At 56.9% G+C, this 68,839-nt stretch overlaps 2 protein-coding genes across 6 annotated transcripts; both read right to left on the bottom strand.

The window, feature by feature from the left end:
• Positions 1-409: 409 nt before the first annotated feature.
• Positions 410-36,968, bottom strand: TTYH2 (tweety family member 2). 2 transcript variants are annotated; one of them, XM_038546708.1, is made up of 14 exons: positions 36,794-36,968; positions 29,404-29,576; positions 24,542-24,653; positions 19,076-19,296; positions 15,007-15,102; positions 14,387-14,459; positions 10,535-10,604; positions 10,217-10,272; positions 9,861-9,953; positions 9,526-9,618; positions 7,877-8,019; positions 7,023-7,208; positions 6,510-6,588; positions 410-2,390 (listed from the first exon to the last, which is right to left on the bottom strand). In XM_038546708.1, exons 1-14 carry the CDS (start codon positions 36,920-36,922, stop codon positions 2,310-2,312), a joined length of 1,605 nt encoding a protein of 534 aa, XP_038402636.1. In that variant the 5' UTR covers positions 36,923-36,968; the 3' UTR covers positions 410-2,309. The 2 variants fall into 2 exon arrangements, with proteins under 2 accessions (XP_038402636.1, XP_038402637.1); XM_038546709.1 differs by lacking the exons at positions 29,404-29,576; positions 36,794-36,968 and adding an exon at positions 26,125-26,239.
• Positions 36,969-41,609: 4,641 nt separating this feature from the next.
• Positions 41,610-48,113, bottom strand: RPL38 (ribosomal protein L38). Of its 4 annotated transcripts, none has more exons than XM_038546710.1 (5): positions 47,989-48,113; positions 47,739-47,778; positions 47,537-47,597; positions 43,057-43,179; positions 41,610-41,681 (listed from the first exon to the last, which is right to left on the bottom strand). In XM_038546710.1, the coding sequence occupies exons 1-5, from the start codon at positions 48,096-48,098 to the stop codon at positions 41,656-41,658; spliced, it is 360 nt and encodes a 119-aa protein (XP_038402638.1). In that variant the 5' UTR covers positions 48,099-48,113; the 3' UTR covers positions 41,610-41,655. The 4 variants fall into 4 exon arrangements, with proteins under 4 accessions (XP_038402638.1, XP_038402639.1, XP_038402641.1 ...); XM_038546711.1 differs by having other exon boundaries at positions 47,973-48,043; XM_038546713.1 differs by having other exon boundaries at positions 47,945-48,020.
• Between the last annotated feature and the right edge of the window lie 20,726 nt (positions 48,114-68,839).

Here is a 68,839-nt window from a genome sequence, read left to right on the forward strand (position 1 = left end):
GTAAACAGGGTGTAGGGCCACAGGCACAGAGTTGGTGTCCACCCTGTGCGAAGGGTACAGAGCATCTCAGGTGCCCCTGCCCAGAGACACCCCCATGGAGACACAACTTTGGCACAGAGTGCAGCAAAGAAAGACCCACGGGAAAGCTGGGTGAGCTTGCAGCAACCTCACATCTCACCTGGGGGATGTGACCACTGCCCCAACCCCATAAAATTGGACAGAGGTGCCCGGCTTGGGCTCTGGGTTGGACACCTGGGCTTGGCCGCTTGCTCCAAGTCCTGTCTTTTAGTTTTTGCACTGCAATCAGTCCAATCTGCAGAGAAGCCCTCCCTCCCATAACCCAGCCTGCAGGGAGCTTGCGGCACTCTCGTTATTTCCTGCTGCGGAGGAAGTCAGACGAGAGCGCACATTTTAGTACAAGTGGTTTATTTCTCCCCAGGTGAGGGCGCACATGCATCAAGCAGAGGTGTGCCCACCTGGCTCCTTCAGGAACTACCCAAAGGATTCTAGTTTAGTTTATACGCATTCAAAACAACTCTACAGTCGCCAACAACAAAATGTTAAGAAGCAACATCTCGACGTCGCAGAGTTCCTATCTGCGTGCGACGTGGCCATACACAGATACGTTTATGGTACACGGTACATACAGGTTAACGCAGGTGAGGCAAGAGTCCAGGCTGCCTTATGGCCCTCTTCTGTCGTAGAGGTGTGGCTGGGCACCAAGAGCTGCTCTGCTGTCAGTGTCCTGATGGGAAAGTGGCTCTTTGAAAATGGAAATGGAGCCCTCGTTCCCAGCCAGGTCATCCCGTGTCCCTGGTTTTGGGTGTGCAAGGCTGCGTGGGCTTCCGTGCTGTGCACTCCAAGTTGCCAGGAGATTAGAAGCACCAGAGACCCTAACCCTGGATCCTCAGCAGGCAGGATGGTGGGTCATTTCCTCCTGGCCAATAAGCTACTTCTCACGGAGCAAGTGGAGCTCAGGGGGCCCAGGACAACGGGATGGAATGGGATTAGGGAAGAAGAGGCCCATCTCAGGGCAACACACATCACCATCCCACTTTGCTAAAACCTTTAAGACAAACTTGCCTGAAGACATAAGGGAGGGGACATTCACTTGGGCAGCCCCCAGGACAGGAGAGTGCGTGCAGTTGTCCCTCTAAGCTTTTCTGTCCTAAAGGGCCTCCCTCCTTGAACGTGATGAACCCACATCCCCACCAAGCAGCAGCTCGGGACAGTATGTCTCATGGTCTCTACTTTGTTTATAAATCTTCCCTTCCTTCAGATCCATAAAGAACTGGCTGATGCCAGCAAAATCTGCAAAGCAATGGCATACAACCCAGGGGTAAGGAATGAGCCCTACATCTATTGTAAAAACTGGATGCACTAGGAGTTTCAATTCTTTGGATAATCAAAATATTCAAAACACTGGGTGGGGGGAGGGAGAGTTAGTGTCGCTTTCAAAGTGTCTATTAATACCTGAGACTGTCCCTATCTGTAGTGAACAAACTCACAGCATTGATTCTGGAATGGAGAGGTGGTGGAGGGTGGTGGGAGAGGGGTAGAAGGTGGCAGCTGTTGCCCACATCCCCACAGGGTCTCACTGTGGAAGCCTTCCAGGGATGCAGCCATGGTCCCCGGCCCTGGGGCCACCCACCGCACAGCTCCCCAGCACCTTCCCTCTGTGGTCCAGGGAGGGTCCGTCTGGCTCCGGGGATCGATTTGGACAGTGTCCCATTGTATCAGAGACATCACCTGCCTTAATCTCCTGATCAGCCCGTCCACCTTTACCTGCAGGGAAACGCTGCCCACCAGCCGTGCAGCTGGGAGGAGAGAGGGGACTCGGAGACAATGGCCACCTGGACCCGCGAGCCAGGTTTGCGGGAGCCAGAGGCCCGGCAATAAGATCCAGGAGGACCTACATCTCTCAGGTGATGCCCGACCTGGCCCTCTTCGATGCCAGCTCCCATCTGGTGAGGGAGAGGATGTAGGGGTGAGCGGAACCAGGCTCCCAGCTTCAGCTTGGCCAAGCACCTGGGGGCATTTCTGGCGTGGACAGGAGGGCGAAGAGGGAGAGGCTGGCCTGAGTCACGGGTCTTCTGTCTGCCTGGGCTTTCGGTTGGGAATCTCGGCTGAGCTCAGGTCGATACCCCCGCATCGCTGACGCTCCTCCGCAGCCCGAGAGCCTGACAATCCTGTGGGCCGGCGCCCAGTCTCCAGATGCCTTTGGTTTCTATTAAAGAAACGCAGCTCGCGTTGGCCTTCATTCAAAACCAAACCGGCTCGGGGAGGCAGGCACCTCTGCAGACAGGGTGTTAGGCTGGAAACTCATTGCCGTAGTGTCTCAGGTGCTCGTCCGCCACGGACAGGTAGGTGGCCCTCATGCTGGGGGAATACTGTGCGAGAGAAGGAAGGGGTCCGGTCAGGGGTGGCCGCACAGGACCCTGCACCAGACCCCGGGCTAGTGAGGGTGCGGGAGCTCCCTGGGGACTGGGGGCAGGGTGGGTCTCTATCATAGGCGTTGTGGGAGCACTAGAGTGGCTTGGCCAAGGCTTCGTTGCTGGCCATGCCTCCAGTCCTGAGCCACCCGGACACCTGGCTCCCAGCCTCAAGTGCAAGACGCCCACAGGCCAGCCACCCTCCCTCCGCTATGGCAGCCACGTCCACTCCGGGGCCCACCACCAGCACCCAGGACCATGTCAAGTGCCCCAGTGCACTGGGGAGCCTGCCTAGCGAGTAGGCTGAGGGGATGGGTCCACGGACTCAGAGACCCACATTCAAATCCCAGTGACCCAGTGACACATCTTCCTCATCCCAGGACCTTGGCTCGGGCTCTCCACCCTCTGCCAGCCTCAGGTGCCTCCTCCGCAAAAGGGACCTGAGTGCCCTCAGCAGTTGCAGGGCAAGGACGGGATGCTAGCAAACAGGTGACGCCCCTTGCACGGCGGTTCTCAAACTCGGCTGTGCATTACAAACACCTGGGAGCCTAAAAAAATCCTGATGCCCAGGCCATGCCCACCAATATTTTTTTTATTGAGGCCAAACCCACACCGCATGAACTTCAACATCTTAAGGTGCCACCAGCATTTTTTTTTTAAAGCTCTTCCAAATGCAGCCGAGTTGGAGAAGCAGTGACCTAACGCAAGGTAAGTTCTGACCGCAGTCTAGCTACGGCTCTGGGCAGAGATGGGGCTTCCCACGTGCCCACAGTTCACATCCCAGGACCTGATTCTGCATTTTGAACGAGCGCCAGATGCTGCTGGTCTGCTGACGTGGAATAGCAGGGTTCAGCAGGACTCGAGTGTCTCCTGGCCAGAGGCAAGTTTTGGGGGGTCCAGGTCCAGGCCATTGACACCAGAGGAGGAACACATGCTCCAGCTAGCGAGGGCTTGGAGGTGGGTGCTGGGGCTCTGCAACCCAAAGGTTCACAACCAGGGGTGATTTTGCCCCCAGGGACATCTGGCAATGTCTGAAGGCATTTTTGGTTATCCCAACTGGTGGCTAGGGAGCAGGGGAGCCACCAATATCAGACAGGTAGTGGCCAGGGAGGTAGCTAAACATCCTGCAGTGCCCAGGGCATCCCCGTCCCCTAGAATGACCCGGCCCATCAATAGCGTGGAGGGTGAGGAAGCCTGTATCAGACTGACGTTCTCCCCGGGGGCTTCCCAGACCTTCAGAACACGTTGGAAATGCTCCACCCCAGATTTCCTGGGGACCAGGAGCCCGTGTTGCAATAAGTCCTCAGATGATTCTGACACACACCCATGTGTGAGCGTCTCCTTGAAGTACTATTCCCCAAACTTCCCAGATGATGAGGATCACTGGCTGCTTGATACACTTAGAACTTCCCAGGTGCCGCCCCGGATCGTCCGCTTCAGCGAGCCTAGAGTCCCGGTACTGATATTCTTAATAATTGCCTGGGTCACTTTTGCCCGCCAAGTCTAGGACATGGTGCCTGAGAGGACACGAGGGATTTCTCGAAGGGAGAGCTGGGGGGGGGGGGGGGCGCATTTCCAGCCAATGGGACAGGCTGTACATTCCGACTGCCTTGCTTGCTATCACCCCCGTAGTGAAATCCCCGTCTGTGCCAGAGATGCGGCTGGCAGAGGGAGGGAACCATCCAAACATGAAATGTGCCAGTTGCCGAGTACTGAGGAGTGTTCAGAGCAGGTGCAGTGGGAGGGCAGGGAGAGCCAGCTGTGCCATCTATGGGGGTGAACATCCACACCCTCATGCTAGGGGTTGTGGTCAGCACCACCTGCCGATGCCTCTGCACCCCTTGCATGGCAGGTGATGGTGGGGAGGGTTCCTCCCTGGGGCAAGTAGAGCTGGGTGGGGCAGGGCAGCCAACTCTGAAGCAGTGAGAGTTCCTGAGCAGGTCTGAACTCTGGGGAGGAGAGGGACTCTGTCCTTGAGCCTTGCAAATAAGGTTAGCTCTTGATTATCTCTGCTAATGGCAGGGAGAGTGGCCTGGATCTTTCAAAACAGAAGGTAATCCAAAAACCATTTTTATTTGGCATCCCAGTGTACTGAGTGATTCTTCATGCACAGCAGCAGATTTCCCCCTAATTATGTTTCGCTCAGATTATTATTAAAATCAATCTGCATTCCTGGGCCTGCAGCAGCTGGTAGCAGGAGAAGGAACCCAGGAGGCATCTGGGTAGAGAAAGCCAGGGTGGGAATTTAAAATGTTGGCTCTGACCATCCCACTGTCCCTTCCTGAGGACCCCGGGACTCAAGAGCTGGGCCTGGGTCTGGGGCTGTGCGGCTAAGGAGAGCAGGGGAGGTGCTCTGGGCAAAACCCAGCAAGATGGGGTGATGGTGGGAAAGAAGGGGGACTGGTCAAGGTGGGGTCTCTCAACCATGGCACTGGGGACAAGTGGGGCTGGATCTGTGTGGTCAGGATGTGGTGTGTGTGGAAGGATGCTGAGCAGCATCCCTGGCCTCTACCTGCTAGGTGCTCATAGCACCTGCCCCTCCAATTGTGACAATCAAAAATGCCTACGGACAGGCCAAGTGTCACCTGGGGGACAAACAGCCCTGGGGTGAAAACCCTGCTCAGAGGTGGCTCACATGCCACCTGCTGCACCGGACCTCCTCAGATTCCACAGACCAGGAGGGTCAGCTCCTCCCTCCAGGCCCCAAAGCACTTATCCCAAGAGCCTCCCCTCTGCAGGTCAGACAGGTGCTTGTGAGACACTGATTAGGTCTCCACCTCTTTCCCGGGAGCACCATCTGTGTTTGGGGCTGACTCACTGGATGCGAGGATCCTGGTTCTCAGGGCCCGGGCACGTCCTGCAGTCCCCAGCGCTTCTAGCTCAGCAGCTGGACGGCCCCTTCCAAACCCCCTGAATTCACGTGCCTCGTGTCCGGCCAGGCGGAGGCAGGGGCGCCTCCCCAACAGATGCTGAGAACTCTGCTGCGAACCTCTCCCCATCGCAGACTCCTGGACTTGCTCTCTGCTCCCCTCCCACCCCCACATCTTATAAATGCCTTAGCTTGTGGAGAAGGTGGGGTGGGAAGAGGGTGTAAAACAAACAGCTCCCATTTAGAGCATCTACGGCACCACACACACACACACACACACACACACACACACACACACACAGTGATCGAAATTCCCCCCACAGTGAGGTGTGTGCTGTTACCATCCCCCTTCTACAGTGGGGAAACTGAGGCACACAGAGGCGACATGCTTGTCCAAGGTCACAGGGGTCATAAGCAACGAGCTGGGTGTGAACCCAGGCATTTGGTACCGGAGTCCGTGTCCTTGAACTGCACGGTCTCCTGTCTCCACGTGCAACAATGTCCTCTGGGAGAGGACAAAGCCTTTTCTCAGCAACTCCACCCGCTCCTGCCACCGGCTCCTGCCCCGGCCCGGCATCTCTGTTCCCTGGCTGGAGGAAGGGTGGTGTCCCAGCTGCCACCCCACAGCCCAGGGGGTCAAGGGGTTAAAGGCGACCCAAAGCCGAACCATTTCCCTCGAGCAAACAGGATGCACTCTTTCTTTAGATTATTTCCTTCAGCAAACTTATCACTGCAAATGATTTCTCTGTCCCTCTGAGATGTATATAAACCTTCTTATAGGCTAAACCAGGCTCTTGCCAGCTTTACGATCCGGGAACATTTTCTTCAGGGCCTGGGAGCCATCTCATTGGAAGGTAAGCATCACGGAGGACTGTCCCCATCTCTGTGGCAACTAGTGACACTGAGGGCCACCCTAACCTAACCGGCAGATGCTTACGATGGACTGGAGCGACAAAGGTGCTGTGGAGTCTTGCTTGGGGACAGGCATGCACTGGGGTGAGCCTGCCTTGCTACGAGGCGAGCTTCCTGTCTGCCACGACCTTAGTGGATCGTCTGGGATGTGCACGGCAGCCTCGTCCAACAACAAACCTGTTTCATTTTTGTCTACCTTTGCAGAGGAGATTCAACGGGTGGGCAGGAGGGCTCATCTTTAATCATTTCTCCCACAAGGGCCATAGGTGTGATTTTGCCCTGAGAGCCCAGGTTACCGTGGGAGGAGGGGAGCCTCTTCCGATGAGCGGCACGTTCTCGTAGCGTGGGTTCCCGCCGAAGAGCATGGCCTGGTTCCTGCGGGGCCGAGAGGAGAGCTCAGGACGGGGAGGCGTGGTGTGTGGGGACCGGGGTCCTCGGGTTGCTACAGGAGGGGCCCATGGGGGTGCAGGTATGAGCTGGTGCGAGCTGGGGGAGGGAGATGTGCCAGGGAGGAGGTGCGGGCAGGAATATCTGGGAAAGCACTTGGGGAGGCCCAGGAGGGAAGCAGCGGACGGGGTGACGGGGTGCCAGGGGCCAGGAGCAGCACGGCCTGGAGAAATACAGCTTCTGGGGCCTGCGATTTGCCCTGAGTGTCTATGCTGGAAGGCCTGGCATCTACAGGGGGTTCCTCGTCTGGCAGAGGTGCTGTCCTCAGAGCTAGCTCCCGGGGGGCTAGGCGGGGTGGCCCTGCCCCAGCCCCGACGTGTGGGGGCAGGTACAAGGGGATGCCCGGGGAGCCCCTGCCATACATGTACTCCGAGACCGGGGCGTTGGAGATGGTCTGAGCCGGGGGCTGCAAACTGGTCTGGCTGCCCAGGCCGCTGCTGTAGCTGCAGAAGCTGCGAAGCTGCCCCCGAGGTGGGTTGTGAGCGGCGATGCGTCGGGCCTGGGGGTTGAAAGGGTCGTCACTGTCGATGTCGTCATAGTCTCTGTTCCTAGAACAACACACAGGACACAGCCGGCCGTGAGGGCTGAGGCTTGGAGGCAGCGGGATCCTGGTCTGCTTCCCAATCTTTGCTCCCAGGACTCTCTCTGGCCACACGTGTCCCTTTCAGGTGCCTGGAAAACACGGTCCTCTGCCCTGCCTCACACAGATCACTCCGCCAGTTCCCAACTTCACGTCCCCTCCTCCAGGAAGCGCCCCCTGCTGACCCCGTCACACTGACCCTCCCTGCCCTGCTTCCTTTTGTCTGATCTACCCAGAGGCACAGAAATACCATCTCACCTCTACCTCCTCAATGAGAATGTAGGTGCCCCGCTAACAGTGCTACCACCTATCCTTCTTGCCCCTCCAGCACCCAGAGCCCTCATTATCTCACACCACAAAGTCCTGCATGGAAAAGCGGACAAGCAGGGGGACACCAGGTTGTGGAATGACACACCGTCACCATTCTCAGCTCTGCTCCTGCCCTGGCTCCTTGGAATCTCCTTTTGGAGTCTGTCTGGACTCTTCCAGAAGCTTCTGCAGAAATCCAGCCAGCCCGTTCGGGCTGAATACCTGGGTCCCCTGCTGCCATCATTCGTCCCAGATTATCAGTTCCAGGCTAAGTCCCAGAGCAGAGCTTCCTGCATGCTCCCCCGGGGAAGCCCCCAGGCAGCCTACCTGGTGGTTAAGTGCTTCCAGGCCCGAGGCCCCGCACAGATCATGGTGGAGAAGGCCAGGGCAGCCAGGAGAGAGAAGAGGCCAAGGTAGAGCAAGCCCTCAATGCCATCATAGCAGATGCCAGCAAGGGCGTCCAGGTAGTCCTGCAGGAGAAGGACATGCAGCTGGAAGGCAGGTGGGGGCAGAGCCTGGGATCTGAGCTTGTCTCCGACACCCCCTGTCCCCAGGCCTGGGCCTGGCATCTCCTACCTTTCCCCATCCCAAGCCTTTTGTCCAGCCATTAAAGGTCCATACTCTGGAACCCAACAGCAGGGGCTTCTTGGGTTCACTTCTTAAGCACGTGCTGACCACCTACTGTGCACAAGGGTCAGCTCTGGGTATGACAGACACAGCTGCGGGGCAGGCGAGCCAGAAGACAGGCGACATTTAATCTAAGGCCAGCAAGGCAAGGAGTGGACTGTGCCTTGAGCAGATGAGGGAAGGAGACAAGCATGACATGTTCAGAAAAGAAAAAAGGCCAGCAAGAGACAGGATGGAGTGGCGCCAGTTCCCACGAGGCCTTGTAGGCACGTGAGCAGCTTGCATTTGATCAGAAGGTGACGGGATGTGAGGGAAGGGATGTGACCCAACTCACTTTTACAAAGACCGCCGTGTATGAAAGGTCATGGGAGGCAAGGGGGCAAGAGAAGGTGGAGGCCGTCAGGAGGCCACGGCTGTCACCCAGGGGAGCAGGGTGGTGCTTGGATTGTGGCGGAAGTGGGGAGAGAAAAGTGGACGGATTCAAGATACGCCTGTGAGTCTAGATGCTAGGATTTGCTGAGGGACTGGATGTGGGAGGTGCAGAGGGGGAGAGGATACACACATGTTCTCCGCTCTCAAGTCAGAATGGCAGGGTCCAAACCCAAACCCTTGACTTGATGGCTCTGGAACCTTCAGTGAGCTACTTTATAGATCTATAGCTCTGTATGTACGTATCTATCCATCCATCCACACATGCATACAGTTTCCTTATCTATAAAACTGCCCACGAAATAACATGTATTTCACGATATTAACTGTGACAACTAAGGATACAAACCGCCCAGAACAAGGTGAGCACCGAATCAAGTACTCAACAAATGGCAGCTGTGATCATTATATGACCCTTCATGCTAAATCTGTATGGGATGTGATAAGCGTCCACAAGCACTGGCTTACTGCTTGGGGTGGGGTGGGGGGCTCACATACACCCAGATTATTCCCCGCATTAGAGGCTCTCTGGTATTCCGAACTCTTGGAGAAATGACCTGGCAATGAGCAGGGGATGTCCACATGCAGCCAGGGAGATGGACAGGTTGACCAGATGGCTGGGAGTCTGGACAACTGGAGAATAGCCTCCTTCATGTATGTTGGGGTCCCCCAGTGTTCTAGAGTGAATCCTACCCCCATCCCTTGGTACCTTTCATTGACTCTCCTCATCTTAGCTACTTCAGAGAAACAAGAAGCCAGACACCTCTTCTGCCTTCCTACTGTTTGGCTTCTGTGCCATGCCAGGGCCTTGTGCAAGGAGCCCAGGCAACCACTCTCCTAGCATCTCCTGGCTTCTGTCTGGGAAAATGTGGTGTGCCCGGGTGCCCCCACCCGCCTGCCACCCAGGGCCACCCAAGCACCTTGTGTAACCCTCGGCAATCCAGCATGGCTGTCAGCTGGTGAAGGCTGGACTCCGATGAGTTCAACAGGAGCTGGATCCCGAGCAGGTCTTTCTGAAGCAGGAGGAGGCAAACACGCAGAGAGGCCGATAGGCAGACAGTGAGCGGTGGGGGCGGGCTTGCGGACACAACCCCAGGCAGCAGCGTGTGCAAAGAGGCCAGGGAGCGCTCTCCACAGCCTGGCTCTGCGGAGCCCTGGAGCTCGGGAGGGGTGGGGTGGGGTGGGGAGGGTGGTCAGGGTCCAGCTGGGGCTCCCCCTCTTCCAGCACAGATGCTGTGGGAGGCAGCCGCCTTACCTCTGCTGTGGGGAAGAGGGGCACAGCAAACTGCAGCAGGCCGGCCACCTGGATCTGCATGGTGGTGAGCGAGCGCTGGAAGGCGGTCAGTGCCTGGCCGGGAGACACCACAGCCCTGCTGTGAGGCTCCGCTTCCCAGAAGCTGTTCCCCGGCAGCCCTCCCTGATTCCTGCCTTTCCCCTCATCCCTCAGGTTGACAGCAGCACAGTCTTCAAAGTGTGGTCCTCAGACTAGCAGCGTCAGCCTCATAAGGAAGGAAAAAGCACCCAGCCACCCCCCAGCTCACTGGTCGGTGCTGGGACCTGGGGTGCAGAGGAGGCTGTGGGCAGGGTGATGACCAGGCTGGGTGGGCGTACCTGCTGGAAGGGGCTGCTTCCGCTCTGACTGCAGTATAGGTAGTAGCGGGTCACCTCTGCAAGGCAAAGCTATCGGTGTCGGGCGGGAGCGCTCAAGCGACCGGGCCCTCACCCTCCTCAGTGGCCAAGCCAGTCCCCAAACTCCCCAAGGAGGCGCTTCTAACAAATGGCCCAGAGATCCCCCCCCCCCCCCCGGACCTAAGGTGTGGGGGTTGGGGGACGGAGGGGGGACCACAGGGCTGAAAGGTGTGGCCGGCCGCGGACCTGGTCTAAGTACCCGGAGCGGCTCTGACAGCAGAGGCTCCGAGGGTTCATTACCTGTGCGGATCTGGCCCTCTGTGACGTTCAGGATGAAGGTGTCGGGAGCCGAGCAGAAGTCACTGGTGCCCTGAGCCAAGGAGAGACGGGGAGCGGTGGAAGAAAGTTCTGACACCAGCCCCCGGCGGGGAGCTGGCGCCCTCAGGCCCCACGGCTTGGACCCCCGCTCTGTCCTCCTTGGGCTCGAGTCCTGGCTCTGCCCCTTCCTAGCTCGGCCTCACTTATAACATGGAGAGAAAAACGCTACCCTCCCTGTGAATTAATCTAAGTAAAACACCCAGGAAGGCGAGTGTCGGAGAGCTCGCACTCTGCAGTGTTAGCTCTTACTCTGTGTCTGAACGATGCTTCTGGGACAGACCTCAGGGACACGTGCACATTGTACAACGCGTGTGGGGGAGTTACTGCACCACGGGCCTCGTTCATCTCGGTTGTGTTTTCGGTCTTGTTGTTATCAAGCTCCACATGCTTTCAGGGTGTCGATTTATGAAGCATCCCCCCTTCTTGCCCCAGACTCTCTTCCTAAAGAGTTATGTTGGCATTGAATCCATCTCTGGGCCTTTAGGTATGGGTTCTGCTCAGGATAAGATGGGGGATTGGGAAGACTGGGGGCTGGGGGTTAGGGGACGTAGGCTCCAGGCTCTGGCAGTGATGAGCTGGAGGGCCCGGGCCCCACAGCATGGCCTGGAGAGGTGACTGCTAAGGGCCATGAGGGAGCTGGAGTCTGCCCTGGGATTGGTGGCAGCAGGAATGCCATCCCCTGAGCCAGGCCTGGGGGTGCAGTGGGACACCAGGTAAAGGAGCCCCTCCCCATCTTTCAGAGCAGCCAGGGGAAGCTCTGGTCCTCCAACCTGTTCCTAGAACACGTGCCCTGCTCTAGCACATGCTCCCCAAGCAGAGGACCCCCCCCTCCCCACAGCCCTCCACTGCGGGTGCCTCCTTCAGAAGCTGCTGCCTCAGGCTTCCAGGCTTGAGCTTCACGCACTCATCCACTGAGCGGATAAATACACATTTAGCACCTACTAGGTGCCACGTGCTGGTCCAGGCATGAGATACAGGGCAAGCTGTATCAGGGTACTTATGGTCTGGAAAGGGTGTGTGTGTAGGGGGTGGGTTGGGGAATAAAGTGCCGCTTTAGATGCAGAGCTCTCACAGAGCCACGTCTGCACAAGCACGCACACACATACACCTGCGCTCACACCCAACCATGTGCTCAGGACCCGGGGAGAATTGCTCCACATGCAAATCACTCACCTACATCCATGAGATTGACTTATCACTACAGATCAGAGCCACTGTACCAGCAGGCCCGGGGATGCACCCCTACCCCTGTGGCTGGAGTGGCAAAGAGCGGGGAGTCAGACCTGAGTGGGGGAAGAGAGGCTGCCAGCCTGGCCTGGATCACGGCCCCCAAAGTTTGGGGTCCAAAGAGCAACAAGAGGCCCCTGTCAGAGAGGCTCCCCTGGGGATGTGGCCTCCCACCCCACTCAGGCAGGTCTGCCTTCCAGACCCTTCAGTGAGGATACAACTTTGCTGTCAGTGTAGAGACAGGCCCCTGTGTGCACTACTCACAGTGGGGACCAGGGAAGAGGCAGGGGCACTGAGCACAGGCAGAGAAGCCCAGTGTCCAGCCCAGCTGAGCCGGCTCCGGAGAGCAGAGGTGACCGTCTGCAGGGGTCCCCTGCGCCCCTCACATAACGACCTAGATGTGTGGCAAGCAAACCAACGAGGTTCCTGCTTATTGAACATCTCCCATACGCCTCCCGGGGGTTAACTGACCCACCTCATCCATCAACAATCCTTGAAGGCAAGAGCTACCCTTCTCCCCATCTCCTCATTTCACACTTGAGGAAACTGAGGTCTGGGGAGCATCAGGATTTTCCTGGGGGCCCCCACTGGGGCGGCGGGCGGCCGGGGGGCAGGGTATGTGGAACAGGCAGGAGGTTCCAGAGGCCATCCTCCTACCTGCCTAGCGGGACTCAGTGAAGTGGGTCTGGCCTCCCCCTCAGTGGCTGGATTTGTGGGGAACGCTCTGCTCAGGTGCCCCGTGTGCCTGGATGACCCCTCCCCCCTGCCCCCAGCCCCCGTGGCCCCCTTCCTTCTTCCCTGGTGCTTTCTTCCCTCTCAGCCCTCAGCCCCTCCCCACGTCGGGGTGGTTAAGGGGGTGAGCAGCACAGCACGACTTGGGGGGCCAAAGCCCAGAGCTCAGCTCCCCAAGCTCCCACCGGGAGCAGATGCTCAGGGGCACAGCTCCTTCCTGGAGGGGACAGGGAAGGAATGGGGAGGGAGGGGCTCAGCAGCTGTGCTCCTCTGTGCTCAGGCCCCACAGCTCTGGAGAGAGCAGGCCTCCCAGGGCAGGGCCAGCAGGACCACACAAAAGCTCCCACAGCAGCCTGTGCCGGCGGCCTCCCGCCCCGCTCGTCCTCACCCCGCTCCCCATTAGGATGCAGCACGGTCCGCGGCCCTCTCAAAGGCGCATTCAGCTCCCTCACAACACTCTCACACAGGCCTGACTCAACAATTAGGGAAATGGCCTTCGTCGCCAGGCCAGCGCTGGCAGCCCTGGGGCGCCCAGCTGGGAGATGAAATCGCCCCTGGTCTCCCTGAACACTGGAGCCAGGGGAGAGGGAGAAGGCCCCGCTGGGCGGGAGCTGTCTCCCAACGGGCAGCTCAAGGCAGCAAGCTGGAAGCCTCCACCTCTTCCAGAAGGCAGAGCTGCCCGAGGCGCAGGAGAGCCCCCCCAGAAAGCTTGCCTTGTGCAAGCTTCCCTGTGTTCACACTTGTCCCCAGAAGGGAGGCTGTCGGCCAGGCAGCTGTGCGTGTTGCTCTAGCCAGCAGCTGCTCCCTGGACTATGGACCCGCGCAGCTCCTGACCACGACAGGATGCTCTGGCGTGACCTGGGGCCTCCCCTCCTGCCCTTCCCTGCATCTGGAGGGGCTCCAGCCCTTGGGATGTAGGCTCATGCCTGTCTAGTTCTTCCTGAGGCAGGGGTTCCCTGAAACCCCCTGGTAAATCCTGGCCATCCCCTCACTCACACACACGCAGCATGCACCTCCGTGGTATCCATTCTCACATGTCACAGTGATCTGCGTACACGTCTTTCTCCTGCAGGCTCAGACTATGTCAAGGTGTCCTGCTGGGCACCTGGATCCTTGGGCACCTGGCACCACAGAACACCACAGGGCCAGAGAGTCAGCTGAATGAATGACGCGTGGACAGTTTAACCTGAGTGTCTGGTGCAGGGAAGACCAAACATACTCACATAGGAAGCTTCCCCCGGCTTGGGTGTTTTGTTTTGTTTTTTTTTAAAAACACCCTCAGGCACCACATCCAGAAATACACACCATTGTGTCACCAGCCGTGTGTGTGAGCCCAAGGCGACGGGACGGAAGGCAAGCTAAATGCCACATTCCAACATTCCCAGTGCCCAGGGAAGCTGGCCAAAGAGCGTGCTTCTGAAGCTTCTCTGGTTAGACCCTGCCCCTCCCCATCAGACCCGGTTCGTTCTTCACACCCAGAGAGGTCACCTGGCCATCCGAGCTTGGCCTTACAAGCAGCGGCTGGGAATGGGCCAATGGGGCGGGAAAGGAGTCAGGGATCAGACGTCTTAGCTTGGCTTTGCCCCCAATACCTCATGATCTTGGGTAAGCCTCTTCCTTTCTCTGGGCCTCTGTCCCCATAGGAAGGGCAAGGGGGCTGGTGGGGGTGATCCAAGCCCCATCAGTTCCGAGATTCTAGGTTAGGGCAGAGACCGGAAGCTGGCCCTGCCCTGGGGGCTCTGGACGGGACACAACAACTTGCCACCAGAGAGACGGTCCTGGTCAGACCATCCCCCTACCCCCACCCCCACTCACCACTGCTGCAGCGCTGTCAGCGGCCAGAGACGTCCAGCTGAGGAACAGGCCCAGCACCCCACAGCACAGCATCCTACGAGAGAGGCATAGCCAGTGGGATCCAAGCACAGGCTGGCAGGCGGGAACGCCAGATGGCTGTCACCCCACCAACCTCCAGTGCCCTTCCTCCGAGACACCATCCTGTCCTCCCCTGGCCCCTGAGACTCTTGCAGTGGCCCCTAATAGCAGCCTGCTGGGCAAGAGGCATAGAGCCCAGTGCCTGGAGCATAGGTTCCTAGGCCGAAGAGAAACAGCCCGGAGGGCACAAGCTATGGGGAGGTGTTGATTAGCGATCCTGAAGGCTCTAATGCTTGGGCCACATTCCTTCAGCTGCTCAGTGGTCAGGCCTCAGGGACGGTGGGGACACATGGAGGCAAGCCCAGTCCTTGCTTGGTGACCAGATGGTAAGTCAATGGCTGCCGTCTCCCTCGGCTGGGGGCCAAGGAGGCGTCAGATGGTGGCTTCAGGCTGCTGCCCCCACCACCCTCCAAGCCTGGCCAGGCCCCCGTCTCTCTATGATGGGGACACCATCACCCCACATGCTTGCCCGCCTCCCCGGCCCCGCAGGAGGGGATACTCACGAGGCCAAGAGACACCTGGAGCGCCTGGCCAGTCCCAGGCAGGCAATGAGGCAGATGACCAGGTCCAGGATGAAGAGCAGGAGGTAGGAAAGCCATCTGGGTGGATGGGGAGCGACAGTCAGGGGGAGGTGTCACCCCACCTGGTGCCCAGCGGGGAAGCCTGCACAGAAGCCCCCAGGCCCACTTAACCCTTCGTTAGGACAAACTGCTCCGAGCCAGCAGCCGAGCAGAGGAGATGAGGCTGCGCCCCCCATCTGCCTGGACAAAGGGGTCACACCGAGGATCTAAACCAGTACTGTCAGCTAGCACTCTGCAGTGACGGGCATGTCCTAGATCGCTGCACTGCCCACTGCCTCTGTCCCGGCCCACAGGTGGATCTGGAGAATGGAGATATGGTTTGTGCAACAGAGACTTAATTTCTAATCTTAGCTGCTTTTGAGTAATTTAAATCCCAGTGCCGCATGTGGTAGTGGCCGCGCGCGCCGGGCAGGGCAGGTCTATGTGGTCTCTCTGCAGCCTCCCAGCAGGCACTTCTTTGGAGCCTGGTTCCTGTTGCCTCGAGAACTCTCACCGGCGTCAGATCAGGCCTGACATTTATGTCTGCAGATCTCAGAAAGGCCCTAAGATGACTGCTTCTGTGACGAAGACTCAGCCTGGCCTCCCCGAGGCCTCCCGTCTTTCCCTCCAGCTGCCTGGACTCACCACTTAGGGCCTGTACATTCCTTTCACCAACATTTGTGTCAGGCATGGGGCTTAGCGCCATCCGGGGTGCCTGGATGCGGGGGTGGCGGGGGAGATCCTTCCCTGACCACCAGGGAGCTCAGGCCAGGGCATCCCGGGGTACCCTTCACGCCTCGGGCCTCCCACCCCCAGGGCTGCGTGGACAGGGAAAGGCAGTCACACACCCGCTGGCAGACCCCGACGAGCTGCCTCCCTCCCTTGGGACTCAGTTTCCAAACCTCTACTGCTGGGTAGAAGGCTACTTGCTCACTAAGTCCAAAGGGTTGATAAGGCACGCCATCGAGGGATCTCCAAGTCCCTGCTTTCCTGTCCTCGAAAGCGCGGGCTGGGGAATCCAGAGTGCCTAAATCCAAAGGCGTTGAACCGAGCCCAAGCAAAGCCCTGGAAAGCCCTGGAGCTCCTTTCTCTTCTGCAGAGGATCCCCAGGGGTTCCTCAGAACTGAGCACCAGCCTCATCTAACAGCCCCACACTGCGGGGTGGGGGGGGGCAAACCGAAGGGACCCCCAAAGAAGGAAGTCTTTGGACCCTTATTATTTCTCTGGATGCAACTGCCAAATAAACCCATGGAGCCCTCCTCTCCAGTAATGGTTTGCTGCTCCATTAACAGCAGGGGGAGGGAGAGGAGTCTGGAGTGTTGTGGGTGGGAGCAGGGTGGAGCTGGAAGTCCGAGGCTCCCAGAGGGAGGGGAGCACGCTGAGGCCACCTGGCAGCCAAGCCAGGTTCTTCCGGCCTTTATGAGTGGAGGCTGAGTGCCAAGAAAGGGTGCTAATCAAGACCCCTGACTCCTTGCCCAGAGAGGGGCAGGCCTGCTGCATGCAGGGGCTCCCAGGACTGGAGCAGGGGGTGTGGGGGGATGTGCAGGGTCCTCCCGCCATCACGGAGCCAGTTTTCCTAGAATCAGAGTCAGGGCAGGAAGGGACCTCAGGATCCCATTTTGCAGCCACCAGGCACCTCTCAAATCCCTGGTTTCACATTTCAAACCTAGAGGTTTCTCATTACCCCTCTCCCTGCTGCGCCCACGGGCAGGAAATCAGGTTAGGAGTGCCTCTAACTCACTCTTCGAGATCGTGTTTCAATGCGTTTTCTCTGCATCCACACCTCGTGTTGTAAGGAGTTCCTGGAAACAGCTCTGCGAGGCGGATGTGTTTTCCCAGAGGAACCCAGCAGTGATCCGAGATGTGTTTCTAACCAAGAACTTGGCTCCGGCAGGAGCTGCGCGAGGCCCTTACTCCCAAAGCTCTCCTGGATCTGGCCTCCGAGGACGCCTCGGTCACACCCGTTATGAGCCTCTCGGAGAGGCTTGGCTTTTTATTGCCTCTGATACTTAGTCTTTGTAATCAAAGTGGTAAAAAATATTAGCTTAGCTGGAGGGCTCCGCTCTAGAACCATCTGGAAAGCAAAGATGGGGAGTCTGTTCAGGGGAGCCCAGAAGGCTGGCTAGCTCGAGGAATAAGGCTTCTGTTCCAGGACAGCCCGGGGAGAGGAGCCGGCAAACAGCAGATGGAGGAGGGGACACGACACCATCTGTTTTCAGGAGCCACCGGTGCTGGTGTCCTCAGACCAGGCCTTGTCTGCCTCGGCCTGAATGGGGGAGCTGCGGACGGGGGCTCAGAGGGGACCCCCTCGGTGACCCATGCTGAAACAGCTGAGATGCACGGCCACCACCCTTCCTCTCATTTTTAATGAAATCATCTTAAAAATAAGTCCCTTTTTAAAATAAAAAATAAAATAAAATAAATAAATAAATAAAAAATAAAAAAAAATAAGTCCCTTTTGACATGCAAACTCTGACCGATTTCATCTTTGTCAGCGTCCAACGTCCGACGCACTCAGATGTACACGGCCTCGCTGCAGGCCCACTTGCAGAGAAAGGCAGGGTCAAAGCGGGCACCCACTCTCCACCTGCCCCGCACCCCTCCCCCACAAGTGAGGTTCCCAATGCTCGGAAACGAATGGCCTTCATGTCACAGGGCTAATCAGATGCCACTGTTTCAGGTCACGGGGTCACAGCCAGTCCCGAGTCAGGAGTGTCAGGAGTTTCCGTTGCTTGGGAGAAAGGCAGTTTTGAATGTGAGAAAGGAAAACAAAAAAATCCCCACAAAACCTAGTGAGAAGCTGGATGTGACACCCTGGGGATGCAGGGGCTGCAGAGATGAGTGGGGAGCGGGGAGCGCCAGCCAGAGCTGGGGGCTGACTTCATGGGCTTCCCTTGCCAAAGGTCTGGCTTTATCCTGGGGGGAGGGTTGGGGAGGAGGAGCCCTGGACATGGTTTGGGGCGTGTGTGTGTGTGTGTGTGTGTGTGTGTGTGTGTGTCCAACCAGAAGCGTTTCCTCTGTGACCTTATTAGTCAGCCTGGGGTGGGGTTTTCTCATAAAAGAGAAATGAATCCAGAAAACCAGAGTAAATCGTGCAACGGGGCTGGTGAAGCCTCTGACATTTGCTAATGGCTTGATAGGAAACTAAGACATTTAGGGGGTAGGGGGTAGATCCAAAGAGCTGATACTTGTTCTGCAGGACTCATTTATCCATCCCTCCCCAGAGCCTCCCACCCTGCAAGGCACTGGGCCCTGGCGGTGCACAGATGTGCACTTCACCAGTGTAGAGCCCCCTTAGGCCAGGAGCCACCCAAAGCCAAGACTGCCTCGTCCTTCCTTGGCTCACCCCAGATCTCCACTAGGATCCTGCACACGGAGGGCGGCAGCGGGTCTCCAGTCAGTGGACCCGTGTCCAGCGCCTTCACCCAGGATGGTGTCTGGGGAGGCAGGGGAGACGTACACGGACTCCAAAGGTTACGGAGGTCCGAGTTTGTGTATCTGAGTATGGCAATGGTAGTGCCCCTCAGCCTCCCATCCCTTAGGTTCTACAGAAGTGAAGCTGGGGCACCTCTGGGTTTGCTAAGAAGCTGCCACCGGGGAAGCTCTATGCAGGCGGAGAGGCCAGCGTCCCCCTGGCCCCCTGCACCCCTGTGGTCTGTAGGCACAGGGAAATCCTGCCCCACAAACCCCCCTGGCAGGCGAGGAACCTATAGACCACTGGCATCTCACCCAGCACCAGCCACAGAGGATGCTGGTCTCGGAGGAGTCCCTGGAGGCCAGCTTCAGCCCCTAGGGCCCGATCTTGGCACGTTACCGCTCCTTTACCCCTTTCTGGGTCTCTGGGGCCTGCCTGCAGGAGGCTGTCCACTACTCGGCACGCACACTCCTCTGACCTCAGTAACGGCTCACGAAGGCCTTCTGGCAGTAGCACCAACCTGCCTGGGCCCCCAGATGCAGGCTGGGACGAGGGAGGCCGCTGGAGCCCCCGGTGCCCCTCCCGCTGGCCTCTCACCTGTAGTACTCCACGTAGCCAGTCTGGTCGGCCAGCTCGGTCAGCTCCGTGGTGACCTCCCTCCACACGGGCAGCCCTGAGAGCTGGACCATGATGTTGCCGGCCATCTGCTGCACGAACTTCAGCGTCTGGATATAATCACCCCGTGCTGCAAAGATCTCACTGAGCCGAGCCAGGTGCTGCTCCAGGTCCACCTCCATCTTTTGGGTGGTTCCGGACACCTGGGGGAGGGCCAGGGTTGTGAATCTGGCCTCCTGGGGGCCGAAGCCAAGGGGGTACACATCCTGATCCTAACTCTGGAGTAGGAGGAGGCCTGCAAGCAGCAGGAGGACCGAGGCCCTGATGTCCCTGCATCCGGGGCAGGCCCGATCTGGTCTTAACCGAGACCCCGGCTCATCTGGGGATGAGGAAACAAGCAGGGGAACCCATTTTGCTTCCTTGACGATTCCCTTAAAACGTAACACCTTGGATTCTAAGTTCTTTTTCAGATTGCAGGATAGGACGTTTAACGGAAAAGCTCCTCTGTCGCTACCTGACCTTTTGTTCCCACTATGGGATTTCTAAATGCCTCCCAAGAGAAAGGGTTTGTTGTGGACCTAGCAACAGTTCCCAGCGTCCGGAGCCTGCGTGAAAGCAGAACAATAGGACTTTGAAATGACACGCAGGGACCGATCCTGCCTCTGAAGAGCCTGGACATGTGGCAGGAGGAGAGGGGGGCCTGTTCTGTGGGCTCACGCAGCCCCCCACCCCTGCCCAGCCGTCCTGCCAGGTGGAGGGACAGGCTCCCTCCCATGGCTGGGGCTGCGAGGGCCTTCCTGGAAGGAAGTGACTTCCTTCCAATGGCACAGAGGGAAGGACGATGGCAGTCCTGTCCTTGGCTTTCCAACAAGGAGCCCAGGTACGCGGCCTGGTACCAGGAAGGTGCTGCCAACCAGCCTAGACAAAGGGTCCCCGCCAGACCCAGGGACGTGGCCTGGGAACCCCAAGCTCGGCCCTCCAAGCCTGCGCTGAGCCTGCAGCTCAGAGGTTCCGTAGGCCAAACCCACAAGCACGCGTGGCTGGAAGGCCGAGTCTTGGGGCAGAGAGTCCCCGTCTGTGGGCTTGGGTCGCTCCCCCAGGTCTGGAAGGAAGATGCGATGCCACTGGGAACGGGCGGGAGCGTCCCAGCGGCAGCCCAGCAACGAGCCGATGAGACACGGCTCCTGGTGACCCACGGCTGGCGCGGTAGGGAGCTTGGGGGCCACTTTGTGGCCTTCCACATCTGCGCTCCTCTGTGACGCCCCGCCCCGCTCCAGAAGACAGAATGGCCCTCTTTGTTCTGTTCTGTTTTGTTTTTTCAATGTCAGCAGCTTTGTTCCATTTTCCGGCTTGTCCCTGGTTCTTCCAAGCTGGTGAAGGACTAACAGATATCAGAGAGCAGGGATGCTCCGGGTTGGGGAGCTTACGGCTTCACGCAGAAGGAAAAGACACACAAGCAGATGCCCTATCGCCCCAATAAGCTCTCCTTTCAGCTCAGTAAGGTCAATGCGCTTTATAGCCATTGATCCAAAAGGCGCTAGTACCACATGCTGAGATCAGAATATTTTTATGTTCCTATTATTACAGATAACGGACTTCAGAGCAAAGGGCTGCCACAAGTGGTCTGGGAACTTTTTCTGCAAGACGACTTTTCCTCCTTCCATAGCTCTACAGTTTTAACTTCTTAAATCTTTCCTTGAAAGATTCTAAGAAAAAAAAAATTAAAAAAAAAAAAGAAAAAAAAAGATTTTAAGATCGAAAGATTCTTAAATCTCTCCTTGAAAAAAACGGAAGCCAATAAACATCTGCCAGGCCCTCTTTTCCCCTCTTGTCGTCCTCCCAGAGGAAACAAACAAATTAAAACCACAACATTGGGATCCCTGGGTGGCTCAGCGATTGGGTGTCTGCCTTCGGCCCAGGGTGTGATCCCGGGGTCCCGGGATTGAGTCCCACATGGGGCTCCCTGCATGGAGCCTGCTTCTCCCTCTGCCTGTGTCTCTGCCTCTCTCTCTCGGTCTCTCATGAATAAATTAATAAAATCTTAAAAAAAATAAAAAATAAAATAAAATCACAACATTGACCTACATATAGCTCCCTGGTCCCCACTCCACCCCGGGTCCTTAGAGGGTTACACAGAGCTCCCAAGAGACAGGGCCGCCCTGGAGTTGGGGCAGAGTTCTCCTCCCTGGGGAAGAGCTCTGTGAGCAAGCAGGTGTCAAATCTCTTGTCCCCATAGGATGGAAGAGTGGTTCTCCAGGTGTGGTCCCTGGACCAGCAGCAGCAGCAGGGGTGACCAGATATAAATTCTCAGCCCTGTCCCAGACCTACAGAATCAGAAACTCTGGGGAGGGCCCAGTGATCTGCAATCTGCATTTATCAAGCACTCCAGGGGATTCAGATGCAGGCTTCAGTGTGAAAACCCCCAGGGCAGGGGCACCTGGATGGCTCAGTGGGATAAGCCTGACTCTTGTTTTTGTCTCTGGGCACGATCTCAGGGTTGTGAGATCTTTGCTGGGCAAGGAACCTGCTAGAGATTCCCTCTCTTCCCCTTCTGCTCCATCCCCCAACCCCTCTCTGTCAAAAAAAGGAAACCCTCCAGCAGAGGAGGAAGTTTCTCCACTTACTGAGGTTTTCTAGAAGGGCAGCTGTACCAGGGGAACGAGGGGTGGAGCCTGTGCAGGTTTGGGGGAGGGCCCTAGAGAGAAGGGCTAAACCGGAACACACTAGCTTCCAACCCTGCGCCAGGAATGTAACCTCTCCTGTCCCAGATTCCTCACCCAAGGGCTGCCCACAGGCTTACTGCTGGCTCTAACACGACAGTCCCTAGGAGCCACCCTGGCCACTGGAACATGTGGCTCAAATCTGAGTCAGCCAAGCTCACGGGGCCCTTATGTTAAGCTAAGACCCCGAGGGGTGAGAGGAACGCCTGGTTCCCTGAGTGAGTCACTGGAGCCCAGGCTCCCCCTTTACTGCAGTAGGGGAGGTGGATGGGGGGCACTGGGCCACAGAAAGGTCCCAGCTGGCACTCCCAAATGACCCTTTATGAGCTCCCCAAATCAAAGTGTGCAGGTGATCCAGTACCCTGTTAGGCCTGCCTGAGCCTTGGGTAGCACCCACCCCCCACCCACCCCGCACTGGGGCCCTCAGGGTGCAAGAGCACAGGGTGGAGCTTCTGGTCCAGGAAGGAGAACCCTGGTCCACCTCGCTCTGACCTGTGCTCCAAGTCCTGCCTTCCCCAGCCCCCACCAACCCAAGCCTCCTGTCTCCTTCAGGGTAATTAGAGGAACATACATAATTACGGTAATTATAATAATGGCACGCATTGTCACAGCCACTCCCACTCGGGGGGCTTTGTAGATTACCAGGCACTTTCATTGATATTATGTCCTCGAGCATCCTTTCCCCCCGTGTTTGTTTGGTCTTCACCCCTCGAATCTGGGGAGCCCTCCAAAATCTGCTCCCTCCCTTGCAGCTCTCAGGACCGGGAGTGTTGTGTGCCCACCTCGAGGCCCAAACCAGTCTCCCAGTGAGGCCCCAGAGCCCTGCCTTTCCACTGGGAGCAAATGCCTGGCCACCCAGAGGAGGCAGGCTGTGATCATCGTCAGGATGGAGGCAGTTCCTAACTGGCTGGACCATCACAAAACCCTGGGACTCTGGTCATCGACTTTCAGGAATGGCGCAGAGAAGACGAGGGGCTGATGTCCAGGGAAACACAGAACCTTTCCCCTTGGGAACATGGGAGAGTTTGGAGACGTGCGGCTTGCTGTGCAAGTCCACATCTGGCCTGGAGCACTCAGCCCTCAGGGCAGATGGGCCAGTCTGGGGGCTTGTTCCAGCTGCCCCCCTGTACATTCTCATCTTACGGGATAAGGACACAAAGAACCCAAACTCTCCCATCAGGATGGCACTGGGATTCTCTCCTCGGTCCCTGGGGGAGACAAGGGCCATTCCTTATGGTGGTCACAAGTCAACCAGTGCAGGTCATGGCTCTGGGGCTTCCCCAGGCAGACTCTCCTTTTGGGGCTGGGTTCCTCCTCTAGGGGGTCTGGTGCCGGTGGGTGGAGGGAGAGCGGGCGGCAGGGCCTAGAGGCAGTAACCACCAGAGCCCCTTCTCCACCAGGGCGGAGGGGCCGGGAGGGTGAGGCCCCCATGCCTCCAGGGCTGCCCAGGCCTGTTTGGCCTCGAGGCCACCTTCAATGCCCCATCCCAGCCACCCCATCCTCACCCTATAGAGTGGCCTCTGCCCAGTGTCTGGATGACACAGTCTCCCAGCGATGGGTACCAGCGGACACAAGGGGTGACGGACAAGTGCTACAGGACAGGTGTGTCCCGATTTGGCATGGGACCCTCCACTCCCCAGAAGGGCTCTCTCTGAGGCCAGACGCACTTCAGCGGCCTTCCTGGGTGCGAGGACCAGCAGGGCTGTCTCTTTAAGAAGCGCCCCCACCTACCCCCAGGGCTGCTGAGGGATTAAGGCCTTAGAGGAGCTTAGGGAGAAGGAGGGGCAAAGAGGTCGAATCCTCTTCTAGCAAGTACCAGGGCAATGTCCAAATGCTCTGGCTGGGGCTGGACTTTGTGCTTGAGGCTGCCCGATGACACAAACTGGCTATTTGCTGAGGTCACCCCCCCCCGCCCCGTTGGGGTCCAGAGGGGATGGGGAACAGCATGGATATCCAGGGACTGGCTTCCCTGAAAATTGCCCTTCGCCTTTTCCATTGGGGCTTTTCTAGGGGCACGGGGTCAATCTGGAAACAGCCCAAAACACCTGCCATTTATGGTGCAAGTGACAAGCATCCGGGGGGCCAAGAGGCCAAGGTCAGTGTTGGAGAAAACCCTGGTAACCCTGCTTGGTGTCTCACTCAGGCCAGAGGCCCAGCAGCGTGGCTCCTGCCCTCAAAGGGCAGCACTTCCTCTGGCCAGACCACACAATCCTCCGTCCTGAGACCCCAGTTGGAACCGGAGTCTGGAGGACACCTCACCTCGCCACCCCTCGGGGTGCCTTAGTTGGCTCTGAAGAGCTTCACGCCTTGACATCTTCTGGACCCCATGATACTCCCTATACAGCATTTGAAGTGAACACCATGGGGTGGATTTTCACGTTCAGGCTCCCCTTGGACAAATGGGGAAGTGCTCAGCCCTCCTGAGGTCAACAGGGCTGGATTCCACGGCCGCCACCTAACCCCCCTGCCACCCTCCATGTCCCTGCTGGACCCAGCCAGCCTTTGTCCTTTGGTCCTCACCCGTGTCCTCACCACCCCTCCCTGCCTGAAGGGCAGAAATGGCCTGTTTACTCCCAGCAGGACCAACTGCAGCCCCAAGGGGAGGCCACCCCGCCCTCCCCGCCAGAGCCAAGCCTGCTGGGATGTGACTGGGGCCCTTGTTCTGAGCACACTGACCTCACGGGCTGCACCCGGCCCGGCCCGGCCCGCTGCCGCCCATGAGCCTTACCAGCGCGTCTATCCCGGAGAAGGTGTGGTTCGCGTTGTCCAAGGAGTAGATGAGCTGGTACACGCCGTCGTTGGTTTCGCTATTTCCATAGAAACCGACACCCACCGCAGCACTGCAGGCAAGACCCCAAACAAAGTTAGAGGCGACTCCCAGAGAAAGTTGTTAAATGAAAAAACAAAAAACAAAAAAAAAAAACCTGTATTTTTTAGAGCAATTTTATTTTATCATAAGTAGCCATGATCAGCGTGGAGCCCAACGTGGGACTTGAACTCATGACTCTGAGATCCAGACCTGAGCTGAGATCAACAGTCAGGTGCTTAACTGACTGAGCCCCCGGCCCCAGGCGCTCCTAGAGTAGTTTTAGGTTCACAGCAAAGTTAAGCAGAGGTACAGAGATTTCCTATATACCCCTGCTGCCCTAACAGCCACCCCACTCCCGCCACTCCCCACCACACCGGTACATTCCGCACACTGATCCACCTACACCGACAAGTCAGTATCACCCAGAGTCCACGGTCCACCCTGGGGATCACTCTTGGGCTCGTGCATTCTGTGGGTTTGAGCAAATGTAAGGCACGTCTCCACCACTAGAGTAGCCTACAGAGTAGTTTCCAGGCCCTAAAAATCTGTGCTCCACCCCCCCTCCCCCACAACCCCTGATCTTTTTACTGCCTCCAACATTTCGCCTTTCCCAGAACGTCATATGGTTGGAATCCTATAGTTTGGCGCCCTTTCAGACTGGAGTCGCTCACTGAGTGATCTGCATGTAAGGCCTTTTCGTAGCTAAATACCTCATTTCTCTCTAGCACTGAAGAATATTCCATTTTTCTGGACGGACCACAGTTTATTTACCCATTTGCCTGCTGAAGGGCAGCTTGGTTGCCTCCGAGTTTGGGTGATCATGAACGAAGCTGCCATAAATACCCATGGAAAGTCGGTTATGGACTACGGAGCTCTTTCCTGGGCTGTATGGGAGGGAAGGGAGTTCTGGAAGGTGACCCCGGTGGGGGGGGGGTAGAGGTGAAGGTTCCTGGCCAGGTTCCTGGCCTGGCTGGCTAGCTCTACAGAACATTTCCTTTAGGCGGGGAATACTACTACCGTCTTCCAGTCCAGCAGCTCCAAAGGGGAGGGGGCTGCTGGCCTGGCCTTTGGGATTCTGCGGCAGTAGGTCTGGGAACTGTACCTCTACCAGCTCCCAGATGACTGTCATCGGGAGGCTCGAGGACCACCAAAGTCTCTCCTGAAACTTCCAGGAGCTGGGGGACCCCACTTCCATCCTCTACCCTTTCCTTCGGCTTCCCCACAGCAGCCATGAGGCGGCCTGCTGTACTGAAAACTTCCAGCTGGGAGAAAGTTCCTTCTTACACTGAGCCGAGGCCCACCTCCTGGCTCCTGACTGTCCTTGGGGGCAGCCCGAAAGAAGCCTCCAATTCTGCGGGATGCCCTTCCGACATCAGAACGCGGCTCCCCGTCCCCCTTCCCTCCTGCCATCCGGGTCAGACGCATGTCCTCCAGACCCTGGTCCACGTCACCACTGTCCACCACGTTCAAGCCCCTCTCCGACCGGTCACTGTCACTCTTACACGTGGCCCCCCCGTGAGGCACCCACAGCCGGTGTCCATCCAGCTCCGTGCACTGGGGGCCAACCCTGGCACCCCCTCTCTGCACCGCTGACCCTGTGGCTCTACAACCCCCGTGGGGTTCCTCGCGGGAACTACCACTGAGCCCAGCCTCTCCTGCTTCCTGTAGCGCTGCGCTGGTTTCTGTTTTGTTTAAGCAAAAGCAGAACTTTCAGTCTATCCCTGTGAAACTGCCATCTAGTTGGTTTTCGTCCAACATTCCAGCCTGGACAAATCATCTCAAATCTCGCCTACGTCATCTGCCTTGTTTCATCTGATGCGCACCACCGGGGTGATGGTGGGCGGGGGGGGGGGGGGGGGGGGGCGGGGAGCAGGCATCTGGAGGTTCACTAAGCAGCCTCCTGAGTCTTCACCCAGAACACTAACTTTAGGGAGGGCGGGGGTGGGCGACGAATGCACACGTGCACACACTCGCACGTCTTCTTTTCTTGTTCAAGAGGGAGGATCTGGGATGGAACCCCCGGGGGGGACGTTTTAGAGAAACCTCCCCCCCGGGGGGTGCTCAGCCCTGAGCTCAGTGTTTCTTGAGAAGTGGTGCGTGGACCACAGGACGGAGTCGCCCGGAGCGCCTGTTATCATGCACGCACATGCGCTGGCTACCGTTCGGCATCCTGCTGTGTATTCTGTGCCTCCAACCAGAATGTTCAACTGGCTTTGAATCCACTTAGCTGCACCACTGTCCAGTCCCTGCTTCTCCGCAGCACTCATGGGGACCACACGTCCAGCTGAGATGCTCCTGCATGAGATGTACTGTAGCTCTATGAGCTTCTATTTAGTGACTTTATTATTTTATTATCATTATTATTTTTTTATTATGCTCTGAAAAAATACCTCGTTTGCTCCTTGCTGTTTATAACCTCCACTGGTGATCTGTGAGCACACTGTCATGATCTAGTGTTTTCTGAGGATTCAGCATCCAGCCAAAGCCTTTCCATCCCTAGCCCTGTTTTTGAGACCGGAGATATTCTAATTTTCTGCCTTCCCATAGTCTAGATTTATCGGCGCTGGCCCAGGAGGGCACCAAGACCAGAAATTTCCTGGACCAGAAATTGCTCTGGCTGTTTCATGAGGGACTCCCAGCCCTCTCTGGGAGTCACTGGTCCTACTGGGGCCACACAGACCATTCTGGTGGAGGGAAAAGACAGGATAAATGTGGTGGTGGCTCTGCCCATCTTTCCCCGTATAAAATCCTGAGCTTTCCTCCTATCCCTCTGGCCATTTTGGGAACCTGCGGTTGGTACTTCCTCTTATGGGTCAAATCTCCCCTCTTCTTACTAACAGAGCTCAACTCGATCTCTCCCTCCTGATCATCCCAATGTCACCTCAGATCCCTCTACTTTTACCTCTTCTACTCCCCTTCCCCGACCCTCCCGCTCAACTCCTTCCGATCTGAGCACAACTCCAGAGAAGGTGACTGGCAACCCTTCCACTTTCTGCTGGTCCCCCAAAACCCTTGTAGCACCCCCACCCTAGCCCCCCTCACCTGCTCTCTCTTCTTTCAGTTCCTTAAATGTTCTGGGCTCCCTCCTGCCACAGGGCTTTTGCACACACTCCTCTTTCTTCTGCCTGAAGTATCTCCTCCCAGCTTGCCCCCTACCCTTGCCTGGTCCCCCTGTGGATCTTGGTGTCCATCACTCAGGAATGCCCGACTCAAACAGGCCATCCAGCTACGCTTGTTCCTTTCCTCTGAACTTATTCCCTAGTTTACTCAAATTAAACAAATGTGTGATTCTCTGCCTCTCTGACCAAGAGCCGCAGAAGGCAGATTTAGGGCCTGTGCTGCTTACCGCTGGCTCTCGCTTGCCTGGTACAAAGAGCATGTAGAATTTTGAAGAATGAATCATGCCACATGCATTCCTTCTGTTCTGTTTTCCTTAAACGGCCGGTAATTATTACTTATTAGAACGGACCTTCCAAAGTCATTCTTACTCTCCTAAAGTTTTCTTCGGTCATTTGCCGTGTTTTTGAAAAAAAATCTGAGTTCACACAGAGAGGGCTCACTGTGTAGTGAGCACAACTGGTGTCTCAGCTGTCTCCTGCCCCCCCTGCTCACCCCCACAGCAGGAGGCTTTTATTCCAGTTACTTGGTGGGAGCTCCTCTCTGCTGGGAGTCAAGACTCGTCTTTGAACTCCTGGCTTAGAAGTCTTTCCTTGTTGTTTATGATTTCGGACCGGCTGCATGCCCCCACCCCCACCCCCACCCCAGAACCCAGGCCTAGTGCTCAGCACTTTGGCATTGCTGCTGCGCTGCTTCCGGTTGCTTCCTACCCTGGCTTCAGGGACCCTTATGCTGCAGGCAGGACAGGATGTGAGCATGCTCTGACGGAGAAGAAACCGCAGATGAAGTGAGGCCAGCAGCCCAGGCGCCCTCACTCCCAGGCCACTGCGTCCTGCCTGCCGCTCGTCCTGCTGCCCAGTCAGAGAGCTAAGTCCCGCTGTGGGTTCTTGGATGCAATGGGGCGCTTAGCAATGAGGGTCTCTACCCCAAAAGAGTGACCACCTCCAGGAGCATCTCAGGGTGGATCTCAGGGTAGATCCAAGGCTTTTGGAAAAATCTGTTGCCATGAAAACAAAAAAATACAACCAACTCCCCAAAACGGGGCCAGCATATTTTGTGGGTACTGCCTGGGCAATGTGGGCTCTTGCATGGGGTTAGAAACCCTCAGGGGCCACCCAAAGCAAAGAAGGCCCAGCTCATGGCACTAAGAGATACTGATCTCTTGAGAAGATGGAATTGATGTAGACTGCAGTCGAATGTTTTCTGACCTCGCAGCTGGGAAGGTCCCAGGATGCAAACAGCAGACACCCCCTCTGTGCAGGAATGCCATCTGGTAAACTGCTCAAGGTGTTCCTTGTGGGGCCGCCAGGCTGAACACGACTGCTCAGGGCAGAGGTACACTAGGGAGACCCCATCACCACCCCCATGCATCGGATGCCTGTTGCTTGGCAAGAACAGGGACAGATTTCACCCTACGGAAGGCCCTGCCATCAAGGTACCTGGGGGCTTGGTCAGGAGAATGTGGCCGGGGAGCAGATGAGCCACTTGGGGTTGGGGGTGTAGTGGGGGCTGGCAGCAGAGAGAGAGGAAAGGGCATCAGGGTCAAAGACTAACCACCAGCAAGACCCGGAGGGTCAGGCCCACACAAGCTGACTTTTCCATCTGAGGGCACAAGGCCTGCCTCGACCCCTTGCACGCGGAGCCCCGGGCAGAGGGACACTCACCAGCAGATGAGCCCGGCCACCACCGCCGTCCAGGTGACACAGCACGGGTTGCGCCGCTTGGTCTGCACGGCCTCGTCCTGTCTGCAGCAGCACACGCAGACCACGTAGGCCGCGAGGAAAATGAGGTTCAGGCCCAGGCAGATGGCGGCCACCAGCCCCAGCAGCAGCAGTGACTGAAGAGAAGAGGCTCGGTGTCAGCACTTGGTCCCATGGCGGGGTTCGAGAAGCGCCCCGTCCGGGGGCCCTGAGCTCCCACTGGGGCTGTGGCTGTCCCCCCTCCTCCCCTGGTTGAGGCTCCTGGCCGGACACAGTGCCTGGCGCTCAGGCCCGGCGGGCAGAGGGACGGGAGGACAGGTGGATGCCGCGTGGACGGTGGAGGCCGGGAAGTAGGAGCAGCTCGAGGCTGGGTCCTGGTGGGTGGCTTACACCCCTGCATGAAGCCACAGACCAGGCCCCGCCCCATGGGCCTATCCGAGCCGTTCAAGAGACAAGGCAGGAACCACCCGCTGGCGGTGAGGGCTGTGGGTGCTGAGCTGCGTGGCTGGGGGCAGACAAGGGGAGGGCCGTCCCCAAGGGTCCGAGGGCCGTGGGCTCCTGGAGGACTCCGGTTTGGGCAGGATGTTTTGGAAGCTGAGAGGAACCTAGGACAGGGCCAGGAAGGGAGGCCTGGCGCACCTGCTTCCTCCAAGCCTCATTTTAGATGCTGGGGTCCCTCCCGGGGAGCGAGAAGCCAGCTCTGTGCTGGAGAGGGTGGGGGGGAGTCAGAACATGCACTGTGGGGTCCCATTCACTGCAGCCACAAAGGGAGAGCCATCCCTTCCCCGCTTCCCCCCAACCCTGGTGCCGGTGGTAGCAGCAAAGCCCCCAATTCTTTTTTTCAGCCCCCAGTTCTGAAGGGGGCAGGAGGTGCTGTCTCGGGCCAGCCGAGCATCTTGGGGTCCTGCAAAGCGAGCTGCTGTCAGGACGTCCGGAGGCAACCCCCAACCCCCTTGCCCTCCAGTCTCTCCATTCAGCCAGATGGACGCCAGATGGCACGAGGATCGGTGGCCACCAGCCAGGCCGGGACCTGGCTGGCAGCCTCACCCTGCTCCCCACGTGCTCCCGGGCAGTCCCCGGGCCCAAGCCCCCCAGCACTCTAGTGCGGGCTGTTGGGCTGGGAGCCTGTTGCAGGGAACCCAAGCGCTGCTGGTGGCAACGGGCAGAGTCGGGCAGGTGCCGGGACCTCCCGGTCTCAGGGGGAGACCAGACCTGGGTCGGACGGTGCACACACAGGAGGCAACCCTGCCAAACAGAGGTGGGCCTGCAGTCCTCAGGCCAGGGCCATTTTGGGGGGACGGGCAGACCCTCAGTGGTGGGGCACCTGCTGGGCCTGCCCTGTCTTGAGGTCTGCGAGGCCCCGGGTTGGCCTTCGGACCTGATTCATTCTGCTCCTCTGACCATCTGGACCTGTGGCTTCTGAGCCTCATGGACAAATGGCCAAAGTGGTGGGGACAGCCCAGAAGAGGGCCAGAGGGATAGCTCATTTGGGAGATGGTGGAGGTATCGTAGCAAGAGCTTCACCTCCACCTGGGATAAATGTCACGGGTACCGCAGGACCTTGCCTCCTTCCCTCAGCCGCATGGATGGCCTCGTGGACCCAAACACATCACTCCTGCTGAAGTGTCCCCAAAGTCCTCATGGTGTGGCCAGGCTGGGCTCCCGGCCTGGACCATTCGGCCTGTCCTGTGACTGAGGCAGGAGGCCCCCCTCCCCATCCGGTGAGACAGTGAAAAGGAGCTGCCACCTGGGCGCCCCCCAGCCCATGCCCCCTCACTGGAGAGTGCCAGGCCAAGGCGAAGGCGGCCAAAGAGGACGGGCGTTAGGGGCCGGCTACTCAGAGTGAAGTTCATCCGGCACATAGGGACATCTCTTGGAGCGCTGAATCTCGTTAGAAATTCAGGGTCTCAGGGCACCTGGAGGCTTAGTCGGTCAAGTATCTGCCTTCAGTTCAAGTTATGATCTCAGAGTCCTAGGATCAAGCCCCACGTAGGGCTCCCTGCTCAGCGGGGACCCTGTTTTTCCTTCTTCCTCTGCTGCACCCCCTGCTTGTGCTCTCTGGCTCTATCTCTGTGTCAAATGAGTAAACGCAAAAAATTTTTTTTTAAATACTTTATTTATTTATTAATGAGAGACACAGAGAGAGAGGCAGAGACACAGGCAGAGGGAGAAGCAGGCTCACTGCAGGGAGCCCAATGCGGGACTCGATCCCAGGACCCCGGGATCATGACTTGAGCCGAAGGCAGATGCTCAACCACTTGAGATGCTCAAGCCACCCAGGTGTCCAGTAAAAAATCTTTAAAAAGAAAGAAAAAAAGAAGTGCAGAGTCTCAAGCCTCGTTCTGGACCCTAGTGAATCAGAAGTGCATCTAGAGATGATCCCAGGAGACCAGAGTCCCACTCGAGTCTGGGGAGCACTGATGAGTGTCAACAGACTTTCTCAAGCCTTTTCCAGAAGCTTAACATTTCTTGACACAGACCTGCTCAGCAGAGCCCGGCTCTACAGGGCCTCCTCTACCCGAGGAGAGGACAGCAATGCCACACTTTGTCCTGGCCACCCCCGTGCAGGCCCCTGAGGCCCCTCTGCTAAAACCCGGGGTTCCCCTGACCAATCTGCAAACCACCGGGCAACGTGCCTCCCCCACGAGCCACGAGCCGGCAAGGCCACGCCTGGTCATCCACCCTACAGAGAGGAGGCTCGTGTTCCCCACACGACACACACGCGAGTGTCCACGGCAGCTTCCTACAGTGGTCCCAGCCCCAGAGCAGGAACGAACAAGCGTCCACCAGCCGGAGAACAGACACACAGGACGCGCTGTGGCCCGAAGCCCTGAGCTGGAATACCACGGAGCCGCAGGAAGAAAGCCACAGCCACCACGGGCGGCGGATGGTCTCAGGCCCGGAGGGTGGGGGACGCAAGCCAGGCCAAGCGGCAGACACAAAGCACCAAGTCAGAGAAGGGCACCTACAGTGAGTGACGGGTGGGCACAGGAGCCACCCCTGGTGGGGATGGCCCTGGAGGGGGCTGTGAGGGGCCCCTAGGGGGTGGGGACGGTCTCTCTCATGCACCAATTCAGGTGCACACTTCAGGCTGTGCACTTTCCTGTAAGCGGTTCCTGATGAAACAAAACAAAAAAAGCAACAGAGACCCAGACAGACCTTTTGTGTACATTAGAGCGTGGGCAGCATCCAGACCTCCTCCCAGCTGGTCTGGACAGTCCCAGTCCCAGTCTTTCCCCAAACAGGAAAAGCCACGACTCTACCACGTGTCCCACCCGGCAAGGAAGCACCTCCAAGGAGCAGTCTAGATGTGGCTTGGTGACGTTTCAGTCTCCCCAAAGCACAGCCAGCTGGTGTCCTTGGTCTGTGCGGTAGCTCCCCTGCTTTCTGTTCTCAGAGCCCGCTCGGGCCCCTGCACCCCGCCCCTGCTGCAGCCCAGTCCCAGGGGCAGGGCCTTCCCAGCCAGCCAGCCAGCCGGCCTCAAGTAGGTGCACATCCCACATTCCCATTTGGGAAACCCAAATGCAGGGCCCTTTGGTTCGCAGTTTGCCTCCAGGACTCCCCCATGGGGTGCTGGGTGACGGGGGTGGGGGAGCAGGGCGCAGAAGGAAGGGAGGAGGGAGGAGCTGGAGGGAGGAGGGAGTGGTAGCAGCAGAAGTGTCCCCCCCCCCTCCCTGCCACCTGGGTGTCACCTGCCAACATCTAATAGGCAATTATTTTCCTGCCCCTAATTAACACTGCAAGCCCCTGTGGGTGTGGCAGGTGGGGGGGGGGAGAGCAAACTTCCCTTCCAGAGGGAGCTGGGTGCTCTGCTCACCTGTCCCCTGCTGACTGAGCCTGGCAGGCAGGTGCCCACCCCAGGTGTGCCTCCACCGGGCCAGTTGGGTGCCCCCTCCCTGCCCTGCCCAACACTCAGCCCACAGCTCCACCGCGGGGCTCGGCCTCCAGCCTCTGACCTCACTGAAGTGACTTCAATTCGTTCTGGTTTGCCACTTTGTGATGAGAAACCCAGAGCAAGAAACCAGGCCCAGGCTGGGGCAGCACTCTGGGAACGCTGACCCCGAGGGACTTCTGCACTCGGGGGAGGAGGTGGTAGCCTGAGACCCCCACCCCCCATCCCAAGAGGTCAGGAGACAGCTAGAGAGGGGGTCAGCCTAGGGGTGAAGCCACAGGGAGGGGAGCTGGAGCCCTTGGAGGGAGGGGTTAAGCCCCCCCCCAATGGCCCTCCAGCAGGGGAGAGGGGTGCAGCGTGATTGTCCGATGACCATGACTCAGTGTTCAGGCGGGATGAATGGGGCTTCCTCATCCAACTTGGGCTCCTGGGCTGGGTTCCCAGCCTGGCCTTTCCTCCTGAGACCTGCCCCCAAGGCAGGGGGTGGGGGGACCCCAGTGGTGCTGGGGCTAGCCCCAGCCTGTCGGCTCCCCTGGCCTGAGGACACACACTTGGGACTCTCTGCGGGAGCCTAGGAACGGAACCACCCAAAGTTAACGCATGAAAATACATGTCTAAATGTAAAAAGTTAAAAAAAGTCTCTATCTCCTCATGCATGTCCCCAAAGAATGGCTGGTCCACGAAGCAGGGAAAGACGTGGGACAGGAAGCACACGTGTGGCTCTTGCACTTTGAAAGAGGCAACCGTTAACATCTGCACAGCCTTCTGGAGCTTACTAAGACATTTCGAGTACATTAGTTCATCAGCGCCTGGCCTCCCTGTAATGGGGGCGGGGGTGGGGGGCTGTGGGGAAGCCGGAGGAGGGAACTCCAGTGGCTTGTTCTGGGAAAGACACAGAGCTGAGCTCAGTGGTTTTCTCCAGGAAGAGCCCCTGCTTCCCCAGGAACGTTCTGGGAGCTGAATTTGCTCAGATTATTCCAGGTCACCAGGCGAGCTGCTAGTCTGTCATTTCCACTCTTCTAAAACCACCCCCCCTCCCCTGCTTTTTTTCCAGATCCCTGCACAGCTTTTCCCTTCGGAGCTTTCCTCCAGGCCTGCACCTGCCTCTTTCCATCCCCACACGGTCTTTAGTTACGCACGCACGCACCGCACCACAAGCCGGTACCGTTCACTTGGACACTTGGGGCGTGATCAGAGTTCATTCTCTGATCGCTGTCGGGAGAAGAAAGTCTCTTCCTTCTGTATCACCCCGAGGAGTACTGTCCTTGGACACATGACTGAACCCCAAAGCCAGCCCGTCTCATGGTTTGTATCCCTGGGTCCTACTACGTGCTACGGGACCCGCTACTAGGTACTTAGCACGCTGCATGGAGCATCTCATCGAACACTTGCAGATGAGGGGAGTGAGGATCAGAGAGGTGTGGACGCCTGCCACGACACACAGTAAGTGGTAAAACCAATCGGGAGTTCAACCCAGACAGCTGGATGGCCCAGCCCCAGCCCTACCTACTCAGCTGCTGGAGCCTGGAGCCGAGGCCCTGGCAGCGCTGGGCATCACGTGACCCTGAGTCTGGCACAGCATTTGGCCTTCATCAAGTTTGCTAAGTACTCAGATGACTGACAGGAGAAGGTGCCCATCCATGGCGTTAACTGACCTGCCACGTGGGAGGAAGGGAGTTTTCGGGAGAGACCCACGGTCAGACAAATGGGCGATTTACCCAAACAGGAGCCACGTCAAGCCAGACTCCGCATCCGGGCCCACTGCAACCACATCCCACTCAGGGCCCTCAGGAGGAGGGCCGGGAGGGGCCTCCCAGGGTCGGGCTGCCAGGAGCAGTGGCCCACGGGAAGGGGATGCCCTCTGGAGTCATCTGATGCCCAGCACAGTGTGCCAGCGTCTACACGGAGAGGAACAGGGCCGGGACTGTGAGCGGGTCCCTCTGGCTCAGCTGCCACCTCTCCAGGGGATGAGTGGGGGTGGGGAGGTTCAGGCCCCGCCAGCCACAGCTGCAGGCTGGACAGGTGCTGTCTCTGGGGCCATCGAGGCAGGGGAGTGCCCGGCCACCACCCCTCGCACATCTAGAGGTGTTCTTGACTCAGCCAGTTTGGATTTCCTCCCTAGGAGAGGAGAAAATTATGGTTGGAGACCCCAGGTACAGGATCTAGGGCGCAGGGTTAGAAACACAAACACACACACACACACACACACACACACAGCAACAACACAGCTGTCTCAGAAATCATATCCGCCTCTTTTCATGCATTCATTGGGAGCGGAAGATTCCCTGGAGCTATCCCCAGGCGGCGGCATTCTCAGGGAACGCTGACTTCCTCAGGCAGAGCTCGGGAGAGGGAGGGCAGACACGGATTAGGAGGGGGCCTGGCCCGCCCAACCGCCCCGAGACAGCAGGAAGGGGTCCTCATTCTCCCCTCTTTCTGGAAGGGCAGGCACCTTGTGCCTGCGGCCTGAGGGCCACCGGGACACAGGAGCTATTATTAGACTCCCTGTCCCCGGTGCACTGCAAGCCCCGGGCCGGGTCAGGGGAGAGGCAAACAGCTGACACCCGGCTCAGCCTGCAGAGACTCAGCAGAGGCCCCCGCTCCCGGACCTGCGGGGTGGGGCAGGTAGAGGCCACCGGGGGTCAAAGTCCCAACACCTCAGCGTTGCTCTCATTGCTCTCAACACGTGGGCTCCCTCCCGGTTTTTTCAGCTTGAATCTTTGACCCAACAGTGCACTGACTCAGCTGGGCCACAGGGGCCCGAGCAGGCTTGGCCAGACCCGAGCATCTTTAGCTCTGCCCCGGCTGCGAGGTCCGGGGAGCCCCTCCCCACCCAGGGGAGGACAGACGGCAGAGGGAAGGGCCCGCAGGGCGAGGAAAGGGCAGAAGCGCAGGGCTGGGGGGAGTGGCTGGCCCAGAAGCGGGGACCCCAGGGTCCAGGGCCGTGCAGCTTCCCCCCCGGGGGGGTGGCCCCCAGCCCCGCCGTCCAGGAGGGGCCCAGGCAGAGGTGCGGGCGGCGGCTCCCGCCCTGCAGGCAGGGGCTGGGCAGGAGGGGGCTGCGGAGTCGAACTCGGAGAACAGCTTCTGCTCCAACTTCTCCCCGGCCACGCACCCCCGGAAAGAGCGCGCCCGTCTGGGGACCCGAGGCGCCCCTGGCATCCCCACAGCTCGCGCCGGGGACCCCCCCCCCCCGGCTCCAGGCACGAGGGGGCACGAAGGTCCCCTCCCCCGGCGCTCGGCCCCCGCGCCCTTCCTCCCGGTTCCCCATCGCTGGCAGAGCGCCCATCTTTCCAGCTTCCCCGGCCCACGAGGTTCCGGAGGCCCGAGGCCAAGCGTCCCGGGGGAGAAAGGGACAGGGGTGACGAGGCTGCGGGGGAGCGTAGGGGGCGGGCCGGCAGGGGCTCGGGTGGCGCGGCGACGTGGGGCCCCGCCGTGGCCGGGGTCCGCGCGGCGCGTTCTCACCTCCCGGTAACTCTCATCGCGGGGGTTGAATGTGCTGTCCACCGGCTGCAGGCGCAGGCCCAGGTGCGGGACGCTGTGCAGCCACGACACCCACCAGGGCGCGACGTACTCCACGCGCGCGGCCGGCATGGCTGTGCCCGAGTGCGCCCGCCTGCTGCGGCCGCCGCGGCTGCCCGGCCCGGGACGCGCGCCCCGGCCCCGCCCCGCCCCGCCCCGCCCCGCCCCGCCCCGCCCCGCCTGCCCATGCCCCGCCCACCTCGGGCCCCGCCCCCAGGCCAGCCCCGCCCATCCCACCTCAGGCCCCGCCCATTCAGGCCCCGCCCCCTGCCCCTCCCGGGCCCGACCCGCGCCCCGGGCGCGCCCCCGGGCTGCAAGCAGGGGCGGGGACCGTCCTCGCGAACCCGCAGAATCCAGAATCCTGTTTTGGATTCCCTCCTTGCCCCGCGGTCGAATTGAGGTGGGAGGAAAAGGGAGAACTGCCCCCAACGCTCCTGTTTCTCCCCGGCCGCCTCGAGGTCCCGGGCTTCTCGTTGCTTGTTCTCCAATCAGGAGGTAGCGTGTCAGCCCTGGCTTGAGGGGCGACGCGGCCGCTCCCAGGGCTTCCAGAGGGAAGTAAGTTGAGAGTTTGGGGACTGCCCAGAGCAGCAGCCTGCCCCTGGGTCGCTGGTTGTAAATTCACTCTCAGTCGTTTATGGAGCATCCGCTGTGCAAGCCACGTGGCCTCAGAGAAGTCAGATGTGGATCCGTCCCGGGAGCGCCCAGTGCATCCGCCCCGACCGCTAGCTGATGCTGCTTTGGAAGCACTGGGAGCTGGGGAAAGCGCTGTGATTCTTCCTGGCAAGCGGCCCGGGGCGGGCCTCCTGGAGGAAGGGGCCCTCCAGGCTGGAGGGAGAGGAGGAGAGCCCTGGGAGTGCCCGGAAAGGCTGGCCTTCTCGGGGAGACACGAGGCCATCCACAGCACACATTTACTGAGCACCTACTATGTGCCAGGCACTGAACAGGGCAGATGAAAACCCTTGGCCAGGGGTACGGTGCTTGGGCGGCCGCGCACTTGGGCGGAAAGCAAAAGCCGAGCAGGGTCAGCGGACCAGGATGCGCTTGAGGGCAGCTGCTGATCCATAAACTCTTGTGGATGCCTGGCCCTGAGTATGCTGAGCACTCACAGAGGCCCCAGGCATGAAAAGGAGGTTCTGGAACTGCAAACAGCAGTGGTGTTATTGGGGCACGGCAGGGGGAGGAGGCAAGGAGAGGTGAGGCTTGAGACAAGGACAAGGTCAGGGTAAAGGGACACCTGAGGTCTAAGTGGGGGCGGAGGAGTTAGGGGTCCCCAGGGATTGGGCTGGAGTTGGACACAGTCTGGGGGGTGATCATGAGGGTCAAGGGCAGCGACGTGGCTGAGAAAGGGGACTCCAGAGAAACTCCTGAGTTTTCAGCTCCGGGGAGCTGGGTGTGGTGCCCTGAAAAGGTGGCTGCCGGAGGAGGCGTGGACCACAGATGTCCCTACCAGGACCGCTACCAGAGGTCCAGGGGCCAGGAGAGGGATCCCCACTTGTACTGGTGGTCCCAGTTCCCTGACCCTGACTGCGGCTGGCTCATCATCTGCGCATGCCCAAAGCTGAGCCGCTGAGGGGGCCACAGAAGGCCCTAGACCCCTCCTTTTCTCATAGGGTTTTTCATGAATTGAACAAACTTTAGCTGAGCACCGTCTCGGTTCTAGGGAATTCAGTGACCTACGAAATATCTGCGTTCTTGTCTGCATGGGGTCTGGAGCTTACCAGGGGAGGAAAGGCAGCTCTTCCCCCCAGTGATGAGCTACTCATTGCTTTCAGGTCTGGTGTTGGTAACAGGGTGTCCTGGGCGAGGGTTCTGCGTAGAGACAGTACATTATGAGATCGGGTGGTGGGGGTGTAAGGGTGTAGAAGGGGAATCAGAGGCTGAGTGCCCCCCTCCAGGGCAGTGGTGTAAGAGGGAACTTTTCCTTGTGATGGAAACAGAAATTCTGATTGCAGGCGTGTTTATACAACTCTAAGTGTTTGTCAAAAGTCATAGAATTGCACACCAAGAAGGGTGAATTTCACTGTAAATTTTGCCTCAATAAACCTTACTTTAAAATAAATACCTTTATTTATTTATTTATTTATTTATTTATTTATTTATTTATTTATTTATTTTTAAAAAGGAGGGGCGGGGGTGGGTGGAGATAGGCAAGGGCCATTTCCCCCAAGGGCCTGGTAAGGATTTTGGTCTTTGAAGCCGCCTGCAGAGGACAACGCATCTGATGCAATGTCCTGGGAGCCCCCTCAGCAGGCGAGCTTTGACACCCGGCATGACGATGCTGCCCTGGCACCTCCGTGATGGGCCCTGCTTGGTGCCACATGCACAGTCTCCCCTCCTGTCTCTCTCCCTGTGGACAGCACAGAAGGCCCCAGCTGCTGATCCTGCCTCCTGAATGCGCCCGGAAGTTTGGGGATTTGGCATTCCTCTAGAAGATTAGAGTCACAACAGTAGCTGTAAGCCTGCAGGGGAGGGAGGGCAAGATACCAGTGGGAGGGTCTGGCTCCTGGGAGCCGCTGGCCCTGGGGATTGACCTTGAACCTGGTACAGGGGAGTCCTGCCCAAGGGGGTGGGGGTTGGTCCCAGAGAAGGAGGAGGTGGGGCAAGGGGCAGGCCTGCACACAGGCTTGAAGACAGACCACCAAGGCTAGCCTTCAGGACCAGCGCTGCAGCCAAGTGGGTGCAGCAACCAACACCCAAACCTGCTCTGCCAGTCTGCACCCAGCCAGACAGTGATCCTTCTGGCTTCTTCCCCAGAGGCCTGCTGACCTAGGCAGGCGAGCCTGCGGAGCAGAGCAGAGCAGAGCACAGGAGCAGGAGACCTCCTGGGACTCTTCACGGAGCTGAAGTGGGAACAGCACTCCTGCCCCTTCCCAACCAGCCCCGCGGCCCACACCTGGCCACTCAGCCGGTGTGCAGCAGCACTGGGCTCACCCGGGCCGACAAGCGGACCTCGGCAACTGCTTTGGCCACCTGAGGGCTCAACATCTACCTGGGCACCAAACCAACTTACTCAGAACGTCTGCGGTCAGCCTTGGCCACCGTGGCGAATTTTGAGCAAGCGCCCCAAATGGCTCCAAGGCACCAGCCAGGGCTGAGAACCCCGGCAGGAAAGGGTGCCTTCTCCAGGCACGGAGGCCAGACACATGCCGCAGGGCTTGTCTCCTAGGAGCTGGGGCCTGTCTCTGCACAATGTGCCGGGACAAAGGGAGCCCAAGTGGCAAGCCTTCCCTCTCTGCCTGGGAATCTCCAACACCCAGAGAACGGGGAGGCCTGGAAGCCACGGAGGCCGCTCCATCCTGGGTGGGTCGCTGAGCACCCTGAAGAGACCCACGCCTCTCACGACTGGATTCAGGTTCCCTTACAGCCTTACAACTTCTTTAGGAGAAAAAAAAAAAAAAAAAAAAAGCCACCGCAGCTAATTCAGGCACTAGGCTACTTGGGAGGGGATTTTATCCTGTAACCATCTCTAGACCCGCGCTGGAGACCGCTCACTTGGAGTGTGTCGCCACCTGGCGGCCTGTCCAGACATGACCCGCATTCATCTCCAAATTGCCAGGTGCCACAAGGGGACGGAACCGTCACTCTTAGGTCATTCCCCCCTACGATAGACCGAGGTTGTCAATGCCGGATGTGCCACAACCACACGGACACTCGGGCAACGTCGGGAAAGGCAGCCTGGCGGACCCCACTCAGCCGCCTATGAACCAGCCCTGCGCACGGCGCCCGGCCCGTGGAGGCAGCGTTCCCGGTTTCCTCTGCTTAAACCACGTGCACCAAAAGGAGGAGGAGGCCCAACCCCACTGCTTGCCCCTGGAGGGGATTCTATGAGGCGCCGCCTGCTGGCTGTGGGGCACCGTCGCCCGCCATCAAAGCTGATCTCAGGGCCTCTTCTGATAACTGTCCCCTTCTTGATTTTTCCGTGACTCTGGGCAGAGACTTGCAGTTCTTCCCTGGGGCTGGTTATCGGTGCACAGCGCTCAACAGTGAGGTCATTTCTCGGGAGCATGCTAGTTGGCAGGCGGAACCTGGATTCAATCCCCAAGGAGTTGGGGCTGGCTGGGACCTGGGCTGCCTTCATGCTGGGATTTTGGGCCCTTACGAGCAGTGGGCCACTCACACCCCTCACCCTACTGCCATGAGGCCCAGGGTCACACTTCCTGCAAGAACCCTGGTTCCTCCCCAACTTTCACCTGGATTTAACACACTGGTCTTTCAGTCCCAGATCTTGTTCCTGGTTCCTCTTCCCTGGGTGGCCCGCTTTGCTGGGCTAACACTCACCTGCTCTTACCAATCATCTTATCACACCCTAAATGTTCTTAAGCTCCACGTTACCTTGAGCAGCACTTAGGAAACAAAGGGTCTTAGTCTGAATAAAAAGCCTCAGCCTCTCCTACATGGTGGATATGAAGGCAGAGCTCTGTTCGGAGGATGGGATGGCTCAGCCTGTAGCTATTTCCAAGAAGCTAATCAACTCCACCCTGTAACTATCATCTTCATTAATAGGAAGCTCACTTTACCTAATGGACTTTTAAATGCTATGAGGGCATCCTGGGTTACTTCCACAAATATCTCTGTTTCCATCTACTTATTTTCAAACTTAGGCTAAGAGGATGGTTTTATTTGTCCACTGAAGTCACAGCGTAAGATGAGGGATGCAAATAGGTGGCAACCAGGAGCCACCCCCCCCTTGCCCCCGTTCCCACCCAAAGCCATGACCAAGTAATATTTCCCTTCCCACCCTCAAAGACAAAAGACGTTATAAGAATTTTTAAAATTTTAATACAGTTCAAATCAGTGGGCCAGGTTCATTTTAGCTCCTTCACTGCCAAACCTAGAGGAAAAGAGATACAAAAGTGAGTCACCTCGAACATACACATTTTATTTAGTTACTCTTGCTTGTCTGGACTTTGTACTCAAGCTAATAAGGGTGAACAAAACTCAGAAATTAAGCAGAAAATGGTGGTTGTGCTTAAAATATTAAGTTAATTGAAATTGTGAAATCAAGCCTCACATCAGGCTCCATACTGAGCATGGAGCCTGCTTAAGATCCTCAATCTCTGCCCCTCTTGCATGCTCACTCTTAAAAAAGGTGGGGGGCTGGGGTGACTGGGTGATGGGCACTGAGGGGGCACTTGGCGGGATGAGCACTGGGTGTTATGCTATATGTTGGCAAATTGAACTCCAATAAAAAAAATAAAAAAAGAAAAAGAAAAATAAATTTTAAAAAAGGGGAAAAAAATTAAGTTAGCGTTAGGGGTGCCTAGATGGTGCAATGGGTTTAGCATCTGACTCCTGGTTTCCACTCAGGTTGTGATCTCAAGGTTGTGAGATCACGTCCCATGTGGGGCTCCACGCTCAGCAGGGTCTGCTTAGGACTCTCCCTCCCTTTGCCCCCCTCACCCCCACCATGTTTTCTCTCTAAAATAAAGAAACCGGGCAGCCCTGGTGGCGCAGTGGTTTGGCGCCGCCTGCAGCCTGGGGTGTGATCCTAGAGACCCGGGATTGAGTCCCACATCGGGCTCCCTGCGTGGAGCCTACTTCTCCCTCTGTCTGTGTCTCTGCCCCTCTCTCTGTGTGTCTATGAATAAATAAATAAAATCTTAAAAAAAAAATAAAATAAAATAAAGAAACCTTAAGGGAGTAAAACATAAAACCAAGTTAGTGTTTGATCAACAAAAACAACCAAAACACACATTCCCTCTCTCGGCCTTCATGAAGAGCTCTCAAGAAGTTCTTAGAAAGCCAAGCTGCACTGGAGACCTTTCCACTGGAAGCAGCAGCCTCTGAGACCACTCTGCACCCTAGGCCATCTCCCTGCAGTCAGGATGGCTAAACCTAGGCTCATGGCCTACAGTAGTTAATTTTCCAATCTGCAAAACTGAGGATCGGTACCAGCATCTACCTTGTAGGGTTGTGGGGAGAAGGAAGAATTATCCAGAGTAAGTGTTAGCTGTTACTATTCTGGGTCAGAAAAGGACGGACAGGAGTAAAACAAACTGTCCTCTGGCCAGGGAAACATTCTGGTATGGGATGTAAACTCTGAGAACCACAAGTATTCATTCCTTGCACTACCAACAGCAAGAGAGATATTAAGACAAGCTGCAAAATGGACTTTCCTCAATCTGGGGACTACTTAAGAAACGCAACAGTGAAGCACGCACCTTCCACATTTCTGATCAGCCCCCCAGGATTCCAGGCTCGCTTACCTGGGGGCAGAGACTGCTTGAGTTTCTCTGCCTTCTCTTTGTCTGTGATGACCAAAGTATAAAGATATCGGCTGCATCGAACTTTAAACTTCACATTATCCTTATTCTTCTTGATCTTGACGGCTACCAAAGAGACCAGAATTGGCAATTAAAGTTATTGCAGAAAAGCCATCACGCAGTTCACCCATTTTAAATTTATGCAGAAAAGCGGCATTTGTGGCAGCAACCGTGGTCAGGGCTGTGCTTACCTCCCTGTATCGTCCCCTTTGTGGAAACAGAAAACCAGAGGTCCTCTAAGACTTCAATATTTTAGAGTGTCAGAAACCTAGTTCCTTTATATCAGTGTCAGAGCCTAAGACTTAACGGTAACTGGTTTACACACAAAAACATAGGAATCTGCTACATGGAACACCACCCGAGAACATTCTGTATCCATCTTATTATTTTTAAGATTTTATTTATTTGTTCATGAGAGACACAGAGACACAGGCAGAGGGAGAAGCAGGCTCCCAGTGGGGAGCCCAATGCAGGACTTGGGACTCCGATTACCAGACCCTGGGATCACGCCCTGAGCCTAAAGCAGGTGCTCAATTGCTGAGCCACCCAGGCGTCCCTATCCATCTTATTTTTTTAAAGGATTAACAGTACCTCATCAAATGAGGAAGTGGATTATCTGCTCTGATCAAGAACTTTCTACCTCTCTAATTATAGGAATAGGTTCTCCGCCCCTGGGGCAATGGCAACCACTTCCTTTAGGATACCCATCCCCTTGCCCGAGTTATGCGCTAAAGCTTTTCCTTACATTTTAAAACCCATTTTCCAGGCTCTGGCCACTGGAGGACACTGACTTTCCTGAAAGTTAGTTATTTCATGTATCCATCAAAACTCATCTTTAAAGATTTTATGTATTTATTCATGAGACACAGAGAGAGAGAGAGAGAGAGAGGCGGAGACACAGGCAGAGGGAAGCAGGTTCCCTGCAGGGGGCCTGATGTTGGACTTGATCCCAGGACCCCTGGGATCATGCCCCGAGCCAAAGGTAGATGCTCAACCACTAAGCCACCCAGGCGTCACTCATTCTAACTTTAAAAACAGCCATTATTACAAACTCACTAAAGTGCCAATCATGAATCAGGTGGCTAAGGTCCACTCTGAGGCTCCAGCGTCTCAGCCTGTGTGCCTCACCAGACACGCACTCAGCCCTCACAGAAGCAGGGAGATTAACCTAGACTCACAACTCCATCTCTGCTGGAAACTGAAGAAATGAGGCACATCACAGGAGAAAGCACTCAAGCCTGCCCAAGGCCATGGCTGCCTCAGCTTGTTTTAGTAAATTCAACAAACTGGGTATTCATTCAAATCAACCTGTTTTGCTATCTTAACATTCCTCTTAAAGCTAAGTGCACTGCATGGCCCCTAGCAGCTGGCGGACGCCTATCAATTAAGTTGAACATTTGTAAGGGAAGACATATGGAGCTCTTAAAAGAAAAAGCTTTATCCCACACCACCGTACTGCGCAGTACTTCACTTAGCAGAAACAAGGAATCTGTACGCCAATGTTCAAGGGACCAGGATTCGAAATAGCCAAAAGGTAGAAACCACCCAAATGTCCACGCTGGATGAACAAGCTGTGGCACACCCGCATGATGGAGTATTTGGCCTTAAAAAGGAAACTGACAAATGCTTCACAACACGGATGAACCCCAAGACCCTGGCTAGATGAAGCCAGCCAGTCATGCAAGGACAAACACTGATTTCCTTCACTGGAGCATCTCGAGCAGTCAGATCCACAAAGCAAGCAGAATGGAGGAAGCCGGGCACTGGAGGGAGAGGATGGCGAGTTAGTGTTTGAGTGTAGTTTCAGTTTTGCAAGGTCACAAGTTCAGAAAATGTAGCTCGAAAGGTCCCTAGTGCCAGTGGACTGTACACCTAAGTGAGGCTTGTGTTATGCCTATTTATAATTATGAATGTTTTGAAATGCTGACTCAACAAACACTGAGCACTCTACGGTGTCCACAGGACCATAACCCCGGACCCTCACAGGCCACTCGGTCTAAAATCAGGATCCTGAATTCCAGTTCTTCTTCATAGTGAGGAGTCTCAAGGGTCCTTAAGATGTGAGCCTTGCACCAATACCTGGGACAGATGCTATTATCAGCCCCCCTTCAATGGAGGAAAAAGGTAGTGTTGTGTTTACATGTGTTGAGGACAGCTACCTGACAGGATTAGGATTGGAGCCAGGCAGTGACCCCAATGTCCCCAGTCTGAACGAGACAGTCACAATAACCTCTTTATAGCACGACAGTGTCACTGGTCTCTGAAGAATCGGACAGGGCATGGGACGCCTGGGTGACTTAGTGGTTAAGCGTCTGTCTTCGGCTCAGGTCATGATCCTAGGGTCCCGGGATCGAGTCCCACATCAGGTTCCCCGCAGGGAGCCTGCTTCTCCCTCTGTGTTTCTGCCTGTCTGTCTCTCTCATGAATAAATAAATAAAAATCTTAAAAAAAAAAAAAAAAAAAGAATTGGACAGGGCAGATGCTCCTACCTGTTCCCACAGATGACAACCAAACAGCCCTAGAGGATCACAGGCAGAGGGACACTAATAGGACCCTCCGCATCCCCGTGAACCAACTACAGCGCTCTCCCCACGCTCCCACCACTTCATCCTTCCACTGACAGAGCATTAGGGCCTTGGCCACCTCAAGCTGTCAGCAGAACACGGCTCTACTTTCACAAATGACTGATGTTCTCTTGATGACACATCTGTGAGCAGGAAAGGAAGCTTTAAGGAGCATTTGATGTGGCAGCAAATGAAGACTATGGACTACCCAGCCCCCCATGTGAATTCAAGATCTACACAGTACGAGGCATGAGCCCCCCTCCCACCAGGGGTGCACCAGTGAGAACACAGGGCACCGGGGGCTGGTACTTGATCCACCCAAAGCTTGCTGCTGTAGGCTTCTGATGCATCGTCCCCTTTTCCTTATTCATGGGCGAGGGAAACTAACTCCTACAGCTCCCTGTGCGGGGCCTGTATCAGGAGAAGCGGGCCTAGAACCCATCGCGGCACCAAGGTCAGGGTTCCCGGACGTGCGTTTCCAGACTTGCACCTAGTTAAGGACTCTGCTCGGACCATGTACCTTTTCTGAAATAAGGATGGATTAAAAAATGCTCACAACTAAAAAAAAATGCTCACAATGAAGAAGGGAACACAGTACTCAACAAAGTTCTTTCTTCTGGGAAACAGGAGAAAATCCCTGGTCTTGGCAGCCAGGCATAGGCTTCAACAGCCGCCCTCGGTCTGATACTCCGGAAATGAGGGTCTGGGGGTAAAGGTCTAGGAAGGAACTGGAGGGAGGTCTAGGACAGGGACGGTGTGTGTGTGTGTCCAGGGTTAGGTTAGGGACCAGAGGAAGGACTGCGGGAAGGTCTAGGGCATGGCCAGGGTGGGGGTCCCAAGGTGGAGATGGGGTGAAATCTAGAGTGCGATGGAGAGGTCCAGGGTTAGGGAACAGGGAAGGACTGCGGGAAAGGTCTAGGGTAGGGATGCTGTGAGATTGGGGGGGGGGGGGGGGGGGGGGGCAGAGTTATAGACCAGGGGAGGGACCTGGGAAGGTGCAGGGTTATGGATCAGGGAAGGACCAGGGTAGGGATGCTGTGAGATTGGGGGGAGGGGGGGGGGCAGAGTTACAGACCAGGGAGGGGAGGGACTGCAAGAAGGTGCAGGGTTAGGGAGCAGGGAAGCACCAGGGTAGGGATGCTGCGAGATGGGGGAGGGGGGGCAGAGTTACAGACCAGAGGAGGGACGCGGGAAGGTGCAAGGTTAGGGAGCAGGGAAGGTGTGGGGTAGGGATGCTGAGGGATTGGCGGGGGGGGCGGCAGTTACAGACCAGGGGAGGGACCCGGGAAGGTGCAGGGTTATGGATCAGGGAAGGACCAGGGTAGGGATGCTGTGAGATTGGGGGGGGAGGGGGGGGCAGAGTTACAGACCAGGGAGGGGAGGGACTGCAAGAAGGTGCAGGGTTAGGGAGCAGGGAAGCACCAGGGTAGGGATGCTGCGAGATGGGGGAGGGGGGGCAGAGTTACAGACCAGAGGAGGGACGCGGGAAGGTGCAAGGTTAGGGAGCAGGGAAGGTGTGGGGTAGGGATGCTGAGGGATTGGCGGGGGGGGCGGCAGTTACAGACCAGGGGAGGGACCCGGGAAGGTGCAGGGTTAGGGAGCAGGGAAGGACCAGGGTAGGGATGCTGCGAGATGGGGGGGGGGGGGGGGGGGGGGGCAGAGTTACAGACCAGGGGAGGGACGCGGGAAGGTGCAAGGTTAGGGAGCAGGGAAGGTGTGGGGTAGGGATGCTGCGAGATGGGGCGGGGGGCAGAGTTACAGACCAGGGGAGGGACGCGGGAAGGACCAGGGTAGGGATGCCGGGGCGGGCGGGGGGCAGAGTTACAGACCAGGGCCGCACGCCCGGGCCGACCACTTACATTTGGCGTCCTTCCGCCGGGCCGTCAGCAGGAAGTCCTTGATTTCCTCGATTTTGCGAGGCTGCAACGCAAAGCCAGCGCTGGTGAGCCGCGCGGACGCCGCTTCCGGCCGTGACCCGAGCACCGCCACCAGCTCCTCACGGGAACCGGGGGCCCCCGCCCCCCGCCCTCCCCGAGGGGGTCCAGCGCGGGCCACACTCACCATGGCAACGGGGTCGCGGGGGTCAGCGCGCGGCCGGCACCTGCGGGGACACCGACGTCGGCGTCAGCGGGGCGCGGGGAGCGGCCACGACCCCGCTTCTCCTCCCCTCCCCCCGCCGAAATGCCCCGGCCGCCGCGCTCCAGCCTCCTTCCCCGCACCCGCGGCCCACGCCCGGGGCCCCCAGGCCTCACCCACTCGCGGATTACCCCGGATGGCCCCCCAGGCTCCCTTTACCCGCAGAGACACTCACGGCAGGCGGCAGGAATGGAGAACGGAAGAGAGCGAGACTTCCGTTTCCGGGCGGTTAACCCCGCCCTCGAAGGAAACCGGGTACGGTGTCTGCCGAGGGTCTAGAATCATGATGGCGTTCGTCCTTTCCCATGGCAGCGCCTCTGCCCCCTACTGGCCGAGACTAATAGTGCCGACCAGGAAGAAAATGCTGGGCCGCCTCCCTCCCCGCTGCCCTTCCCTCCACTGTCTTTTCCTTCCCCGTCCCCAGCCCCCTCCTCCGCTTTGCTAGGCTTGATCTCACATCCGGTTTAAAGACCCAACACTTATTATCCACCACTCTCTTTAGACGTGTGCACTGAGCATCTTTTGCAGAGATTTTTCTTTTTCGCATTTAAATAAAGGGATCCCCCCTGTGTGCATTTGTGAGCCTCTCTGTAGGGCTTTCTCCTATTTCCTTGTGGTCACCTTTTCTGCAGACCTCTAACCTGTCCCGAGCGAGCAAGGTCCTCTTTTCCACTTGCCTCTTCCAGTTCCTTTAAGAACAGGTGTGCATAAGGGTAAATTAATACCTCCCAGTCGCTGACATTCATGGGGCACTTAAATGGGGCATCTATCCCCTGGGGTCTCCCATCTCCAGGGGCACCGGGGAGAGGCGGCTCTTGTCTTCACCCCAATTTTGCCCGCCGGGGAGAAGGAAGGCTTGTCCTTGCAGGAAGGGGTGAAGCCGGGATTGGAGCCCACAGAGGGCAGATCCCAGGCCCCGGCTCCTGGCGGCTGCTTTGGGACCCGGTGCACCAGACCCGGGCTGGCAGCTCTGGGAAGGCAGCGGTGCCTTTGCCCCTTGGGTTCGGGTCCCCCCAGCTCCATACCGTGTCTGGATTGTTTTCTCCACAAGCATTCACCCTCTGCTCTCGCACAAGCGTCTTTTCAGGCGGGCTCCGGGAAACCCGAGGTTATCGATTTTACTTTTATCTCCCCCTTTGATTTCTAAGTTTCGATCTCTCTACAAACGTCTACGTTTGATTCTATTTGTCCCCCCCCCCCAGTTTAATAACTGCACAACAGGATGTAATTGCCGCGTGTTTATCATCACCCGGCGGCCCACCCGAAGAGATGGACCGCCTCGCCGTGAACTTTACACTGACCTCACTCTTCTCCATCCCTCCTTCCTTCCCTCCCTCCCTTCCCTTAGAGGGTCCCAGCTGGAGCATCTTCCTAGACTTACTGGGGATTCAGGGAGGGATGAACCGGCTGTCCTTGCCCCAGGGAGGTCACAAAGTGCTCCGACGGTGTAGGGAGCCTCTTAAAAGAAGCCGAGCTGTGTGTGTCTAACTCCAGATCCATCTGGATGTCAACAGTAGGAAATGTTCATGGGGAGGAGCCTAACTTTACCTTGCCTGAAGGTCGGGGTCCAGTCTGGGAATCATGGGGCCCTCAGCTCTGACCCGAGAAAAACATCCCCAAACTCCACAGCCTGATTTTGCCAGTCGTCCTCCATCCCAGGCTGAGGATTTTCTGGCCTTTTGTTCTCCGAGGCTCAGCCACAGGCAGCCAGCCACCCTTCCAGGTGGTTCCAGGCGCTTGCTTGTGCTGTCCCTACTGATACTAAGTCCTGCCCAGCTTCCACTCCCCCTACGGCAGGACCCTTCACCTCCACTGCCTGTCACTTATCACTCCTGCAGCAGGTCCTTGCACACACCTCCTGATAAACTGTGTGACAGTTTGAACTTTGGAGACATCTGTGCTGACTTTTCTTTGAAGATAAGAATGGGGCTCAGCGTTCTGTTGATAACTCTGGAGATTTTATCTATCTATCATCAATCAATCAATCAATCATCTGGTAGGTACTCCTTGCTGACGTTGATGTGGGAAACAAAGGCAGAAGAGAAATTATTACATGTCCTCGCTACCTACAGCCCATTGACAAGTCCACAAAACAGGCAGAGTGACCTTCCTCTAGGGACGCAGCTGCCTCGATGCTAATACTTTGCTATAGGGCAAAAGGCAATCTTGGCCTGACCCCCAGGATCCTGTAAGTCTACTTTATTATTTTTTTTAAATTTTTTTTCTTTTTCTTTTCCTGTAAGTCTACTTTAACACACAAAAATTCCTTTAGAAATTTCCTTGAGGGGCGCCTGGGTGACTCAGTGGTTGAGCATCTGCCTTCTGCTCAGGTCTCGATCCCGGGGTCCAGGGATCGAGTCCCTCATCGGGTTCCCCACAGGGAGCCTGCTTCTCCCCACGCCTATGTCTCAGCCTCTCTCTGTGTGTATCTCATGAATAAATACATTAAAAAGAGAAATTTTATTTCCACCCCGCCTCCCCGCAAGATAAATATTGGCAATCATCCCCCAAGCATATGACCCACCCATATACATTGGAAGGGTCTCATGACTAGGGTTTTATTAGACGGCAATAAAGGACCCTTTCCCAACAATACGTGGCCCCCTCAAGGTCCTGGAAGGTCCAGGCTTGGCTCCTTCATGTACTTGCTTCTAGTGCGAAGTGTGTGGGGTGATATGACCTCTCTCCTTCCTCATGGGGCTTCTATGAAGGCTCCATGGGATACATGAAAAACTTAAGGCCCAGGCGGTCCAGATCGGCTCCAGGAGGTCTGCAAACAGCCCCAGGCTCTGGATGTAGTGCCCGACAGTGGCCGGAAGGCGGCACCAAGGCCCTGCCTGGACATGGAAATTAAATGCTCCTGTGCCTTCCAGAATTGGGGGCTGCGAGTACTCATATAAGTGACAAGGAATGTGTGCACGGTATTTCATCCCTGATGGGGTGCTTTCGTATCTACTATCTCATTTAATAACCTCCAGGAGGCACCTGCCTTTGGCTGCTGGCGGGACTGGCCCTCAAGACACCTTGGGGCAGGGGTGGGGGATACAGGGGGGTGTTTGTATTAAACCCTGTGGGTTTTCAGCGGGGCGGGGGGTAGTTTGCAGTCCCTCTGGCTGAACCCGGTTACCTGGGAAAAGGATGGGGAGACAGGGAAGGAGCCCAGGGTGGGCACTGGGGCTGGTGCTTCTTGGAGGGGGTCCCATGATGGCGAGACTATAGGAATGTGAGAGACCCCCTCCTCCAGCACCCACCACCCTCAAGTCGGAGAGAACCTCAGGGGCCCTGACCCGAAAGCCACAGAGCAAGACTGGTCAGACTGGAACAGGATCTCTCAAACTGGGCGCCACACACCTTTGGGCCTGGCTCATGCTCCGCAGGGGCGGGCGTCTCGCCGATCGTTCTAGGAGGGTTAGCAGTCCCTGCCCCCCGCCCCCACCAGACACCAGACCCCCACGACCCTGACGAACAAGCGCATCCCCAGACATGGCCAGACGTCCCCTGGCGGCAAAATCGCTTCTTGTTGAGGGCCACCGGCCTAGAAGGACAAGACCAGGAGAATATTCATTATTATGATGGGTGTCTGGTCCCCCTGGGCCTGTGGCCAGGTTGCTTCTGGGCACAGCCCACTATCTTTGACCCCACGGTCACTTCTCGTTTTTTTTTTTTTTTTTTAAAGCTTTAATTTATTTATTTATGAGACACACACACACACACACACACACACATACACACACAGAGACAGAGGCAGAGACACAGGCAGAGGGAGAAGCAGGCTCCATGCAGGGAGCCCGACTGGATCCCGGGACTCCAGGATCACATCCTGGGCAGAAGGCAGGGGCTAAACCGCTGAGCGGCCCAGGGATCCCCCTGACTTCTCGTTCTGGAGGCTAGCCCTTTGTCTGGGCTGCTCCAAGGATCAGCCTCCTCTGCTGCCTGCCTGGGGCTCTGGCCGGCTGGCAGGGCGGGGTGTCAGGGGGGCGCGGGGAACACAGGGCAGCCCCAGGGGCCGGAAGCTCACAAAAGTAGGAAGAGGATTCTCCTCCTCAGTGGGTTGGAGGCCTGGTGTAGGGGTGGGTGGGGTGGGAGAAAGGGCTCTCGGCCCCCCACCCCGCGCCCCGACCTTAAGGGGTGCGTAAGGGGGTGAAGGGCCACCTGCCCCGGGAGCTCACGGATGAAATGGATTCCAGCCAGTTCCCGGGAGGCCGCTGTCAGCCAGGCCCTGTGCGGGGCGCTTTCCCTGTCACAGCGACATCCTTTCGGCCCAGCTTTGTGCCAGGCCCCTGCAGGTGTGACAACACAGATCCCGCCGATCTGTCTGCATCTCAAGGGACTCCCAGACTGGCGCGGGCGGTGGTGGTAAGTGCAGTCTGTGCTCCTCATGGTGGGACCAGGAGGGGGCCCTGGGCGGGGTGGGGCAGGGGCGGGCGCTGATCCAGGCTGGGGATGGGGCGGCCCCAGGGAAATCCTCCAGGAGGAAGGCACCATGACGCTGATTCACAAGGGAAAGGAGCCCCCCCTCCGCCTCCGGCCCCGTTGCAGCCTCAGATCAGCCTGCCAGAATGTGCAAACCCTCAAGGCAGATGAATTCCAGGAGGGCTGGAAGGAAGAGGCGATCAGACTGGGTGGCATCAATCCAAGAGGTCTTCCTGGACGAGGCATTGGGATATAGGATGGGAAGAAAGGTGTTTCGGGACGCCTGGGTGGCTCAGTCGGTTAAGCATCCAATTCTTGATCTCAGCTCCAGTCTGATCTCAGGGTCATGTGTTCAAGCCCCACATTGGGTTCCACGCTGGAATGGGAGCCTAGACAAGAAAACAACAGCAACAACAACAACTATTTCTGGAGACAGTCTCAGGTTCAGATCCTGTGTCTGGCTGGGAGACGTAGAGCCTCGGCGGCATCTCTGAGCCTCGGTCTCGCTGTGGAGGGGCACCCTGCGCTCCTGCCAAGCCTCCTGGGCCACCGCGCCAATTTTGCGCAACCTGCACAACCGTCTGCGGCTGCCCTGCTTATGAGAAACCAGAAGACACGAGGAACAGAAAGTGCTTAGCCCAGCAGCTGGCTCTGGAACCGTGAGTTGAATGCGATCCCAGGCAGGAGCTGCCAGCGGATTTGCAGAGCCACCACCTGGGGCAGAGCAGGCCAGGCCGAGGGCCGGGCGTCCCTCCCTCCCCAGGGCTGGCGGGCGAGGCAGGTGGAGGAGGGCACCCCTCGGAAAGCCGGCCTGGGCTTCTCTGGCGGGAGCCCCGCCCGATGACACCTCCTCACCCCCACCCCCCTCGCACGGGCCCCTCAGTCTGCGAACCGCTTCCATGGTGTCCAATCCGCTACCGTAAAAAGGAGAGATTAGGTGCCATCCGCTGCTGAAGAAAATGATACCGGGCAGAGGGGAATCCATCTTGAGCGTAAAGGACAGTCACCCCCCCTATATATCAACGTGTGCAGGGGTGAGGGGACGTGGGAGTAAGAGAGAGAAAGGGCACAGTCCCTTCAAAGTGAGGGACAGGGGCCAGCCTATCGGCTTGTATGTATCTTGCATTATGCAGCGGGAGAGAGAAAATCCATGGAGCTGTCAGCAGCTCAATGCATTCACACTGCAGACGTCCCCATCTCCATCTCGGGATGCTCCAGACGGATGCTCCAAATTAAAAACCAGGGGAGGGGGAGAGGGGCTGAAGGGGTGGGAGATAAACACCCTGACAGACCAGAGGGAAGGAAGGAATGCAACTGAGGATCTGGGAAAATTAAAGTCCATAAATCCTGAGGCTCAGGGAGCGTCCTGGGTGCGAGTGATGGGAGACCCTGGGTCTGGGGCCCCCTCTGCCAGGTGGGAGTCCCCAGGGGGGATGGGGGGTGTGGGCAGGCCTCTCAGAGGCCTCCTCCTCTGAAGGAGCTGGTGGTGAGTGGGGGGAGGAGCATGAGGGTGGGGGAAGCAGAGAGACGTGGATGATGCCCTTATAACCTGGGGTGGGGGTGTGGGGGGGTGTGAGGGGTCCTCTGAGTGGGGGGCAGGTCTGTGGATGGTAGGAGCTGCACAGAGGCAGTGGGCAGTGCTTTGCTCCCTAATTGCTCCCTCCCATGAAGCTCTGGCCTCTGCTCATCATTCCCTAGGTGGTGCCCACATCCCCTCCTGTCCCTGTCTGTTTGTCTGGCTCTTGCTGTCTGTGAGTCCACGTCCTGCCCTGCTTTTCCGGCAGCTTCAGAGATGGTTGCCTTCTGCCCCCCTCTCATCAGGGGCTGGGGGCTGGTTCAGTCCCTTCTTCTGGCCCTTGGATGGCAAGCTCATGGGGGAGCCCGAGGATGTCCGTCCGCATGTCCTTCCAGAGCGGGCCAGCTGCCGTGCACACTGCTAGAAGGGCATGAGCTAGCGGGCCAAGGGCCTGCCTGTCCCCACCCACCCATCCATGCTCCCCACCACCCCCAAGACCCACCTGCCCAGGGAGGGTCGACAGAAGAGAAACCCAGAGCCAGCCCCATGGGGGGTGTGGGAGGCCGACAGGTGCCGGCTCCAGGGGAGACCCGCTTCCCACCACTCCATCCCCACCCCCACCTTTACATCCTTCTCGGTCCTGACAGGAAACAGGTGCAGCACTGGGTGACTGGAGGATAATTTTAATAAAGGAACTGGCTTTGAAGGCGTGGGCAGGTGCATGAAGGAGGGAGGCAGGTGGGAGGGGGTGTCACCTTTCCAGAGATGGGGCTGTGGGGAGGATAGGGCTGCGTGACTGGGGCTCAGACCTTCAGTGGAGCTCCAGCCAAAGGACGAGCTCAACCCAGCAACCTCTCAGGAAGAGCTGGAGAATGAATCGCTTGAGCTCTCTCTCTGTCCTCTCCCTGGTCCTCCTTCCCTCTCTCTCTCTCTAGACTCCTGCCAGGGCACCCCATTGGCCGAACCAAACAGGGTCATGGTGGTCTCCCTTGGGGCATGGAGCAGGGTGGAGGTGTTGATTCAGAGACAGTGGGAGATACCCCGTCCACTAGTTCTCCCCACAGAGGGTCTGCTTCCACCCTGGGGTGGCCTTATGACCTATGGCCTTGTCACCATGGGTCTTTTTCATGGTCCAGGACAGAGACGTTCCCCAGGGCTCAGAAGGCTGTCTTCTTTCCTGCGCATCACCCAAACAAGTCCCCATGTTCTTGATCCCCCAAACCCAGGCCAGGTATCCAGGTTAATGTGTGTGTCAACAGGTGCAGACTTACTTATTCTGTGCACAGGTAAGCCCACATACGTGCATCCTGTGCACAGGTGAGCCCACCCGTGTGCATGCTGCACACAAGTGAGCCCACACACATGCATCCTGTGCACAGGTGAGCCCACCCGTGTGCATCCTGTGTGCAGGTGAGTCCGCATACATGCGTCCTGCACACAGGTGAGCCCATCTGCATGCGTCCTGCACACAGGTGAGGCTGCATGCACGCACAGCCACACAGCCACCTGTGCTTCCAGAGAAACAGGTCCAAAGCTTCACGGTGTTACGTCACCCAGGACAAGTTCTACCAATTAAACTGGTGACCGCGTTTCCAAAAGCAATTACTGGACGGCTGCAATGCCTCCCAAGGGGAGGAGATTACAGAGAGCGCTCAAGGCTGCTGCGTGGCTGGAAGCAGGGGCTCCAGGGGTCTGTGGGCTGCCTGTGTCTGAGGACCACGTGCACGTGTACCTGCCTCAGAGCACGTGCGTGAGCTCCGCCCCCCCGCCCCCCGCAGAGGAAGCCAGAACTGGGGAAGGGAGATGCCAGGGTTGTAGCCACGGAGGCTGGCAGCCCCACAGCTAGGGTGGGAACTGGGTCACTATTCCCACATCCTCCCTGGATCCTTCTCTGGGGTTTGCAAACAGGGAGAGAACCAGTCTGTACAAAGTCAGACTCGATCCCAAGGGTTTGGGGAAGGGGCATGCCTGCTTGTGAGCAAGGAGAAGCAAAGTGGCAGGGGTGCCCACCGAGAGAAGCCTTTGCCACTGCCTCCTCCTGGGAGGCTCCCCGCAGCCACACCACTCCCTGCTGCCTCCGGGATGGCAGCGTCTTTGGAGAAGGAAGGGTGGAGGCAGAAGGGGCCCCGGCGACCGTCCTGCCTGGCTAAGTCTCTGGGAAGGGGGCTCTCCCCGGGGGCTGCGGCCCACGTCCTGGGGTGACTGTTTCCTCACCAATTCCACTGCTCTCAGAGCCCTGGTGGAGGGGACATGGCAGTTCCTTCACTCTGTCCTTCCCTCTGGGGGACACCTGGGTGGCTCTGTGGTTTAGCATCCCCCTTAGGCTCAGGTCATGATCCTGGGGTCCTGCGATCCAGTCCTGCATCGGGCTCCCAGCATGGAGCCTGCTTCTCCCTCTGCCTGTGTCTCTGCCTCTCTCTCTCTCTCTGTGTCTCTCATGAGTAAATAAATAAAATCTAAGACAAATAAACAAACAAACAAACTTCCCTTTGAGCCCTTGCTGGACGGGCTGATCTATTAGTGGAGCAAGATAGGTGCAGTTGGCCTGTTAACTGTATCTTCATCCCAGACCTCCAGGGAGAGGGTCTGAGTGGCCGCAGTCCATGGTCAACATGGCCCAACCCTTGAATTTAACCTTCTAAGAGCAGAGGCCTGGGTGGGACCAGAAGAGCCTGGGTATGTGTGTGGCTGACTGGTATGACCACATGAGACCCGGAGAGGAGGCCTGGTGGGACAGCCATGAATGAGGAACTCTCCCTGTGGCTTCAGGAAGACCAGGGAACAAGAGCTACCACTGTGTTGACTGCCTAGTAGGCATCAGATGCCATACCAGCTGGTCCATGAAGATCATCTCCTATAATCCTTACAATAACACCCCCCCACCCCCCGTGAGGCAGGATTCCAATCCCCATTTTACTGATGAGGCCTCTGAAGCACAGAGAGGTTAAGCTACTTGCCCAAGGCCATACAGCTAGTAATTAGAGGACCAAAGGATGCCTCATTGCTTGGGCCTGGAGTGTTCCCTTGTGGAAAGCCTTTTGCCTTTCTCTCCAAGGACTGGGTGGGTCACAGTTGCTAAAGAAGGGCCAAAACTGAGATGACTCATTTAATCTGCAAATATTTGTCGAGCGCCTCATCTGCACAGGGACTGAGGTTCTAGAGATGCACAGACATGGACACATTTTTCTTTTTTTTGTCCTCATGGTGCTAGCCCTCCAGCCTGGGAGATGGGCTTTCTGCCCTGTGCCCTTCTCAGAGCCAGCTCCGCAGCTCCTGCTGAGGGGGTGGGGGTGGCTGTGCCCTGCTCCCCATGACTGTGTGACTGCCCCCCATGGCCTCAGATAACTGTACTAACCCGGGGACAATCTTGGGTTTGGAATTAAAATCGAGAGGCTCTAGTGTGTGGTGGATTGTTCTGGGATTTCATGCAAATGAGCAGGCAAAGGCCCCTTCTTTGATGGGGGGAAGGCACAGAACTTTCTGCCCCAGGTACGGTGAGGTCCCCTCCCCACATTCCCACCTTTTCCTGCAGCTGGTTTGAATTGCTTCCCACTTTTGGAAATGGAATAATCCTTAAGGTAGAGGTCGTGGTTGGGGCATGTGATCCCCCTACTGCAGGAACACAGGAGAGGGGACTGGGCTCCTGCCTCGGGACCTCAGCAAGTGTATAGGATCTCAGCAGGCTGAGAAGAGAGGCAGGAGGCTTTTTAGGGACTGAGAGGAGAACCCAGCAGAGGGAACAGTACATACAAAGATGGGGAGAGACTCATGACATGCCCAAGGGCCTTCTGATATGGGTATGCTGGCAGTTTAAAATCTGGCTTTCTTCTTTGTTTTCTTAAGATTTTATTTATTTGAGAGAGAGAGAGAGAGTGAGCGAAAGAGCGCGCAGAAGTAGAGGGAGCAGCAGAGGGAGCACCAGGCTTCCCACTGAGCAGAGAGCCTAATGTGGGGCTCTATCCCAGGACGCTGGGATCCTGACCTGAGCCGAAGGCAGATGCTAAACCAACTGAGCCAGCCAGGTGCCCCTAAAATCTGGCTTTCTGACAAAAAAAGTTCTTAATTTGTAGCATTTGCCAGTTCCTACGGTGCAAGTGCTCCCCCTGTAGCTGATTCCCAACTGTCTGTGTGAGGTCGACTTTTGAATGTGTAGCAAGCAGCTTTCACGAGCAGCAGGGCACGCATCGGGTCATGTGCCATTGCCTGAATGGGGGGGGTGTGGGGGGGCATGTGGGAGGATAGGTGGGGAGGACGAGGAGGAGGATTGAGACAGGATCAGGAAGGGTTTTGAAGGTCACATTTGGGAGTTTGAGCTTCCATTCGGGGTGGCGGAAGCCCAGGCCCTGACTGGGTGACAGTGGGTGTGTGGGAAGCAGCAGCTGGAGGCTTTCTGCTGTCCTCCGGCCTGGCCTTTCTTTAAATTGGTCCCCTGAACCACCCCCAGAGGGTCTGAGCCGGGTATTAGGCCTGGAAAGGGGTGTACAGAATGTGAGGTGCATTCTTTTCTGATGAAGAGGGAGAAGAGGAGCCCTAACTCACCCCCAGCCAGCCGCACCTTGGGGCCATTCCTCATCTTAATGAGCCCATCCAAATCTCGTTTGCTAATGAGAGATTTAATGGTCACAAACTGACAGGCGAGACAGAGAGTGGGGACGGGAAGGTCGTTCTGAAGAGGAGCGTGTAGCTAAGTGCCATCTCCCACCTGCCCACCCGGTGCCGGCCCAGAGTGGGCGAGGGGTGCGAAACAGGGATTGGCTTGACCTCACCTCCACCCGGGGCTCCCGGCTGGCCCCGCGGGCCAGCACCGCGCACAGGGCACAGCTCTGTTCGGCGCTACCACCCTCTGCAATGTCCTCCATGCTCCTTGTGCACCCTGGTTTTCCAAGGCTCAGAGGGGAGGTCACTTCCCCCTGGAAACCTTGCACGCAGCCCCACATGGGTGAGGGCCCACGACGTCTTCATGCCAACTTTTGCACAGTCTCGTAGCACCTATGTCAAGGTGCTAAAATGCTACCTTTCCCTGGCTGTTTTCCCTACTGGTTTGTAAGCACCTTGAGTGGATACTGGATACTGACCACATGCCCAGCACTGTGCAAGCCATGAGAGAGTCTCTTGAGAAATGAATAAATGGATGGACCAGTGAATAAGTGAGTAGACAGAGGAGCTGGGGAAAGAATGCATGAATTCTGTGTTAGATGAATCAATCAATGGATATAGAATCATGGCCAGGCAATGGAAAGGGTGGGTAAGGATTTGGATGCAAAAGAAATATCCCATCCCTTAGGTGGCATACACAAGACAGACAGGGATATCAGAACAGAGATTTCCAGAAATCTCCAAATCCACTCCCCCATTCTTCCATCATACAGGTCAACCCACAATAACAACTACACATTCCAGCATTCTTTGCAGTTAACTATGCCCATGTGTCTACCTTGTAGCCAGTGGGGTATAAGGAGAAGTGGCCCTTCTCCTGCCCTTCTCCTTCTGTTCCTCCTTCCTGTTGGTTGAACTATGGGGGGTGATGGCTGGAGTTGGACTTGGAAGCCAGCCAGCTGGGAGCAACATGTCAGAAGAAGGGTGAGTCTTGGGAGGACTGTGCAGAGCAGATCTCGACCAGCCCTGGGTTGCAATGGGAGAGGGAAATTAGCCTCTAACTCTTTTTTCCGTTATTTTAGGTTTCAACGATCAACTGAATCTAATCCTAAGTAATCTATGTACCACTGTGAAAGAGAGGCCCAAACATAAAAGTAAAGAGCAAACCAGCACAGTGCAGAGCATGGAAGCCAGCGCTGAGCAGGCTGCCTGAGGTTAATCCAGGGGGGCATCGAGGCTAGATCTTGAAGGGGGAGGAGGCACATGAGGAGTAGTGTGGTGCAGTAATTGTTGGAATGGTGACTGGGCTCCCAAATCCTGGGCTCCTTCCTTCCTCCAGCCTGGAAGACCTGCTTGCATCTTGTTCTGTGGTCAGCATCCTGGGAAAGAGGAAGGTACCTGGCCACGGCTGCCGGGCCAGGGCAGCCAGGAATCCTTGCTGGAGCTTGGGACATAGAGAAGACCAGAGACCCGTGAGTGCAGCTCTGGTCTGCAGCAAAGAGCACTGGACAGGGAGTCAGATTGTGTCAGATTGCTGGGTGTGGGTGTTTTCTCCACTTCCTCTCCCGTGTTGGAAGGCCCTCAGTCGGCCATGGCTGGCTGCTGGGTTGTTTGTGGGGCAATTCCTCAGGCTGGGACTGGGGGGGCCTGTAGATGTGAGGCTGGCTCAGGATGGGACATCTTCCTGTGGCCTGGTTCTGGGAATCTGTAGAGCTTGGAGAGCAGGCTCCGATGGTAGGTGTGGAAGGCGGAATTCTAAGATGACTCCATTGACCCACACTATTGTATGATCCTCTTCCCTGGAGCATGGCTTGGACCTATGACTTCCTTCTAACCCATAGACTATGGCAAAGGTGAAGGTATTTTGCAGATGTAATTAAGGTCTCTCTAAACAGCTAACTTTAAGTTTATTAAAATGGAGATTACCCTGGGTGGGCCTGACGTAATCAGGGGAGCTCCTTCAGAGCCAACCTGAAAATCGGAGGCTTCTCTCCTGCTGGCTTTGAGGCAGCCAGCGGCCAGGGCTCTAAAGCTGAAAGGAAATGGATTTTGCCAAGACCTCCGTGTGTCTGAAAGAGGACTCAGCCTCAGAGGAGACCCCAGTCCCAGCCCACACCTCGAGTGCAGCCTGGCGAGGCCCCGACCAGACTCCTGACCCACGGCAGCTGCGAGATAATACACGTGTGTTGTTCTGAGCCACTAAGTCTGTGGCAATTTGTTACCGAGCCATAAAAGATTCGTACAGAGGGTCAGATACGCCTGGACGGACCTGCTTTGCTCCAGCCCCCGCGGCCCGCCTCTCTCAAGCTGGGAGATGAGGCTGGAATCACTGCTTGTGGCGACGTGACAATGAGACAGAAAATTAAAATCCAAGAAGGAGCGATTCGCAAACTGTAATCTCGGCAAACAGTGGCACTTAGATTTCCTGTTATTGATCCCCTCAGTGGATATTCTCCAATCTCGTAATTACAGAAGGACTTTTTCAATTTGGGCTGAATCGCCGCCCCCTCCCCAGCCCACCCTCCACTCCCCTCCTTGATTCCTTTAAACTCACCATAAAGCAGGGTAGATTGTATGCACAGTAGATTGTATGTGGAGTCTAAATAAACGGTGCTAATCATTGTAATTGAAATCCGATCCCGGCAGCGGGACGGCTCCTCCGAGCGAGCGGCCATCCTCCTCTTATCTCTCTGGAGCAGGGAGCAAATCCTGCCTTTGGCTGGCTGCCCGCTGGGGGACTTTGGCTTCTCCGGCTGACCCCCTGAGAGTTCCCAGGTGCCGCGTGGTTGCTGGGAGATGCAACCGGTGCCGGGACCCCCCTGGGCTGAGCTAAGCTTGTTTATCTCCCCGCATCCAGGCACGGTCCTGCGAGAGCGCACACTAGGTCCCTTGTGCCCGGCTCCTGTTGGCCGCTGGACAGTTCCCCCTAGTGAACCCCGAGGTTCCCAGTGAGGGGTGGCCAGCTCTGTCCCCCTCCTCCAGGAACAGTGGGCAGTGACTGCAGACATTTCTGGGTACCCCCAACTTGGGAGGATGGGGTTCTGCTTGACGCTAGTGGGTAGAGCCGGGGATGCTGCTAAGCACCCCCACAGGGTGCAGGGTGACTCCCAGCACGAAGAGTGGTCTTCGCCCAAAGTGGCAGGAAGTAGTGTGCGGGTCGGGGAACCCTAACTGGAGCCCTGCTTGAGCTCATCTCTTTCTGTGGAACAGAAAGGACAGAAGTAGCCAGAGGTGAGAGATTTGGGGCCATCGGACTTGGATGGTCACACACACCCTCTTCCCCAGACTTGGTTCAGACATCACCTCTTCTGGGGTCTCCGTGCCACGGCCTGTGTGCCGCGTCCCTCCACAGTGATATACAGGTGGTCTCCTCCGCGTTTGTCATCCCCTACACAAGCTAGCTGTTCAGGAAATCATACTAACTCAGGATGACACAGGTCCAGACAACGGTTACCTTTGGGGAAGGCAGTGACAGGAAAGGTCAAGAGGGGGCCTCTGGGCTGGTTCACAGAGCTGGTTCACAGAGCTGTCCGCTTGGCAAGAATGCGCCATGCTCTGCGCTTACGATCTGTGTGTTGTCTGAGTGTATTTCACAATTCGATAGAAAGAGTAAAAAGATTTGGCTTCTGTTCAGTCTGGCCCACCCTGCCCTTGATTTTAACCTTATCCAAGGGGAGACTGTGTCTGACTTCTCTCTATAGTCCTCTGTCTCTTTCATCTGGAACCTTCAATCCCTCCCAGACAGCTCTTCCTTTGTAAGGGGGTGATAATAATGATATTTGCCACATGTATTTTTTAAAGATTTTATGTATTTATTCATGAGAGACACACAGAGAGAGGCAGAGACATAGGCAGAGGGAGAAGCAGGCTCCATGCAGGAAGCCCGGTGAGGGAATTGATCCCAGGACCCCGGGATCATGCCCTGAGCCAAAGGAAGATGCTCAACCACCGAGCCATCCAGGCGCCCCTGCATATGGTTTTAAAATATTTTTTTCCATCTCAAATTACTTAGCACACTGCCTGGCACCTAAGGGCGCGGCCTGTGTTATTATTAGCAGTTTAGTGAAAGTTTGCGGAATGACTGAATGATCTAACTGGAAGCATTCGCACACCTAAGCACCCGCACCTGGCTGCCCCACGCCCCGGTTCCCCAGGCCACTGTCATCCTCGCTGTTCCTGTGTGGGGGAGCCCTCAGGCCACAGCTTCCTGGCCTGATTCCTCCGTCCAGAGCCCCCTCCCCACAATGTGCTGGCTAAGAGCACGTTAAGGAGAGATTGTCCCACTGAAGTAATTACCAATGCAGGCATTAGGGAGACATTTAGCACTCACTGAAAGATATTTTTCCCTAGCAAGCCCATTAAACCCCAGCATTTAACCAGGAACCACAAATCTCAGCCCCAGGGAGACCCTGCCACTCCTTACCCGGGAACGCGGGGGAGCCCCTGGCTTTATGGTTTTTGCTTCTCATTGCTCTTTTCTCCAGTTTTCAGCAAGAAAAGATAACTCCCAGGCTGACTGATGGACCCCCTGTGGCCCCTGAGGAGCCAGAGCTCCTTTAGCTTCTAGGACATCTAACTGGCTGCTGTAGGGGCAGCAGGGCTCCTTCCCTTTGGGCACATGGCCAACACCGAGGGAGGGCTCACTGGCTTGGGTGTGGGAAGGGGAAACACTCAGTTCTGAAAGCTGCTAAACTATATGCTCCACTCACGGTCCCCGTCGGAGGGGAGGGGCCGCAGGGGCTCCCCTCTTCTCTTCTATGGGGCTCTCCGTGACTCCAAGACTTGGCCGAGCCTGTTGGAACCCTGAATCAAAGTCTAAGCCAAAAGCAACCCTGCAGATGAGACGGGAGGTGGGTATCTGTCCAGGAGGTAGGGCTTGGTGACACTGCGTGGGAGGTGGGACACAGTCCACACTTAGAGACAGTGGCCGTGGCAGCAGCTGGGGTTTGGAGGAGGATGACCAGACCCAGGGCCAGCAGAGCAGCAGCTGGGGCCTGAGTGAGTGTCTCCAGTGTTCTTGTCTCATCCTTTCCATACATCCTCCCTGTTGGCTGAGATTTGGTTCCTTGACAGAGAGACTGCATGTCCTCATTTGCCCAGGATAGTTCTGGTTTATGTCTACTGTCCTGGCATAATAACTAGCGGCTCTTCCTTTCCCTAAACAATGTCCTGGCTTAGACCTTAGGTCACACAGGGAGAGCACCATGATGGCATCTGGGGACCATCTGGACACGAGATAAGGCTGGTGGAATCATGATGCAGGGTGTGGCTGCGGCCTGGGCCAGTCCCCTAGCTGCTCCTTGCCTGTCCTCCACCAGGCGAAGGCAGAAATTGAGAGGAAGCATCTCAAAACTTCCATAGCCACTGACAAGGTAATTGCATGCCTGTTGATTTAACAGTAACAAAAATTAGGCTTCTTTTTGTGAATTATTTGAATTTTTTTTTTCTAGCAATTCATGTTTATACTATTTGCACAGAGCAGGAATGGCACAGACACTTTGGAAAAACAGTTTGGCAGTTCCTAAAAACGTTAAACATATGACCTCTTTGCTTAAAGCTACCATATGATCCAGCAGTTCTAGGTTTAGATATACCCTAGGTTTATATATGAAAATATACATTGTACACGAATGTTTATTGCTGTTATTCCTAATGGCTAAAAAAGCGAAGCAACCTAGAATGTCCATCGGGGCGCCTGGGTGGCTCAGTCAGTTGAGCGTCTGCCTTCAGCTCAGGTCATGATCTCAGGGTTCTGGGATCGAGCTCCATGTTGGGTTCCCTGCTCGGCGAGGAGTCTGCTTCTTCCTCTGCCCCTCCTCCTGCTTGTGCTCCCTTTCTCCCTCTGTCAAATGAATGAATGAAATCTTTAAAAATAAATGAATAAATAAATAAAATGTCCATCAGCTGGAACAGGTACACAAAATGTGGTCTACTCATGCCCCGAATATTCTCCAGCCACAAGAAGGAAGGTACCAGTAGCACCTGCTACAACGTGGCTGAAGCTTGAACATACTTTGCTACGTGAGGCAAGTCAGACCCCAAAGGTGTATGATTCCAGTTTGGTGAAAGGTCCAGACTCAGTAAATGTCTAGAGAGAGAAAGCAGGTTAGCAGGCTAGTGGGTGCTGGGTGCTGAGGAATGATTGCTAATGAGGGTGGGGTTTCTTTTGGGGGGATGAAAATGTCCTGGAATTAGGTAGTGGGGAGGACCACACACCCTCATGAAAATACTACAAACCCCTGAGATGCACACCTTAAAAGAGTAAGCCTTATGGTTTGTGAATTATGCCTTAAAAAAATTTTTTTTTAGAGTATTGATCCCCCACTGGTGGGTGACTGAAAAGCTGGTCCTGCGCTACCTGTGGCCGAATGGCACGGACCCAGTTCACCTTCAGATGAGGAAACCGAACTCCAGCCACGGGGAGGGGACCCTGTCTTCCGGCGGTGAGCTCAGCATTGGGATCATCAGCTTATGTCTGCTCTGCTCCCCAATGGGCAGTTCTGGGCATCAGTCAGCTCATCAGCAATGGGGCACAAGGGTGTCTGGGAAACTCTGGAAGTTGGTCCTTACGCCTCCCCCTGAAACATGTCTCCAAAAAAAGGCTGTTTCTGGGGAGGGTGGGAGTGGACGGGCCTGCCTGGCCTTGGCTCTCTTGCCTGGCTCCCTCCTTCATGAGGAAGGCATGCGGGGCTGCTCACAGACAGGGAGACCAGGGGCTGGTTTCCCTGCCCCGCGGGGGCTCCATTGGCTCTGCCAAATCCAGAGGAGCTTGCAGGCAGGAAGAGGTGTGGGCAGCACCCGCAGTCAGGGCTACCTGCCGCTCAGCACCTGGCCTGCTGGCCCCTGAGCAGAGCAGAGTCGGTCTGCAGCCAGGACGAATAATGACAGCAATCACGATGGTGGCTGGAGTTGTGGGCACCTGCTCCAGCCTCGGTTCTATGCTAAGGGCGTTGCAAATACTGTCATACCCTGCCCCCCTCCCCCGTCCCGCCCCGCACTGAGCCTCTCGGTGGGTGTTACTATTTCTAGGGTACCCTGAGGAAATCCACTTTTCGAGGGAAGCAGCTACCTCGCTTGCATGCAGGGCTGCTAGGCATATCCTGCACCGTGTGCGCTCCCCCCTCTGCCTGCACACAGAGCGGAGAGCTGCTTGCCGAGGGAGAGGAACAAGTCTGCGGAGGGGGACCCGCAGGAAGAGCCATCTGAATGTGTGTGGTGGGGTGCCCATGCCTGTGCAGGGTCACCCACGTTGTCCCTGCCTGGGCAGACCTTTGGGAGGGAAGCTGGCGCCGGTGCTGAAAACCCCAGGGCCCAGTTGGGAGGGAGGCAGGGGGATGGACCCGATGACCCTGCAGTCTTCTGGACTCTTGAGTCTGCTGTGTGGCTTGCACAAAGGAAGTTCTGGGAGACTCTGTGGGTTCCAGGCACCCTCTCCTAACTTCCATGCTTGTGTTCTGGGTACTGGGCAATTGGGGTCTTGGTCCAAATGGGGGGAACCAGGATGAACATAGGATGCCTGGTCTTTTTTGGGTTTTTAGGGAAACATGGGGGCCTGTTGGGGCCCTACATAGAAAGGATTCCAAACAAGAGCAAGCTGAGGCCTCTGAGGGCATGAGGAGCAGCTACACCAGGGAAGCTTCTGGAAGCATGCATTAGGGCAGGGTCTGGAAGAGAAGGGAAGGCGGCTGGCAGGAGGAGGGAGGTGGAGGCTGCCGGTGGGGGGCATTTCAGGACATCCCACCATCATTTAACTTTCCTTCCGTGGCTCCGTAGCATCACTCACTCCGAATGCAGATCATAAAAATTACAATTGATGTTTCAATTAGTTATAATTTACAGAGCGATTACATTTAATTTCTCTTTTATTGTATTTTAATGGCTTCAAATTTCTTGTTGATGAGATTCAGCCCCAGGCTCGGAAGCCAAGGCCGGAGGGTGGGGAGGGGGCTCGGGTTCTTAAGGGGGCAGGTGGGCTAGAGATGGCTCCGGGAGCATCTTGCCTTCTTGGGTCCCCTCCGCAGCCCCACACAGTCGCTCCTCAGACTTCATTGTCTGGGGCTGGAGAGTGGGCGGGAGGAGGCCTGGGGCCCTCCCTGCGCCCTGCGGGCATCTGTTGAAATGATCCCGGCTAATGGACAAGGAGTATTTGCATCTTCCTAACTAAGGATCCGGGGGAAAGAGGTGGAGGCAAGGGGAGGGGCTGGATGAGGAGCCAGCCTGAGACCCTGGCTGGGCTGTGGCCAAATCGATGAGCTGTGCCGCTTCTGCAGGCTTCTGGAACCAGAGGCCACCCACCGAGGGGCTCAGCCTCCGAGCCTGGAGCACAGACAGCAGCCAGGCAGAGCACATTTGCATTCCTTGGTGCCCAGCTCGGGGAGCCCTTGGTCACCCCAGTCCTTAATAACTCAGGAAGCCACAGCCTTGGTTTTCTGGCCCCCAGCTCCCGAGCAGTTCTTTTTGAAGCTTCTAGTTATTTGGAAGAACCTCCCTGGCTCCCAGGGGGGAGGATGGCTGGAGGGTGGGGGGGGTGGTGGCGAGGGGCAGCTTGGCTGCCGAGGAAGGGACCTCGGGTGCGCAGTCCTGAAACTGTGGCCTCTCAGCTCTCCTTTGGTCCCTGAGGGGCTGACCCCACGCTGGGCTTTTCTGCCACTTGGTGACGGGACACAATGCCACCAGCTTTGAAGAAGCTTCAGAGCGTTTCCCAGGAAGGGTCCCAGATCAGTCAAGAAGCAGCCTGGGTTCTGCTAAGATGGTGAGCAGAGAGAGAGGACAGCACACGGGGCTCCCCTCTTCTCAGCTTCCCCAGGTGCGAGAGGAGTCAGCACCTCGAAGCCCTGAACTGGGGGCCAGAAGCAGATCAGAGGCCCTGAACCAGGCCGAGGAAGGGTCCGCTTTGGAGAAGCTGCGCCTGGCTGCCGGTTCAGAGGGGCTGTCTAGACGGGGCTGGGAGGCTGGGGTCCCACTTGCAGTGGGGAGGGCTGAGGCCCAGCTCCTGCAGCGGGGGTAGGGGGGTGCTGATGGAGAAGACCCAGTACCCAGTACCCACCCCCCCATGCCTCGGGGCTGTCCTGCGCCTGCCCCTGGCCCCGGTCCCCGGGCACTGCCTGGCCCACTGGCTGGGGGAGGGCTGCAGAGATGGGCCTCATCCATCCAGCACACGGAGGGTCGGGAAACCTTATCAAGGAAGGAAATGTCTCGAGGAATGGAAATTTCAGTCTGGAGAGGAAGGGACCAGAGGGTGACTGCACTCTCCGACTTCCAAACAATTAAACGAGGAGGGCGAAGACCCACTAGGGCTTTTACGTCCTGCTGACCCTGTCATCTTTTTAGGCCAGGGAACCAGCAGCTCTGTCTCTAGCGCTTCGCCGGCTCCCCAGAGCGCTTAGCTTTCTGACAGTTCCAGTGTCCTCAGCGATGACTAGCAAGCACTCCAGTTTTTCCTAATTAATCAGATAAAAAAAAAAAAAAAAGAAAGAAATAGATCGTTTATCAAGGGTTCTTCTCTTTATTCAGAAATCCCTCACACTGTCTGAATGGGGGCAGGCTGTTTAGCTTCTGTGGGCCTCTGTTTACCCATTGTGGTGGTGGTGGTTGCAGGGAGGGGGGTGGCGTTAAATTAGAAACCCCCCAGGAAAAAAAGAAAGAAACCCCCAGGACCATTCACACATGGGCATGGCCAAGGCACTCGGAGGAGGAAAGGGTCCCCTGCAGTGAGCCGCGTCAATAGGTGTGGCTTGGAGAAGTGAGCAGGGTCCCTGTTTCCAAATAAGGCCACACTCTGGGGTTTCCGGTGGATGTGCCTTTTTAGGGGTGTAGGGGTCAGGGCAGGCTGCCCCCAGTTGGGCCTCTTTGGCATGAAGACTATCTTGAGTTAAAAAGCAATCCAAACCGGGCTGATTCAGAAAAAGTTCCTTACCTACCCCACCTCCCCCTCCACTGCCTAAAAAGAACTCAGGCAGAGGACCTGCTCCAGGAACAACGCTGTCACCATGGAAAACTTTATTAGGATATGACCAGGGAGGCCAAGCAGGGTGGGAGCGAGCAGGGCCTCCTGGACCCAGGTCCTCTCTGTCCCGTTGTTTCCGAGTGGCCCAGCAAGCATTTCCCTGCTTTTCACCTTCCCGTGAATTGCATTTCTTCTGCTTGAAGTCCCAGACCCCTACCCCCTCCTCCTTAGTTCAGGGTGACAGATGTACCTCACTGCACCTGACTCTTTTTGGTACTTCCGTGTCTGTGTGGATTCCCTGCACGTATGCTATTAAATTTGATTTTCTCCTGTTAATCTGTCTCGTGTCAACTTGATTCTTAGTCTGGCTGGAAGGACCTTGAGGAGGACGGGACATTCTTGCTGCCGGACAGGGGACGCTATTCTACTCACTGCACCTCCGGAGCGTCTGCCTGCCTGTTCCTGGTAACTCACCCACCTTCATTCGGGGGGATCGCCTGCCCCATTCTCCCCCTTTGTCTCAGGATTCTGGTGGGCTGTCAGTGTCTGTGTCCT

The sequence above is a fragment of the Canis lupus genome, chromosome 9 (assembly GCF_011100685.1).
Source record: "Canis lupus familiaris isolate Mischka breed German Shepherd chromosome 9, alternate assembly UU_Cfam_GSD_1.0, whole genome shotgun sequence".
In the NCBI taxonomy this organism is placed as follows: domain Eukaryota; kingdom Metazoa; phylum Chordata; class Mammalia; order Carnivora; family Canidae; genus Canis; species Canis lupus.

Coding starts and splice junctions, on each gene's coding strand:
- TTYH2 (XM_038546708.1), bottom strand. CDS start 36,922: ATGCCGGCCGCGCGCGTGGAGTACGTCGCGCCCTGGTGGGTGTCGTGG. Junction 19,297..24,541: donor TCTCCGGGATAGACGCGCTG/GTAAGGCTCATG, acceptor GCCCTCCCCCAG/GTGTCCGGAACCACCCAAAA. Junction 15,103..19,075: donor GGCTACGTGGAGTACTACAG/GTGAGAGGCCAG, acceptor CCATCCACCCAG/ATGGCTTTCCTACCTCCTGC.
- RPL38 (XM_038546710.1), bottom strand. CDS start 48,098: ATGATTCTAGACCCTCGGCAGACACCGTACCCGGTTTCCTTCGAGGGC. Junction 43,180..47,536: donor CCGGCGGAAGGACGCCAAAT/GTAAGTGGTCGG, acceptor TCTCTTTGGTAG/CCGTCAAGATCAAGAAGAAT. Junction 41,682..43,056: donor CAAGCAGTCTCTGCCCCCAG/GTAAGCGAGCCT, acceptor CTTTTCCTCTAG/GTTTGGCAGTGAAGGAGCTA.